The sequence below is a fragment of the Arachis hypogaea genome, chromosome 13, assembly GCF_003086295.3.
Source record: "Arachis hypogaea cultivar Tifrunner chromosome 13, arahy.Tifrunner.gnm2.J5K5, whole genome shotgun sequence".
Taxonomy (NCBI): Eukaryota; Viridiplantae; Streptophyta; class Magnoliopsida; order Fabales; family Fabaceae; genus Arachis; species Arachis hypogaea.
In genome coordinates, this window is record NC_092048.1 from 56,824,977 (window position 1) to 56,883,544 (window position 58,568).

General features: G+C 33.1%; 2 protein-coding genes across 6 annotated transcripts; one reads left to right on the top strand and one right to left on the bottom strand.

The window, feature by feature from the left end:
• The first annotated feature begins 7,444 nt into the window (after nucleotides 1-7,444).
• Nucleotides 7,445-21,302, top strand: LOC112738412 (guanosine deaminase). The gene is made up of 5 exons (XM_025788862.3): nucleotides 7,445-7,700; nucleotides 8,631-8,690; nucleotides 10,174-10,364; nucleotides 12,164-12,268; nucleotides 20,964-21,302. Exons 1-5 carry the CDS (start codon nucleotides 7,673-7,675, stop codon nucleotides 21,150-21,152), a joined length of 573 nt encoding a protein of 190 aa, XP_025644647.1. The 5' UTR covers nucleotides 7,445-7,672; the 3' UTR covers nucleotides 21,153-21,302.
• A 12,843-nt stretch (nucleotides 21,303-34,145) lies between these two features.
• LOC140177963 (uncharacterized) lies at nucleotides 34,146-43,950 on the bottom strand. Of its 5 annotated transcripts, none has more exons than XM_072211988.1 (5): nucleotides 43,773-43,950; nucleotides 43,632-43,681; nucleotides 43,410-43,538; nucleotides 40,117-41,246; nucleotides 34,146-34,515 (listed from the first exon to the last, which is right to left on the bottom strand). In XM_072211988.1, the coding sequence occupies exons 4-5, from the start codon at nucleotides 41,237-41,239 to the stop codon at nucleotides 34,490-34,492; spliced, it is 1,149 nt and encodes a 382-aa protein (XP_072068089.1). In that variant the 5' UTR covers nucleotides 41,240-41,246; nucleotides 43,410-43,538; nucleotides 43,632-43,681; nucleotides 43,773-43,950; the 3' UTR covers nucleotides 34,146-34,489. The 5 variants fall into 5 exon arrangements, 3 of the variants coding, with proteins under 3 accessions (XP_072068089.1, XP_072068088.1, XP_072068090.1); XM_072211987.1 differs by having other exon boundaries at nucleotides 43,627-43,681; XM_072211989.1 differs by lacking the exon at nucleotides 43,410-43,538 and having other exon boundaries at nucleotides 43,627-43,681.
• Nucleotides 43,951-58,568: the final 14,618 nt, after the last annotated feature.

A 58,568-nucleotide genomic window follows, 5' to 3' on the forward strand; every position in this document is an offset into this window, starting at 1 on the left:
TACCAGCCTTGAGCACGAACCATTTTCCTTTTACTCTTAAAGCCGCAAAGAGCTCTAAGCTGACCATCTGTTTCAATCAAACCATATTCAAGTGAAAAAGTAAAGATAAAAGCTAAGGATTTTACCCACTTAAATTTAGTATTGGGTAGTAATGGCCTCGGGATATGTGTTTCCAGTGGTTTTGCAAGCTCTTCTCCCTTGTGTTCTTCTGTGAATTCTTCCACTTCCTTGCAGGCTTCTTTGGTTTCAACCACATCTTGATCCAAGTCTTCGATATCTTCCTCATCACTCAAGTCATAAGTTGGAGGTTGCGAAAAATCTATTTCCGCATCATCTTCGTATTCACTTGGGGAAGATTCTCCCATCTCAAAGAGTTCACTTGCGGATGCAAGTTCATTAGTAGGAGAACTTGGTTCGGGATTATCATTATCAAGGAAACTTGCTTGTTGAGTTATTCCATCCAGTTCTTCATAAGATTCCTGCTTTGGAGGTTGTGCACTATCCTCCTTAGCATCAATTGTAAATTTCTTGACGGAATTCTCCACAATTTTGGATTCCCATGGAGGTTCAACGTCTCCTAAGTCTTCAACCAATTCTTCTTCTTCGATAATTTCAGCTTCCTCCACTTGTTCCAGTACAAAATCATGCTCTGTACTGTCTAGTGGGATTTCTAGTATCTCCTTCATGCTGCGTTCTTCATTAGATTGCCTACATGAAGCCATGGGGGTTCCTTGAGTGTCCGAACGTCGGGAAGGTAGTCTATTTATCGCTTGATTCAATTGGTAAAGTGTGGCATGAAATTTTTCAAATGTTTCCTTGAGTTACTCCCTTGTTTCTTGGGGTGATGGATATATTCATGGTGCATAGGGAGGTGGTGGTTTGTTTCTTGGGATGATGGATATGGACATGGTGCATAGGGAGGTGGTGGTTCTTGGGAGTAATTGGGTTGGAATTGGGGTGGATAAGGGCTAGGGTCATATGGAGGTGAATGGTGGTAGTTGGCTTGTGAGTGTGGTGGTTCAAAGCTGCGTTAAGGAGGTGGTTCATAGGCATATGGTGGGGCTTGTCGGTGATTACAAGGGGTTCCCCATATCTGTCATCTTGGTATGTACCTCGGAATGGTTTCTGACTATAGTAATTTGGTGGGTGATGGTTATCACGAAAGGGTCCACCATAACTATTGTCTCGGCATGCATTGTTGAATGGTCGTCATCTATGGTAGTTTGGAGGGTGTTGTTGCCCAAAGAGTTGATCAGATCCTCGTGGCTCCTTCCATCTCTGATTGTTTTGACCCTGATGCATATTCCTGTTATAACTTCCATTCCTTGCAACAGCATTGGAACCAAACTCAAAGCGATAGGGGTGAGAATTCATAGTGACTAAAAGTTTAAAAACAAAAATAAAAACAAATAAACAGGTAAAATAAAATATTTACAATAACCAATAATAAGACACACGTTTGCAATTCCCCGGCAACGGCGCCATTTTGACGAACGAAACTCTCGTGCGATCTAGAATTTTCATTAATAAATTTCTGTTGTAAGTATAGCTTCTAGACCGACAAGAATTCCTTTCGTACAAAAGTTTTGTTTGTCACTTAAGCAAACCCAATAAAAATAATAAACCGAAGTATTTAAACATCGGGTCGTCTTCTCAAGGAATTGCAGGGAGGTATGATTTATTATTGGTTATGGAAAAAGTATATTTTTGGGTTTTTTAATGTATAAGATAAAAAGCAAGAATAGTAAATGGCAAGAAAGTAAATTGTAAGTAATTAATTTAAATAAATAATAAAACTCTTGGCAAGGTATAAGAAATTGAAGTCCTGTCCTAGTTATCTTTATCAGGTGTGATGAAAATTGGATTTTGCTCCCACTTTTAATTAACCCTTACTAAATAAAGGAAAGTCAAGTGGACAAATTAATTTGATCCTCAGGTCCTAGTCAACTCCTATGGAGAGACTAGAGTTATTGGAGTGCAAATTAACCAGCAAAGAATTCCAATTTCAATCAATAGCCGAGTTGATAACTCAAGTGTTATAAATTACTTAACCAAGGCCAAAAGGGGAAAATAAATATAATTTGAATTGAAATCATTCATAAATAAATTAAAGCAAAATAAAATCTGAAATACCTCAAAATATATTAATTAAGAAAATTATAACATGAATGGTTCATAAGCCAAATTGAAAAGATAAATGACAATTAAAGTAGTGAAATAAAAGTAGAAAATAAATTAAAGGAATATTGAACCTGTGATTGAAAAGAAGTAGCCTAAACATAATAGAAATCCTAAATCCTAATCCTAAGAGAGAGGAGAGAACATCTCTCTCTAAAACTACATCTAATCCTAAAATTGTGAATAATGTATCTATTACTCAGTTGTTCTACGTATATCCTTTGATTCCTCCATTCTCTGGCTTATATTCTGTGTTTCTGGTTTGGATTTGGGCTGAAAAAGGGTCGAGAAATTGCTGGGGGCGTTTTCTACAGATTCCTGTACGTGGCGTCTGTCACGTGTTCGCGTGGGTCACGCGTTTGCGTCATCTGGGAGTTTTTCTTGTCACGTGTACGCGTCGGTCACGCGTACGCGTCAATTGCGTTCTGCTCAAGGCGGGCGTCCGCGTTATCTATGCGTTCGCATCATCTGGGAGTTTTCCTTCCATTTTTGTATGTTTTCTTTTTGTCCTTTAAGTCATTCCTACCCTATGAGATCTGAAAATACTGAACACACAAATCACGGCATCGAATGGTAATAAAAGATAATTAAAATTAATATTTTTAAAGTATATGAAACATGTTTTTTTCACATATATCATAAAATAAGGAAGAGAAAGTAAAACCATGCAATTTACATAAATAAGTGGGTGAAGGATTGAATAAATCACTTAAATTGAGCACAAAATACATCATAAAATATGGGTTTATCAATAAGCACCAACTTTTCAAGTTTGTTAAGCACCTTAGCTTTTCATATAAAATAATATATAAAAACATATATTTTTTTTGAATTTTTAAATAAAAATAGACATAATAATTTTTGTTATAAAAATTTCATAAAGTTAACTAAATTTAAAATTTAATTATTTTTAATATTAAAAATAATAAAGTTAATGTGTAATAATTTTTTTTAAATATAATAATTACTTATTAATAGTATTTAGAGTTTGTGATTAAATTAGAATATTTACATTAATTTTTTTAAGTTTTTTTTTTTTAAAATAACATTAATAGTTACATTTGTCATGATTCATGAGTAAAACTCTTTAAACCCTCTTTTAAACAAGCATAATCTAATATGAAATAAAATTTATTCTTAAACTATCTTCTTTATTTTCCTAAAAAATACTCGTTACGTGGGTAACCTGAAGTTGATGAATTGGGCTTGGATGACAGAAAGAGGTGGTTTTCGACTTGGTTTGCACCTGGGAACCGTCGTCCGAGTTGTGAGTATTTGACAGAATGGGGGGTGGTACCTGCAAAGACACTCCGATGCCTAAGTTAGCAAAGGGGGTAAGCAGGATTTGAGAGTATTGAAACTTAGCTTTACCTGAGTGTGTCAGTGTATTTATAGGCGATGATCCAATAACCACCGTTGGAGTAGTTCCACTTTTGAAGGTGGATAACCGCTCCTTTATCTTAGGGCTGTTGAGATATCTCTTCTAGAAGTGGATGAGAGATTTTAGGGGGCAGTTACTTATTTGAATAAGTGTCATCTGCCAGTTTTCGCCGAACCCGACCTCTTTGAGGAGGTCGGATAAGTGGTAGAGATCAACCTTTAGATTGGATCTTTTTTGGCTTACTTGGGCCAGGACCATAATATTGAGTCATGATATGAACAACACTATTATAGAAAATTATTTATGTTAAAATCTATTTAAAATTATTTTATATTCTAGTACCATATTTATTTTTAAAATCAATGTAATATGATCGACGTTATTACCTGTTGAAACTTATCAATATATTTTGTTTATTCTTTAAATTGAAGTAGCTGTATTTTTATCTGAAAATAATTTCATATAATTTTGTCAGTTTAATCACCTACCAAAATTGTAAAAGAAAAGATGAATGCACAAAATTGTTATTTTAGCTAATTGACATTCTTTTCGAAATTATTCTTAATATAATAATAAAAAAAAATTCAATTGAACAATATATATTATATTACAAATCATTATATGAATACAAAAAAATTAATTTAAATAGTTTGATATTTATCTTCACCAAATCAAGTAACTGATATATTAAACAAATTATAATAATTAATTTGGTTTAAAAAATTATCAGTATCTGCTTGGATGCTTTTAAAAGTTAGAAGACTTTTTAAAATTAATAACTCATACTTATCAAAATTAAAAATCTAACATAATCCCATATATTGATAAAATTTAAATTTATTTTTATATTTATATCTATTATAATTTTTAAATTTTAAAAATTATTTTACTAAATGAAATTTTTGTTCCTTATATTTATTGAAAATTATTTATTTTTAGTTTAACTTACCAAATATAAGTGCTACTTTTAGAAAGATGTTTCTTAAAAGTTAAATTTGATAATTTATTTTCAATAATTAAAAGTTTTAACAAATTGATAATTAAAAAATTTGAATGATATTTGACTGAAATTCCTCTATAGACATGGAAATAATTATTGAATTTAAAAAAATAATATAATTATTAAATTATATATTTTATAATAGATAGATCATTTCAATATAAAATAAAATAGTAAAAATCAACTAATATATATTAGAGTCATTATATTATTAGATGCTCTAAGAGTAAAATAAAATGATCTACTATATCCAATTAATTTATGCCACATATACTAAAGTGACTTTGTTATAGATTAATAATTTATCATTTAATTAATATATCAGTGTAAGAGTTATAATTTGTACTGATAGCACCTAATAATTTTTTTTAATACTATATCACAATATTTTATATGAGTACAACAACAATCATGTTTCTTCACTCAAGTAAAAAGTAAAAAATATTATATAGTTGAAATATTATATAACCCATTTTATCATTATCCTTTATAAATAATAAATTAAAAAAAGCAAGTCTCTTTTTTTTTTTTTTTTGCAAAATAGAATAAAATAAAATACATAAATCAAATTGGTATAATAAATATAGAGATTATAAAATTTTATTAACAATCTCCTTCTATAAAATTGTCATTTATAACACTATATTAACAATCCAAATATATTTAGTACCATAAAACTTATTTTAATACCTATTTTAATTTAATATAATTATTGATGTTGTATTTTTATAATTATTAATAATTCAAATAAAGTAATACTCTAAAACTTATTTCACTATCTATTTTAAAGTAACTACAAACATTCAGTTTTTCTAATTATTTTCTAGTTTTATTTATCATTTATTTTCAATTAATTATGTTAATGTGCAAATAAATTAATTTAACTATGGTAATACTTGCATTAATCAACATAATTTTTTAATTTGGGATTAACTTAGGTTTTTAGTATCATTTTTTGTAAAAAAATAATTATTAAACTAAAAAATAAATGTATTAGCCAAAAAACTCTTTAAAATACCGAGATACAACGGAACAATATTAAAAATCTTCAAACAAAAATAATAAAATATAAAATAATAGAAATAAATACAATAAAAATTATCTAATATTTAAGTGTATCATCTTCAAACTCTTTTAAAATATTAATTTTTTTTACCTAATTCTTCAATTCATTTCTTTATTTTAGTCCAAGTCATTAGCTATTGTAATAAGCATATAAATTTTAAATGTCTGTTCTTAAAGTATTTGAGTCCAACACAAATTTACGGTAATATTCCACTAAAAGAACTAATATGTTAGACTAAATGAAGTAACCATCGAATAATATAATTTTTTTTTAAATTTTACAGTTGTCCAGGATAATGACAGACTTGTTGGTTTAAAGTAATTTATAATATTTTTTTCTATTTCAAGATAGATAATAAAAATTTTACTGAGAGAAGATAGGATATAATCTATACTTATCTTTTATGCATAAACACCATTATATATCATTACTCATGATTCTTACAAAAAAAGAAAGTAAGCTAGAGACAGAAAAAGATACACAACAACATTCATCGATACTATTTTATCACTCAATCTTCCAAATTAAAAATAAAATCAAGCACATAAAAAATATAATTTAAAATTGAGAAGACTCAACATGTGAAAAGTTATAATAAATTAACTTGCATGGAATAAAAATGATAAAATTTATAATAAAAAATTATAAAAACGTAAATAAATAGGAAATAAATTAAAAATAGAAGAGATAGAGTATAATAATAAATAATATTTTATAGTTTATAAAAAAATCAAAGAGTAAAAATAATGTATTATAGGAGAAAAAAAGATTATCAAATAGAAGAATAATTGGTAAAAAAATAAGATTCTTTTCTAACATATATGACCTTTTACAGTGAATAAGTTATGAAATATAGAAATAGATAAAAAAAAAAAAGAAAAAATAAAATTGTGTATTTTTGATAAATTGATGAAATATTCACGACTATATAATTAATGGTGGACATATAACTATTAGATAACAAATTGCGAAAAAATAGTAATAAAAATATTAAATTTAATATTAAAATAAAAATTGTAAACCATGAATAAAAATATAAAATTTAAAATCAAAATATTTAAGATTAAGGAGAGAAATGAAGAGGAATTTTTTAGTAAATGACTCAAACATTTATTAACGTGACAACAAATTGAATCAAATAACATATATTTGAATTAATTAAATTAAATAATTAATATAATAAATTAATTATAATTGTTTGATTCAATAAAATAAAATAAATAAATATCTCTTAATTGACCTAAAATTATTTGGATGAATTTAGATGTTAAAATTATTTGGATGTAGAATATCTCTTAATCAAAATACATAAGGCAAAACAATAATATAAATTAAAACAAAAAGTCAATTTATTTATTCTAATCAAATCAAATAATTAATATAATTAATTAATTATAATTAATGTCGTCAAAAATATTAAATAATTTGATATTTATTTCTATCAAATCAAATAAATGATTAATTATAACACTTTTAAAAATATTAATCAAAATACATAAAATAAAAAATTAATACAAATTAAAATAAAATTAATTTATTTGTTAAAATCAAATCAAATAATTTAATATTTATCTCAATCAAATTAAATAAAATAAATTAAAAAATACTTTTAAAAATATGTCACATTAATTATATTATTAATTAAAAAAACGATTTTAATAATATATAATATATAATGGATTAGATGACTGCTTTTTAATAAGTAGTCAAAATTAACTAATTGCTCTTTTGATGTGGTAATACACAATTTATTATTTATTATTTCTGGAAAATTTTGACCGCGCATATATAAAAATTAAGTTTTAAAAAAATAATTTTTATTTACTTTCACTGTAGTAGGAGGGGACCATATTCTACAATAATCATGGCGGATCTCATTTTCTCTCTCTTCTGTGCCGGATTCTTGGATTGTTCTTCTTGATCATCGCCATCATCAATCTTACTATATATATAGCCTTTCAAGGTCCAATGATTTTTCCATTTCATATCCAACACAACAAGGCTTTCCAATTATCTTATCCAATTGCTCTTTTGATTCGTTACTGGGATGAAGACTGTTATGGAAGAAATTAATGGTATGCACTTATCTATGATAGTTGTCATTTTCCTGTTAATTGTTAAACATTCACTTTTTTTTTTTTTCTTTCTTCCTTGAAATTCCATAACTCATCACTTTTCTCTAATTTTGCTTCCATCTATGATCTTTTTTATTTTTCGTGGATTCTTTGGGTATTTAAATTTTCTTGTTTAAGTATACATATTAGTTTGTTTTCAAATAATAATCAATATTATTAGGATTCCTTGGCATGACGTGTATGAGTATTAAGCATGATAAACTATAATCGTTTTGGTCTTAAAAAAGTGTCCTGTTTTAATTTTATTCACTTACCAACCAAGAAACATGGTTAGAATAAATGAATGAGAGAGATATTGATAGAATAGTAAAAGAGAGAAAACAAGTGAGAAAATTAATTAAAAAACGCAATTTAACCATTTATAGCTTTTTTGAAATAATTTCTTTTATTTTTGTGATTATTAAAAAGTAATGAGCTAAACAATTATATATACGACGTTTTAATTTTTCATTCCAAGCAATTTTTTTGGTATAAGCTAGAGAAGAATTATACCCAATTAACTTTTAAAGCGTAAAATTTGCCTCACTATTTTAATAAAACGTATATTACATTATAATCGTAATAATTGTAATTATATTATGATATGTTTAATCATAATGTTACACTCTAAATTGCCTCAATATTTTGTTTCTTTTTTATATATTACTCTATATCATGGTATAAATTGTTTTTATTATATTATATTTGCAAATTGTAAGCCATACACCCAAAAGGCCAAAAAGCTTCTTCAACTTGCATAAAATGTGACATGTATAACTAAGCCGCCTTAATAATATACCAATCCAATTTTGTTGGCATTTTTTTTCTTTTTTTACTCTTTCTTCTTTTTTCTTTCTTTCTTTTTTTTTTTTTTAAAAAAAATCATTACAGTTATAAAAGCTAAGGATGGAACTGTTGCTGTAGCTTCTGCATTTGCTGGCCACAAAGAAGGTAATGCCTCTAATCTAACCTTTCTTGTTTGGTAGAAAGTATCAATGCAAAATTGTTTCAAGATATATATACTATTGGATCGTTTTAGTGTGTATATATGATACATTAAGCATATATAACTTTGTGGGCGGTATTTTAAAACATGTTGCTAAAATTATAGTAATATTTTTTAATTATTTCATAATTTTTTTAATTTAAAAAGTAAAAAAATAAAAAAAATGTGACATTAATATTAACAACATTTATATAATTAACACATCTATAAAAATATTTTCATCTTATAATCTATTATATATATAATAAAACAAAAATTTATGTGTCTTTATCTATTAGTTTAACATTTACAATAAGTGGTATGTTATAAAAAAGATCAACAAAAAGTAAAACTAAAAAGAAAGAAAAATGTTTATATACAATTAATCTTTAAATTCGAAAAAGACTCTTGAATAAAGAATGTAACATATCATAGATATAATTATTTATGTATTTTATTTTATCAATTTAAACTTTTAATATAAATAATTTCATAATAGAATTAGGGGTGTGCATGGGTCGGGTGAAACCAAGTCTGATGTGACCCAGACCCGACCCGAAATATATACCGGATCTATTTATTAGACCCGAACCCGACCCTAGATCCGATGAAACCTATACACTTTCGGGCCACGATTATACCGAGTAAAAATCGAGTAAAAATCGGGCCGTTAATATTACATTACTTGATACCTTCTTATAAGTTAGCATGTGAAAATATCCAAATTTCCAAGATTCTAACCATTATTTGACATGATAAAATTTACTTAGAAAAATATAATAAGAACCAACTCTTCTCTAAAATTAAAGTATAACCATAATCAATACTAATATTGTCTAATAACACCAAATATTTAAATCAATACAAATAACACAATATTATACATTAGTCTAAAATCTTATGTATTTTAAACATAAAACATTAACTTATAGTCTTATAATAACTAATAACACAAAATATTAAGGTTTACAATACTTAAATTCCACATAAGAATAGCCATCATTCATCACTAATAACACAAAATATTAATTGTATATGATGAGCGGGCCACCGGGTCGAATTTGGGTAACCCGAACCATGGCTCAGACCCGACCCGAAATAATGACCGGGTCTATTTTTGAGACTCTTACCCGATTTTAAACCCGGTAAAATCACACCAAAATAGATTTTAAAGTGTTTAAGACCGGGACGAGTCTTCGAATCGGGTCGGGCCATATACACCCTAAATAAAACTAAGCATAATTATATTTTAGTTGAAATAGTAGTGATACTTTTAATTATATTTTAATGTGTGTTGTTATTAATAATAGAGTTATAGTGTCTACAAGTTTGTGTTGCATACAAAATAATAATATAATAATATTGCACATTTGCATTAGCACCTAATTAATTACTTTGCTTGCGATGTTGACATTGATGAATATTATATATTATTATTGTTACTATTAGCAATAAAGGACAGAGACCACAAATTTTTAAGGAAAGCCATTGAAGAAGCATATAAAGGTGTTGAATGTGAAGATGGAGGCCCTTTTGGTGCTATTATTGTTTGTAATGATGAAATTGTTGCTGCTTCTCACAACATGGTTTTAAGGAACACTGATCCAACTGCTCATGCAGAAGTAACTGTAATAAGAGAGGTTAGATTATTATACACTTTTAGTGGATACATTAATTTGTTTGTTCAAACCAATATTTATTTGAAAATGGACGGACTAACTATGAAAAGGCTCTCAACAATGAGTATATATTTGGTAGTTGGTTGTTGTGAGTACAAAAATTATAACTGACTTAAAGAAAAGTTGAAACATTGAAAAAAGTGTGAAGTGCTCGTTTAGCTCATTATTTTTTTGGCTTAATTGGGCTGAATCTATTTAGCTTAAAGTTTAAATAGGTCTGATTTTAAAAATAAAAAATTTCGCTAATTTTAATCGGATAAATGGACTAACCCATATGTTTGATCCATTTTAACGATCTTATTATTCGAAAAGGTACATGTATTCTATCTTATCACAAATTAATACTTCAACTTCATTCTAGATTCCAAAATATTGCAAGTATGGTTCCAAATAGAATATTTTTAGAATTTTAAATTTGACATCAATAGAAAATAAGTAAATAACTCTATTTTCAAATTTTACTCCACATTAAAGATTATTAATGAAATAAAATCAGTTAGAAGTGCAACCTCACATAAGTCGGGGGCAATGCCCCTCACTTTAACTTTTTTTCATAAATTATATATAAATTTTAGTTTAGCTCTTTCTAATACTTTTATTTTAATCTTTTGCATTGTAAAATCAATTTTTGGTTCTTCTCTAAAATTTAACTTAGATCTATCTTTGAGATAAGTTTTAGTATAGAGAAACGATTTTATTTTAATAAAAAATTAATTAAATTTTACTACATTATATAAAGTTTAAATTGAATTAAAATCAAATATTAAAATGACAAATCTCATATTTAATCTTAAATTATTATTATTATTATTATTATTATTATTATTATTATTATTATTATTATTATTATGACATATAATTTTATAAATATTAATATGATAAAATAAAATGCTACTGAAATCGAACATTAAGTATGCTCTAATCATCTATTCTTGATCCATAACGTCGCCACTAATAATATCTTATAGATTGAGTAGAGTCCTAATAGAAAATGGCTGAAATTATGCCATTTTTTTTTTACCTTTCTTTGAAATTATTACATATGACAATGAAGGATATCATTTTCTTTTATTTTTATTTTATATAATAACATATTATTATGCGAATTTTTTTATTTTTTTAATACCATAAGCATAGTATCCATGATTATGACTTACCAATCTTATATGCATGCGGTATGCCTCAGGGGAGTTGTTCTGTTTTAAAGTCTCAATATTATCTTGTGAAAGGAAAAAAAAATCTTAATAATATCAATATGACTAGAATGAACATGGAATAGGGATTGCAGTAAAGAACTCACTACTACAATGTTACCTCACTTTTATGAGCTACAGATTCATGATTAATTAGACAATAAATTGACACCAAGGAGTCAAAGACCACTTTATTCGAATTTATTAATAACACTTTTAATTTTGCGGAGAAAATTTACAGAAATAAATAAAGAGTTTAATTTTAATACACTAACAGTGTAAAATATTTTATACTATTGTATAATTATAAATAATTTTTTGGATGACTATTCACGTGATTAATATAAAATAGTTATTTTTACTAATATAATATTATATGATTAAATATACGTATAAAACAGTTTTACATTGACAATGCATCAAAATTAAATTCATAAACAAAATGACAATTAATTGCAATAATCAGAGGGTCCATCTTAATGCTTTTTGTGCAGAAAACTTAATTTGTTTTAAGTTATGAATTTTTGGGTGAAATTTATTGACGTAATTAATTATTTGATTTTACAGGCCTGTAGAAAACTTAAGCAGATAGAACTTTCAGAGTGTGAAATTTATGCTTCTTGTGAACCGTGTCCCATGTGCTTTGGTGCAATCCACCTTTCAAGAGTTAAGGTTAGAAGTAAAATATGGGCCTTATAGTGTACAGATGTGGGTGTACAGATTTTTGTCTTTTTGTGGCTCAAAAGTGTACCACTAAAAGTGTTGCTTAAAGAAAAAGTGTTACCCTTAATCGTTAACTTGGCTCTGATACCAATTTTGCAATCATTTTTACTATATGATACCATTATTTTGCAATCATTTTTACTATATGATACCATTTTTTTCATTTTTATAGTTTTCAATCTTGTTTTAGTTTATAATATTCTTTTTTGCATGGATTATTGTATATAAAATCTTTTATCTGTTTGTCTTTTTCTTTAATATAATTTCTTAAAAAAACTTCTTTTATTTCTACACTTTCTGTTGTTTCTAAATACCTTCTTAATTTTTCAACTTCATTTTCCATTTTTTCTTTCAACAGCTTTAATTCTTTTAAGTCATAATATGGTTTTCCAGGCATTTAAAAATTTTTAAGTTTAATTCCAACTTGTTTATATTTATTCGTATTTCTATCCTTTTTATTATAAGGTCATCAATTTCGATCTGAAGGTTATTTAATTCCCTTTTATACTCTCTTATTTTACTTTTTAATTTTTCTGCCCTTTTTCTTTTTATTTTATTTTCTGGTTTTTCAATCTTTTTATGCTTCATTATTTATTTTAAAATTTCTGCAAACTCTATCATTGATTCATCACTATTTTCTAGAGATTCTATTAATTTTTCTAGCTCTTCAACTTCTCTTTTTAACTTGTCATAGATTATTTTTAGAGTTTCAAATGCTCTTTGATTTATTTCAGAAAACTGTAAATAATTCAAACGATTTTCTCTTTCAAAGAGCTCTTGTTTCTTGTCTTGATAAGTTACATATATTTCTTCTTTATTTATTGTCATAATTTAGTGTTTAGGGTTTCATTTAATTTTTCGACCTTTTTTGTTAATTCTTTTATTTCAGAATTTTCTTCTTTAATCTTCAACTTAGATAGACTTAAAGGGCTATTAATTTTAGATTCTCTTATTTGAAAATTCGATGAAACTAATTTTCCTGACGGTTCTTTTAATAATAGAACTGGGTTTTCAATAGCTTTATATTTTGGTATTTCTGTTTTTACAATTTTCTGAAATAATTCATCGACATAAATTCTTTTTCTGTTTTTAAATATTATACTATGATGGCTATTTGTTAAAGCATAATTTATTGCATATGTAATTGAAAATGGTTCATCATCTTGTTCCATTAGATTCTTTCTGTGAAATTTATAAGCCAGACTTATAGATCTTCCAAGATTTTCAGTTGATAAAGGTATAGCATATTCCAGATGGGCATTAAATTTAACATTTACGTTTGCCAAGTTTCCATGAACAATTCCAATTATTTGATCTATTGGGTCATCAGTAATTCTTTTGTCATAGATTGCTAAGCTTATTGGTGAATTAATTCCTTTCATATATGTAGATTTGATTAAGACTTGTATAGTACTAATATGAATCCATCCAATTTTAGATCTTTTTTGTTGATCCTTAATTTTCTCAATCTGTTTACTTAATTCTTCATCATTTATCAAAGCTATTTCAAGTTCTCCATTGGCAGATTTTATCTTTATAGGGGCTTCAAGTTGAATTTTTCCATAGTATATTATATTTTTTCTATTAAAAACTTCTTTTAAAAGGTTTTGTTTATTAAAATTTTCGTTTGATTTGAGATTTAATTCTGTTTTTAAAACAGCCTGTTTTTCATTATCTAATAAAGCAGTTAATCTATAATAATCAGATTCTTCTGTTAATTCTAAACTTTCTAAATAATTCATAATTGAAAGACTAGAATGAATATGTACCTTTCTGGAGAAAAACTTCCTTTATTTAATATATTTTACATAAAGTGTTTTTATCTCCAGAGGGGAGATTGTAAATACTAATTCCAGAGGGGAGTTTAGAACTATTTTTCCCTAATGGGAATTCTTCTTCAGACCATAGAATCGCCTCGGCAGCTTCCTCCTTGCTCTCCTAGCATTTGAGTACTCTTTGCCTCCTGCTTTCTATTTTCTGATGCCTTCTACAATTGCCTAAGCAACCTATTTATAATGGTTGGGTCTGATGGACAATTCCCATCCTTACCCTTCTTATGACGTCATTGCTTACGTCATTGTTTATTATCTTGCACCAGCTACATTGTTGGTGCTCTATGACCTAAGCGCTTACGTCACTATGCAATAATGTTGAGAGATGCTTCAGATGTGCTGTCTTCCTCTTTCATTATGTGTCCTTCAGATGCGTTGTCTTCTTCCTTTATCATGTGGGTTGATTCCGTTTTATTATTGCTTTCTTCAGATAACTCTGAGACGCATAGCTGGCACTTGTGGTCTTCTCTGTCTTTTATCAGATAGCAGATATTCCTCTTTATCCCTTCAGGGAGCTTTTCTAAGAGTCCAGATAAGTTGTAGAATGCTGATTCAAATTCCACTAAGAGTCTCATCTCTCTTTCTTCAATTTCATTCCTTTTACTAGACACAAGCAAAGTATTTCTGCTTTTATAATTAATTCTTGTGTGAGATTCCCTTGTTATCTTTTGAGTTCTTTCGAAGACCCTTGCTAGTGTGCTGGCTAGCCTTCCTTCATGACTGTAGATTGTTAAATCTTGAACTTGATCAATTGGTTGAAAATTTCCTGGGAAGACGGACATGAATATTACTTGGTGTGCTGGAACCAAGCATTCTTCTTCTTCATTAAAAATAGGTTGACTGTTCGTAAATTTTAGGGATATATCCCTTGGATTTACGTTGTCAATCATATTTTTAAATCTCTTCACTGCATCAACGAATCCTGCAGGAAACTCACTAATAATTTTTAGATCATTAAAAATTAAAATTGTATCAATTAATCCATACTGGAAAAACTGATAGGTGTCCGATGGGGATGCATCTGGAAATATAACCAGCTTTGTTAGCTGTTCTTTGGCAATAGGATAATATCCCAAAATTGCTCTTTTTTCTTCAGTCCAGTTCAGGACTATATTAAGGGTTTCTCTGAGATTTGATCTACAGACCCTTTTCTTTTCTTTGATTTCAGCTCTTGTAGGAATGTTTCTTATTATCCCTGTTCTCTGGGTTTGAATTGGAGCTTTATCTGCTCTTTTTAGGGTTTGCTCTGGATGAAGAGCTTCATATTCCCTGAAAGATTCCTTTGCTTCTTCCAGTGTTAAAAACCCTCCTTTATGAATTATCCTTGATTGATGTGTAAATGGTGCTGCTTTTTCCCAGGCATCATATACTCCTTTCATGGGGCCATTATAAATTACATAATATTTTTTATCTTGGGTAGATTTTTTGATAATTTCAGCAATTGTTTTATTTTCTGGAATTTTTTCTTCACCTGATTTGTCCACCACGCTTAGCTGGCTGAGCTCTGATGGTTTTGGTTGTTGTGTTGATTTCATTGCTTCGATGGCCTTCTTGAGGGATTGGATCTGTGTCCTTATTTGCTGACAATGCTTGCATTTTTCGAGTTCTTGTTCGTATTTCTGAATTTCTTGATCTAATGCGTTGTAGACGAACTCCATTCTCTTGTTAATGTATCTGCAATAACATTTTTGTCACCCTTAATATATTCAATTTTTATTGGATATTGTAACAAAAATAATTGCCATCTTACCAATCGTCCATGATTATAATCAACTTTTAAATTATATCGTATGAAACCTGTTAGGTAGCTTGAATCTGTCCTTAATGTAAATTCTCTGGGTAGTAAATCAATTTTCCATTTCTTAAGAGATTTAATTGCTGCTAGAGTTTCCTTTTCATGAGTGGTATATCTCTGTTCTGTTGGAGTAAAAGTCCCTGAAATATACCTGCAAAGTAATTCCTTTGGGAAATTTTTAGAATCTAGTGATTCTTTTCCTTGCTCCAAACTTTTTATAGCTTTCTTAGCTTTTAGACATCCTGACCAGGTTATGTCTGAAGCATCTGTTTCTACTATTAAGTAGTCATTTTTAGTCATTTTCTTCTGGAATATAAAATTCTGGAAGTTTTTCACATAATTCTTTAATCTTTTGAATTTGCATACTATCTTTTTCATCCCATTTCCATTCTTTTTTAGTACTTATTTTTGGAAATAAGCTTTTAGTGTATTCTGTTATATTCTTTAAGAATCCTTGATCAGAAATATAATTTATACACCCTAAAAATCTTTGTAATTGTTTTCTATCTTCTATTTTATTTGGAAATAAATTTACCTTTTCTAGGACATTTGGCTGAAGTTTTAGCTTTCCTTGAGTGGATAGAATTAATCCAAGAAACTCTATTTCTTGTTTTGCTAATCTTGCTTTCTTTTTGCTAAGAACTAATCCTTTTTCTTTACATCTTTCTAAAACTATTAATAATTTTTGAAGATGATCTTCTCTATCCTGTTTTGTAAAAATTAGTATATCATCAATATACACTAAAACAAATTCATTTAACTCTTTTAGATTTTCTTCCATAAATCTTTGATAAATACCTGGAGCTTGTTTTAATCCGAATGGCAATACATTCCATTCATAGAGCAACACACTTGTTGATTCTTTTGTTGGACAAGTAAAAGCAGTTAATTTCTTTGTTTCTTCGTCTAAACGAAGTTGCCAATATCCTGATTTTGCATCAAGAGATGAAAACCAAGTTGCTCCTTTGATTTTTTCTAAAATAGAATCTTTTCTTGGAAGTTTATGAGCATCACCAATAGTTGCTTCATTCATCTTCTTATAGTTAATAACCATTCTTCGTTTTCCCCTTTTAATTTCATGATTGTTTTCGACATAAAAGGCTGGAGCCGCATGAGGACTTTTACTTAATCTTATAATTCCTTTTTCCAAAAGATCTCTACATTCTAATGAAAACTCTTCTCTATCTCTTGCGGAATAAGAGATTTTATTTGGAACATTTATCTCTTTTGTCGGATCTTTTAATTTAATGCTTACTAATTCGTTATTTGTATTTTTAATATCTAAAGGATTTTCAGCACAAATTTCATCCAAAAGTTCTTCTATCTTTATTTCAAGATTATTTTTTGGGATATTTATTTGAAAGTATAAATTTAAATAACATGTCTCTAAAATAGAAAATATTTTAAATTTTAAGATCTTATCTATAGTAGTAGTCGGTATTTTTATACGTTTTGATTTTTGATTTATTGAAGAATCGTGTGGAGCTTTTAAAACTATATATGTTAGTTCTTGAATGAATGGATGATATAGCTTTAAAAAGTTATTTCCTATGATAAAATCCATTCCAGAATCTAACATGTATATAGATGGAACAATGAACCTATAATTTTGAATAAAAATTTCAACCATCTCTGCTTTTTGGTTAATTTTATGTATTGATTTGTCAGCTATTCTAACTCTTAATGGTTTCTTTAATTTTTTCCAATCAAGTTTTATATTTGAACTAGCAAAGCATTGTGTTGCTCCAGAATCTATGAAAGCATTTATATATTTTTCTGTTATTTTTATAGTAATAAATGTAGCATTATTACTCAGTCTCTGAGTCTGTTTCCGAGACATATTCAAAAATATAGTCTAAGTTATCATCAGATTCTTCTAAAGGTTCCATAAAACAAGACTTAGCAATTTCTATTTGTTTAGTAAGATCCTTTTTATCCTTCTTTTTCGGACATTCATTTGCATAGTGTCCTTCTTCTTGGCAATACCAACACTTACAATTTTCTTTTTTATTTGGGCAATAATCACTTTTTTGTCTCTTATTTTTATTGTTATTTCTTTTTCTAAAATACCTCTTTTTTCTCCAGTTTGGATAGTATTTTCTTTTTCTAAATTGATATTTTCTTTTTCTTTGAAAATTTTTATTAAGACCATATTTTTGAGGTATCTCTTCATTATCCTGACAGCAAATTCTAATTATATTTGCAAATCTTTTTTGAGTTACTTCTTGCATACAACGTTCTTTTATTTCCTCTCTTATTGCAGAGGTTGCTCCACCAAAATTATTTTCAATTGTTCCTCTATTTATTTCTCTTATAAATCTTCCCATAATAAATTCGTTAGCAGGATATGGAAGTTTTGTTATATACATACTAAGATAATGATTTTTATCTTCTTCTTTTAATTTATAATAATGTATTCTATATTCACATATATAAGACTCCACGTTACATAGATCATATATGTGAATGTTAGCTAAATGGTTTTTTGCTTCTTGATATTCTTTATTATAGACTTCTTGTTTATGATCTATAATATTTTTTCCAAAAAATTCTTTATATAGAATCATCATTATATATAATATCTTATCATAAGCTGTTATTTTTGTTGCTAATTCTTCTATTATTTGGTTTTCTATTGATGTCATATAATCTCTTATAGCTCCTTTAGTATGAAACCCTATGTAATTCCAAATATCTCTTCCAGATAATTCATTAAGTTTTGGATTAATAAAGGCTTCTAATAAGAAGGAATTCAACCAGTTTTCGAAAATTTCTTTTTCATTCGTTTTACAGTCTAAATCGAGCATTCTTTCTCCTTCCATTTCCTGGATTTTAGGAATGTATTTTGATGGTATTTTTGTATATTTTGAATCTTTATTTATAAACCCTTTTTTAAAAGCATAATTATCAAAACCTGTTTCCCATTTAAATTGAGATTGATTATCCTTAGATGTTCCAGCTTCATTTTTTACTTGTATTGGAATTGCTGGTTCTTCGTCACTTGAATAATCTAGGATGTGTTCTTCATTTTCTATATTTTCAGAATTTACTATTTCTTCTTCTATCTGAAATCCCTGTTCCATAATATTATTTTCTTGAGCCATTTTTAATTGTTTAAAAAGCATTGTAACTTCTTCTAATTTTTCTTCAATATTCATAATTTTAGTGGTGGTTTTACTTTTAAATCTGTTATGTTGATTATATTTTGAAATTTTTCTTCTTTTGGATTTTCTTTTTCCTTATTTCTTTGAAATTTTATGGATACTAGTATTTCTTCAAGCATATCTACTATAGAATTTAATTGTGGGTTAAAAGTATGGTAAAGATGTGGGGAATCATTTCCATGATAACATTTCTTAGAAATTTCGTGTGAAAAATAAGTTTTTTCAGATTTTTGAAGTCCTTCAATAAAGCTTATAGTAAAATAAAGATTTTGAGAAAAATCATTTTGTATTGATTTTAAGAATTCGGTGTCATTACAGTTAACATTAGTTAAAATCATTAATTTTTGATCTATTAATTTTGATAACTTAATTATTTCTTCTCTTAAATCTTCTAATTTACTTTTTTCCATTAGGTGACGCTTTTCTTTGTGAAGAGCTACGGTTTTAAGTGAAAAGTGTGGCTTTAGAAAGTGTGGTTTAAGTAAGCAAATCTTTAAATCTGTACAGATTTAGATCTGTACCATATAATTTTCTGTAAAATATATATACTCTGTTTTTTATTTTTATTTTTTTTAAATATTAAAAATAAAAAACATTAAAAATATTTTCAAATCAAACAGCCTTGAATTTTCGTTTTCCTCTCTTTGTTAATTATTCTGGTACATAATATTTGTCACCCTTATTGTTTGCACTGATTAAACAACCTAAATGTTTTATTGTTAATTGCGCATAACATTGCATGAATGATAAAAATAGAAATGATGATGGATATTGTAAATCGAAAAAAAAGTTACTTCACTTCAGTGAGTTTTGGACACCAGTTCTATTGAACCAGGCAGTGGCGGAGCTTTGTGTGGACAAGGGGCATCGTCACCCCAAAATTTTTGTAAAAATATTAGTAATTTTATTTAAAAAAAAAATAAAATTAGTTTGTTTGATTAAATTAATATACTTTTAACTTATGTATCTGAGTTTTATTTTTATCTTTATTATTCTTTCAACAACAAGTAACATATCTTTAACTCAATGTTACAAATTAAATATCATTATAAAATTAATACTAAATTATATTTAGCTTCTCATATAGTTTCATATATTATTTTATTTTTAGAATAATAAAAATTATAATATAACTAGTAGTAATATCAGTTATTAATAAAAAGTTATTATTTTATTTTTAAATCAACTTTACAAATTTAATGCCATTATAGTATAATACTATTTATATTAATAAATTTTGATATTTTTATTTTATTAGAAATTTAAGACTTTGTTTTGTTGTATTATATTATTTAATTTGTAATAAAAATAATAATAATTAATCTTGAGATTTTTGAGAGATAAATATTATCAAAAATAAAATTAATTTTTAAAATATTAAAAAATAATTTATAAGTTATAATTGATTTTATATAATTTAAATAAAAATAATTTTTTATGTGCAAAAACTAATTATTTTATGTAAAAATTGATTTTTTTAAATTAATTTTTTATTTAAAATCAAATTGACTTATTAACCTAAACAAAATTTTTTATTAATCAAAATCAGAATTATTTTTTATTAATCTTAATCATATATAATCTTACATATTAATAATAAATTTAAAAATAAAATAATTATATTTATAAATTTTATTTTAATATAAATACTATTATATAATTTTTTATTAAAATTTTTGGACCGTCAAAAAATTTTTTCAAGTTCCGCCACTGGAACCAGGATAATTAATATAAAATGATGTGACCTAAAAGTTATATCATCATATATATTAATAATGTGTGATACCCCATCAAAGTTGTTGCCATTTTTCACTAAATCAGTTATTATTATTTTTTATTTTTTCTTAATACAGAGGTTGGTATATGGGGCAAAAGCTGAGGCAGCAATTGCGATTGGGTTCGATGATTTCATTGCTGATGCACTGCGTGGTACTGGATTTTATCAGAAAGCGCAGTTAGAGATTAAAAAAGCTGATGGCAATGAGGCTATTGTTGCTGAGGAGGTTTTCGAGAAAACAAAGGAAAAATTTCGAATGTATTAAATAATAAATAACTCATAATATCAAATTATTTATGTGGAGAATAATATTTACTAAGTTTGAGGTGTAATAATAATAATGTACATGCAAATGTATCAAGTGTTGACACACTAATGAATTAAGATGATTAATAAAGTGCCTGTTTTTTCGACATGTGCCAGTAATGACTGAAATTGATAAAGAAGGTTGTTGAGTTTTTGGGCTCTCTTTTTATGTGAAAAAGGTTCAAATGCTAGTATCCAAGTCCTTGAATGTTGAGGTGAGTTAGGGTTGAGAAAGAGAGAGGCCATTTTGCAAGAGAACACCAAACACTAGAGAGAAAAGAAGAGAGAAAGTTATTTTCACACACACACAAAGCTGTCTCTGTAAATTGGTCGCTGCAGATTCGTTAATCGTTGGATCGAGCTCAAATTTGCACAGTGTGTTCTACACATCTTGTTTTTTTGTTTCACCATTTGGATCTTCGATTAGATGTCTGTAGCTGGAGATATTGACCATGCACAGCAGCTCTATTTTTGTAGTATTTTCATCTTCTTGTTCTTGTTTTGAAAGCTTTGAAACTTGGGTTGTTTGGCTTGTTGTATGCACATTTTGTGCAGTAATTTGTGACTCTCTTGTACCCTATTTTTCATCATAGTGAAGCTATTTCCTGGTCTTGGTGACTCGTAGTTTTTACTTCTCTCATTGAGGAGGTTTTCCACGTTAAAAATTTTGTTGTGTTAGCTTGTCTCGAATTTTTAGTTTATGTGATTTTTCCGCTGCTATTGGGTATTATTGTACTTGTGTTAATACTTGTTGTGAGTGGATATTGTTGCTCATCTAATTCTTGCAAGTGGGGAATTGTGTATTTTATTCCTATCAATTTGTATCAAAGCTCAGTTTTGGGTATTTGGTTATAATTTGCTTGAAAGATGGAGACAAATAATTCTACTAGAATGATAAGTTTGAATGACACTAATTATCATCTATGGAAGGGAAAAATGAAAGATTTGTTGTTTGTAAAAAATCTACATTTATCCGTATTTTCTATACAAAAACTAGAATCTAAAACAGATGAAGAATGGGAGTTTGAACATCAACAAGTTTGTGGTTTTATTAGGCAATGGGTGGATAATAATGTTTATAATCACATTACTAATGAGACTCATGCTAGGACTTTATGGAATCAAATTGAATCCTTGTATGCTTCCAAGTCTGGCAATAATAAATTGTATTTGTTGAATATGTTGATGAATTTGAGATACAAGGAGGGATCACAAGTATTAGATCACTTGAATAAATTTTAAGGGGTTCTTGATCAGTTGTCAAGCATGGGAATCAAGTTTGAAGATGAGGTTCAAGGATTGTAGTTGCTAAATACTCTACCAGATTATTGGGAGACACTTCGTATCTCTCTTACTAATTCTACTCCGAATGGTAAAGTGAGTATGTAACTTGTTAAAGGTGGCATTTTAAATGAAGAGATGAGAAGGAAGACACAGAATTCTTCGTCACACTCTGAATTGTTAGTCACTGAAACCAGGGGGAGAAATCAGAATAGAGTTCAAAAGGGTAGAGGTCAAAGCAAGAGAAAATCCAAGGGAAGATACAAGAATGTTGAGTGTCACTACTGTCACAAAATGAGTCACGTTAAAAAATATTGCTATCTTTGGAAAAAGAAAAACAAAGGTAAGCAAGAAAAGAAGGATGATAGTGGTAATGATCGTGTATCTTCTATTTCAGATGATCTTCTTACTGTTAATATTGCTGATTATAAGTACAAGGTCAATCTTGTTTCTGATGATGAGGTCAGCTGGGTAATTGATAGTGGTGCCTCAATACATGTTACACCAAAGAAGACGTTCTTCACTTCTTATACTTCAGGTAATTTTGGAGTATTTAAGATGGGTAATGATGGCTTGGCCAAGATTATTGGAGTAGGAGATGTTTGTCTTGAGACTAATATAGGAATGAAGCAGCTACTCAAAGATGTTAGACACGCTCTAGATGTTCGCTTGAATTTGGTTTCAGTTAAAAGGCTTGATAATGAAGGCTTTGTAAACACTTTCGGCTTTGAACAATGGAAGCTTACTAAAGGCAACTTAGTGGTGGCTCGAGAAAAAGGTACTTCAAATTTTTATGTGATGCATGCCATGATTGCAAAAGGTAGTGTGAATGCAATTGAAAGTAAAGAAGTTTGTAGCTTGTGGCATAGACGACTTGGTCATATTAGTGAAAAAGGACTTACTTATTTAGCTCGAAAGGATGCTCTTTCTGGTTTGAAGAATGCAGAGTTGGAGAAATATTCTCATTGCATGGCTGGCAAACAAAGAAGATTATCCTTCAAGAAGTATCAACCTTCAAGAAAATCATACTTCTTGGAATTGGTGCACTCTGATATTTGTGGTCCTTTGAATGTATGGTCTTTTAGCGGAGCTATTTACTTTATTACTTTTATTGATGATCATTCAAGAAAGCTTTGGACTTATGCTTTGAAAACAAAGAACCAAGCTTTGGAAAAGTTTAAACAATTCCAAGCTTTGGTTGAGAGGCAAACAGGTAAAAAGCTTAAATGTATTCGCACTGATAATGGTGGTGAGTATTGTGGACCATTCGATGAGTATTGCAAGCAGTAAGGTATTAGGCATGAAAAGACACCCCCTAAAACACCTCAGTTGAATGGTTTGGCAGAAAGAATGAATAGAACATTGATTGAAAAAGTTAGGTGTATGCTTACTGAAGCTAAGCTACCTAAAGTCTTTTGGGGTGAAGCACTACTTACAGCAGCTCATGTGATTAATCTGAGTCCTACAATTACTTTGGACAATGATGTTCCAGATCATATTTGGTCGGGCAAAGATGTCTCGTATGGTCACTTGAGAGTCTTTGGATGCGAAGTATTTGTTCATGTTCCAAAGGATGAGAGGTCCAAGTTGGATATGAAGACAAGGCAGTGCATTTTTATTGAATATGGTCAAGATGAGTTTGGTTATAGGCTTTATGATCCAGTTGAAAGAAGCTTGTAAGAAGCCGTGATGTAGAGTTTATTGAAGACCAGACCATTGAAGACATTGATAAGGCAGAGAAGAGTCAATCACAACAGAGCAGTGACTTGACTGATGTAGATCCAGTTCAGCCGCCTCCTTCGTCAGAACTAGCAGAGAATCAAGATCAGGAGCATATGCAGCAAAATGAGCCTTTGGTTCCTAATGACTAGGAGATGGGAGATCCGAGTGATGCTCCAGTTGATGCTGATGCTGATAATCAACCTGAGCTACTTGAAGATCCACCAAGTTTCCATCCTAGGAGGTCTACTAGAGAGCGACGACCTTCAACGAGGTATCCGTCTAATGAGTATGTAACATTTACTGATGGATATATGACCTCGACTGATGGAGCAAAACTTGAATGTTATGAGGAAGTTATGGAAGGTGACGACAATAAGAAATGGTTTGATGCAATACAAGATAAAATAAAATCCTTGTATGATAATCAAACATTTGAGCTTGTGAAGTTGCCAAAAGGAAAGAAAGCTTTGCAAAACAGGTGGTTTTATAGGTTGAAGCATGGAGAAAATTCTCAGTGTCCAAGGTACAAGGCTAGATTGGTAGTCAAGGGCTACAGGCAGAAAAAGGGAGTTGACTACAATGAAATCTTTTCACCGGTTATGAGAAGATCTTCTATTAGGACTATTTTGAGTTTGGCTGCAAGTCTTGATTTAGAGATAGAGCAGATGGATGTGAAAACTGCTTTCCTTCATGGCGATCTTAAGGATGAAATTTACATGGAACAACCTAAAGGTTTCATGGTAAAAGGCAAAGAGGATCATGTTTGCAAATTGAAGAAGAGCTTATATGGCTTGAAGCAAGCTCCAAGACAATGGTACAAGAAGTTCGAGTTTGTTATGGCAGAACAAGGCTACAAGAAGACTACTTCTGATCATTGTATATTTGTTAAGCAGTTTGCTAGTAATGATTTTATTATCCTTTTGATATATGTTGATGACATGCTTATTGTTGGTCAGAATGCTTCTAGGATTGATATGTTGAAGAAGCAACTTGCAATGTCATTTGCAATGAAGGACCTTGGGCCAGCAAAAGAGATTCTTGGTATAAGAATCAAGCGTGATAGAAAGGAGAAGAAACTTTGGTTGTCACAGGAGAAATACATAGAGACAATGTTGCACAGGTTTCAAATAGAGAAAGCAAAGGTCGTTAGTACTCCTCTTGCTACACACTTCAAATTGAGTTGCAAGCAAAGTCCATCAAGTGATGAAGAGAAGAAAGACATGGAAAAAAAGTTCCATATGCATCAGTCGTGAGTAGTTTAATATATGCTATGGTGTGCACAAGACCGGATATAGCTCATGTTGTTGGTTGTGTTAGCCGTTTTGTTTCAAACCTAGGAAGAGAGCATTAGAATGCTGTAAAATGGATAATCAGATATCTTTGTGGTACTTCTAACATGAAGTTGTATTATGGAAGTGATAAGCCTATTCTAGTTGGTTACACTGACTCAGACATTGCAGGAGATATTGACTCTAGAAGGTCCATTTTAGGCTTCTTGATTAACTTTGCGGGTGGAGCTGTGTCTTGGCAATCTAGATTGCAAAAATGTGTTGCTTTGTCTACTACCGAGGCCGAGTTTATTGCCATTACCGAAGCTTGCAAGGAGATGCTTTGGATGAAGAAATTCTTGAAGGAACTCGGGTTTACTCAAGAGAGGTATGTGTTGTTTTGTGATAGTCAAAGTGCTATACATCCTGGTAAAAACTCTACTTTTTATTCTCGATCCAAATATATTGATGTGAGGTATCATTGGATACGTGATGTTTTGGATGCTGAGTTATTGGAACTTGAAAAGATTCATACTGATGAGAATGGTTTTGATATGATGACCAAGGCATTACCAAGATGGAAGTTTGAAGTTTGTTGCTGCTTAATCGCCGGATTGGCGGTTACCTCCACATAGTCGTGAGGGGGAGATTTGTTGGGTTTTTGGGCTCCCTTCCTATGTGGAGAAAAATTCCAAATGCTAGTATCCAAGCCCATGAATAGTTGAAGTGGCTGAGGTGAGTTAGGGTTGAGAGAGAGAGAGGTCATTTTGCAAGAGAACACCAAACACTAGAGAGAAAAGATGAAAGAAAGTTATTTTCGCACATACACAAAGCTGTCTCTGTAAATTGGTCGCTGCACATTCGTTAACCGTTGGATCGAGCTCAAATTTGGACAGCGTGTTCTACACATTTGGTTCTTTGATTTCACCATCGGATCTTTAATTTGATGTCTGTAGCTAGAGATATTGGCTACACACAGTAGCTCTATTTTTGTGCCATTTTCATCTTCTTGTTCTTGTTTTGAAAGTTTTGAAGCTTGGGTTGTTTGGCTTGTTGTATGTGTAACACCCTACCACACAAAGCTTTACGCTTAAGTCGTAAAACAGAGGTGATGTGGTATTACGATCTCTAAAATAAAATAAGTACATATAATAGCAGAAGAGTTATAATATGCTAGGAGCCTTGAAGGATAGGGAAAATAAAAATCGCGAGATAAAAGCGCAACGCTCAAGGAACGAGTTAACTTGCATGCTAAGAAAACTGTAACTGTCAAACATAAGATAACAGAAGTAGGAATAGAGTGCCAAAGATACAAAATAACAAGCTCCTAACTCAGCCTGCGAAGTCAAGACTGGCCGGAGAATATTTACACATATATACATACATATCCAAAACCCAAAAGTACATACACACAATCCTGCCTCTCCATAAACCTCTAAGAGGATCAAAAAGGACAAGTTATGCGGAGAGAAAGCTAAGTACATATATATACATCACTGTACAACAAAACTATACAACAACACTATCCAGTAACCCCTCCGCTTTAAGAGTCCAGACGCCTAACGAGATGGCTCCCGACCTGCATCTGAAAAACAACAACATAGTATGGAATGAGAACCGGAGGTTCTCAGTATGGTAAAGGTGCCACACACATAATATATAAGGTCCTGGGAATGCCAGAGGCAATCCTAGAACGCCGACACTCAGATTGTAGAGCTTAAAGTATTAAACAGAAACCATAAAAGGTGGTTTACTAAGGATATTTAAACCTAACTTAACTTAACCTTAAATCTAAATCCCATTCTGCCATTCCTCCATACCTCCGACTCCATCATGCATTTTCACAGACAACTAAACAGACAAAGGCGAGCACAAGAAGGTTACAAGTACTGCAGATAACAAATATACATTTAACATGGCAAGTACATTTAGGCACACCCAGTTAATACACAAGCAAGTAATTCAAGTAATATGCATATGATGCATGCCTGTCCTATGGCTGATGAGGCTCATCTGTCGGTTATCCAGCCAACCCGACAAGTCTGAATTGTCCTTAGACTGTCCCCCGACGTGCATCCCCAAGAGTCTATGCATAGATTTTTCTCAAATAATCAATATTGCTCAATGGGGGTAACATTCCCGGGAATTTATATAGTGCCCGGTCACACTTACGTCGTAGGGTCAACAGAGTATCGAGTTTTCAACCTGGTACACGTGGTGGCAAGCCACGGCACTTAATCCAGGGAATCTCGTATCTCAGATTATTCAAATTCATAAGCCATATAAATAATTCAATTATAATTCCTCAACATCCACATCATTCTCAATTGCATCTCATTCATCATCATACATTAAACATATTCAATCCTTATCCTTCATTATCACACCTCCCATTCCGTCCATCAATAGTTTCAATTCAAAACATAATTCATTCTTTTCTAAGAATCAAACTTCAAACTTAAAACATACTCACTTTCTTAATAACTCAAAATCAAACCATATAACATTTAAATCTAAATCTCTTTTAAATAATCATCTAAACAAAATCTCTAATTTTTTATAAAATTTCGGCAGCATCTCCTCTAAAACTCGGACTTTGCCACCCTTTTCGGGTCCAAACCTGCTTTCTTTTCAATTCAACATACCCTTCCTCATCATCATAACAGTCACCACAATAAATCTACTTCAGATTTACAATTATATTCATACAATATTCAAATCCAACAACCAAAATTCAACTAAGGATCATAATTCACTAACCCTAGGCTTCTAACACATAATATCTCAAATCAATAATTCACCAAATCATTAGCACTAGACCAACCATGTTCATCAACAATAACATTCACCATCCAAGATTAATAACTAATTATCCAATAAACTTCAACCAAATATATTCATCAACAAATTACTAAACATTAAACATACACCTGCATTCCAACTTATCCTATGGCCGTCTAGCCTAAGTTTTCACAGAACATTATATATTAAATGCAAGAAACCTAAACCATACCTTAGCCGATTTCCACGTAACGACCAAAGCTATTTATTCAAAACCAAGACAGCCCCTCAAAACTCAACTAATCCGCTTCCTCCAAGTTCCAGTATTCACAATTTCAAGCTCCAATTATTTATTTTCAACCTAATACACATTCATAATACATATATACCCAATTTAATACTCAAAGCTCAAATTTAATGAAATTAAAATAGAATTATCATATCCTCACCTTACCCAAGCTTCACATAAGCAAGAGTGAACGTTTCTCTCAAGCTAATTGGATCCTAAAACATCAGAAATCAAAGAAATTCAATATTCCCACTTAAAATTCGAAAATTGGGGGAAGATGAAGCTGAAAGTGAAATAGCAAGTTACCTATGAAATTGTTCCGGTAGAAATGTAGAGCTCGACGCGGTGAACGCGTGGCCGCAAACGGTGCGGCGATTGGAGCTCGGACGGAGAAGTTACGGGGATCGGAAGTTAACGTAACAATTTTGACGTTCTTCCTTTCTTCTCCCTGATGCTCTTCGACGCTGCCAAAAATGGGGAGAAGAAGAACGTGGGTTCACTTAAAGGGCTGGTCCGGTTGGGCCCGGTTTGGGCCCGGTTCAACCGGTTCGGCCCGTTCGGTCTAATTTTGGACCGATTTCTTCGAAATTGGTGTCAAAATTCTCGTTTCAATGAGCTCTATCCTAATTTAATATAATATTCACATTTCTAATCTTCCTTATTAAAAATTAATTTATTGACTAATTATCTACTAATTTAACTGGGGTTTACATCCTACCCACCTAATAAAGAATTTTGCCCTCAAAATTCAAATCTAGTTACCTGAAAAGAGATGTGGATAGTCCTTTCGCATATCTAATTCGAGCTCCCAGGTATGTTCCTCGATACCAGCTCGACTCCAAGCCACTTTTACCAATGATACTTCCTTTCCGCGTAATCGTTTAATATTAGTATCATCAATTCTCACTGGAATCACTGAAAGTGTTAGATCTTCTCTCACTTGGATTGGTTCTGGTTCTAGAATATGACTTGCGTCAGGAGTATACTTCCGAAGCTGTGATACATGAAATACATCGTGCAAATTCGAAAGGTACGGCGGTAAGGCAATTCTATAAGCCACTGGTCCAATTCTCTTCAGAATCTCAAACGGTCCAATATAACGAGGATTCAGTTTCTTGGTCTTAATAGCTCTTCCCACTCCAGTGGTTGGTGTAACTTTCAGAAAGACATATTCTCCTTCTTCGAATTCCAAAGGCTTTCGCCTCTGATCAGCATAGCTCTTCTGGCGGCTCTGGGCTATAAGCATTCGACTACGAATCTTCTTTATCTGTTCAGTCGTTTCGGCTATCATCTCAGGCCCTAATAAACTCTTTTCTCCAGTTTCATACCAACACAACGGAGACTGACATTTTCTGCCATACAGAGCCTCATATGGAGCCATTCCGATGCTCGCATGATAGCTATTATTATAAGCAAACTCTACTAATGGCATATACCGGTCCCAGCTTACCGGCTGGTCCAAAACACAAGCCCTTAGCATATCCTCTAAGGTCTGAATAGTTCTTTCTGACTGACCATCTGTCTGAGGGTGATACGCAGTACTCAAGCTTAATTGAGTCCCAAATGCACGCTGAAAAGCTCCCCAGAACCTTGATGTAAAACGGGGATCTCTATCAGATATAATAGTAGAGGGCACACTATGTAATCTGACAATCTCTTTGATATACATTCGAGCCAATTCCTCCATTGTGCAACTTATTCGGATAGGAAGAAAGTGAGCTGATTTCGTCAATCGATCTACAACCACCCAAATAGCGTCATAACCTGATCGGGTTCTAGGCAACCCTATCACAAAATCCATTGCGATACTCTCCAATTTCCATTGTGGAATCTCTAAAGGCTGAAGGGTCCCTGATGGTCTCTGATGCTCAATCTTAACCTTCTGACACGTTAAACATTTAGATACATGCAATGCCACATCATTCTTCATACCTGGCCACCAGAACATCGCTTTCAGATCCTGATACATTTTAGTGCTCCCTGGGTGAATTGAAAACCCGCTCTTGTGAGCTTCCTTCAAGATACTTTGTCGTAGGTCTCCAACATCAGGCACAATAATCCGGTTCTTGAACCTCCATAAACCATCATGACCTTCTGACATTCTCCACTGTTTTCCCTGTTCAACTGCTGGTAATACCTTACGTAACGCTTCACTATCTTGATGAGCCTTCAGAAGTTCTAATTTAAAATCACTTGAAATCTGTAACTGACTCAAACATAAAATTCCAGATTCTTCTCTAACTCCCAAATTCAAACCTTGAAATGCCTTCAGTAACTCTTCTTCCCGTAGCATCATCCAAGCTGCATATAAAGACTTCCGACTCAAAGCGTCCGCCACAACGTTCGCTTTTCCTGGATGATAATTCAATTCAAAATCATAATCTTTCAGAAGCTCCATCCACCTCCTCTGACGCATATTCAACTCTTTCTGCTCAAAAAGATACTTCAAACTCTTATGGTCTGAGAAAACATGAAACTTAACGCCATAGAGGTAGTGCCTCCAAATCTTTAAAGCAAACACAACAGCAGCAAGTTCTAAATCATGTGTCGGGTAGTTCATCTCATGCGGCCTTAACTGCCGTGAGGCGTATGCTACAACATTCTGGTGCTGCATCAAAACACACCCTAACCCTTTCAAAGATGCATCACAATACACTTCAAACGGTTCACTTGGTTCAGGTAATACCAATACAGGTGCAGTAGTCAACCTGTGCTTCAATGCCTGGAAACTCTCTTCACATTCCGGAGTCCAGATAAAAGGTGTATCCTTCCTAGTCAACTTAGTTAAAGGTAAGGCGAGCTGTGAAAATCCCTTAATGAATCTGCGATAATACCCTGCCAAACCTAAGAAACTCCTGATCTCTGTCACTGAAGTTGGTCGCTCCCAATTCATCACTGCTTCCACCTTAGCAGGATCCACAACTATCCCCTGCTTACTCACCACGTGGCCGAGAAACTTCACTTCACTCTTCCAGAACTCACATTTAGATAACTTAGCATATAACTTCCTATCTCTCAGAATTTGAAGCACAATCCGCAAGTGATCAGCATGTTCCTCTTCAGTCTTAGAATAAACAAGAATGTCATCAATGAAGACAATAACAAACTTGTCCAGATACGGTCGAAAAATTCTGTTCATATAATCCATAAATACTGCCGGGGCATTAGTTAACCCAAAAGACATCACTGTATACTCATAATGACCATAACGGGTCCTGAAAGCAGTTTTCGGAATATCCTCGTCTCTAACCCTTATCTGATGATATCCGGATCGCAGGTCAATCTTAGAAAACACACTGGCACCCTGTAGCTGATCCATTAGATCATCGATTATAGGCAACGGATATTTATTCTTCACAGTGATCTTATTCAATTGCCGATAATCGACACACAGCCGCATACTCCCATCCTTCTTCTTTACAAGTAACACTGGCGCTCCCCACGGAGAAACACTTGGTCGGATAAAATGCTTACCCAACAGATCTTCCAGCTGAGCTTTCAGTTCAGCCATTTCTAAAGGCGACATCCTATAAGGAGTAATTGAAATTGGACCGGATCCAGGTACCAACTCAATTGCAAATTCAACCTCTCGGTTAGGTGGGAATTCATTAATATCATCCGGAAACACATCTGGAAATTCACATACAACCGGAATTTGCTCTAAACTCTGATCATCACCTGAGACTCCCGCAGTTAATAACATAATACCCTGACATTCAGTTCCAGAACAGTTTACTATCATAGAATTCAAATAGTAACTATTCACCACAACTGGTGCTTCTGACCCTTCCGGCATAAACTGTACTGACTTTTCAGAACAATCAAGTAAAACATGATTCTTGGATAACCAATCCAATCCCAAAATGAGATCAAGACCAGTCATAGGCAAACAAATCAAATCATGCACAAATTCACGTTGTTGCACTCGAAAAGGAACTTGTGGACATTCTATCCTAGTCACCATAGCTTCATGAGTAGCATTATATACTTTTAAATCATAACCTAAAACCACCATTCTCAATCCTAATTCATTGGCCTTTTCAAATGCAATAAATGAATGAGACGCTCCTGAATCAAATAAAGCATTTAAGATTTTACCAGCCATTTCACAATTACCTCTAATCAGTGTCTCAGATCCCTCAGCACCAATGGTAGAAGTGGTGTATACTCTCCCCGGCTGCTGCACCCTACCAGTCTCATACTTCTTCTCAGGGCAATTACTGGCTATATGCCCGGGCTGTCCACAGGAATAGCACACTCCAAGTCCTAATCTACACGGAACTCCAGGATGATATTTTCCACACTTCTGACAATTCAGATCCTGCTGTGGCTGCTTCCCAAACCTTTTTCCTTGATTAGCAGTAATATTCGGCCTTCTATAATTACCCTGACCCTGAGTCTGCTGCGGGACAAAGCCTCCACGCTTGAAATTCCTACCTCTCGGAGCAAAGTTCCTCCCTGAAGGCCTCTGAAAAGGCATCCTCAAACTCCCTTTCTCTGCTGCCGCCTTCCTCACACAATCCTCAGCCACCCTACTCTTATTCACTAATTCAGAAAACACCCTGATCTCCATTGGGGCAACGAAGCTCAGAATATCGCTCCGAAGACCTCCCTCATATTTAATACACTTCCATTCAGCAAAATCTTCAGGCGCACCTTGACAGATACGAGAAAAGCGACATAACTCCTCAAATTTACTGGTATACTCAGCAACAGTCATTTGTCCCTGCTTTAACTGCATTAATTCAAGTTCCTTGGCATTTCTAGCTGAATTAGGAAAGTATTTCTTATAGAACTCTGTCCGGAAAACCTCCCAAGGAATCGCAGCACCATCAGGCTGCAGGATACGTCGTGTTCCCTGCCACCAATACTGAGCTTCACCTTGCAACTGATAAGTTCCAAATTCAACCCATTGCTCTTCAGGAACCTGTTGTGCCTGTAATGCCCTTTCCATAGCCTGAATCCAATTATCTGCATCAGTGGGATTTGAGGTTCCCCTAAAAGTCGGAGGGCGAACTTTCAGAAATGTAGCAAGTGTCATAGGACCGTCCTCATCATTATTGTTCCCATGATTACCCTGATTTATCTGATTACCCAGTGCCTCAGCTGTTGCCTGCATAGCTGCAGCCATATTTCCCAAGGCAGCCATAAAGTCTACTGGATCAGTCCCTGTGGGTACAGGAGTAACGGTGCCTGTCCTACCTCTACCTCGCCCGCGACCGCGTCCGCGAGTCGACATCTGGTCCCTATACACACCAAACAAGTGATATTAAGTTGATCAGTCTCAATATCGCAGGTCTAATGCTTTAAGTTCCAAATGCATGCTCACAAACGTTTATGCCATATATATCAATCAGATATCCTAATAGCACATAAACACATATACAGAGAATGCACAGAAGTACAATCAGTCCGTCTTTCAGGCTCTATAGGAACGAACTGCTCTGATACCATAATGTAACACCCTACCACACAAAGCTTTACGCTTAAGTCGTAAAACAGAGGTGATGTGGTATTACGACCTCTAAAATAAAATAAGTACATATAATAGCAGAAGAGTTATAATATGCTAGGAGCCTTGAAGGATAGGGAAAATAAAAATCGCGAGATAAAAGCGCAACGCTCAAGGAACGAGTTAACTTGCATGCTAAGAAAACTGTAACTGTCAAACATAAGATAACAGAAGTAGGAATAGAGTGCCAAAGATACAAAATAACAAGCTCCTAACTCAGCCTGCGAAGTCAAGACTGGCCGGAGAATATTTACACATATATACATACATATCCAAAACCCAAAAGTACATACACACAATCCTGCCTCTCCATAAACCTCTAAGAGGATCAAAAAGGACAAGTTATGCGGAGAGAAAGCTAAGTACATATATATACATCACTGTACAACAAAACTATACAACAACACTATCCAGTAACCCCTCCGCTTTAAGAGTCCAGACGCCTAACGAGATGGCTCCCGACCTGCATCTGAAAAACAACAACATAGTATGGAATGAGAACCGGAGGTTCTCAGTATGGTAAAGGTGCCACACACATAATATATAAGGTCCTGGGAATGCCAGAGGCAATCCTAGAACGCCGACACTCAGATTGTAGAGCTTAAAGTATTAAACAGAAACCATAAAAGGTGGTTTACTAAGGATATTTAAACCTAACTTAACTTAACCTTAAATCTAAATCCCATTCTGCCATTCCTCCATACCTCCGACTCCATCATGCATTTTCACAGACAACTAAACAGACAAAGGCGAGCACAAGAAGGTTACAAGTACTGCAGATAACAAATATACATTTAACATGGCAAGTACATTTAGGCACACCCAGTTAATACACAAGCAAGTAATTCAAGTAATATGCATATGATGCATGCCTGTCCTATGGCTGATGAGGCTCATCTGTCGGTTATCCAGCCAACCCGACAAGTCTGAATTGTCCTTAGACTGTCCCCCGACGTGCATCCCCAAGAGTCTATGCATAGATTTTTCTCAAATAATCAATATTGCTCAATGGGGGTAACATTCCCGGGAATTTATATAGTGCCCGGTCACACTTACGTCGTAGGGTCAACAGAGTATCGAGTTTTCAACCTGGTACACGTGGTGGCAAGCCACGGCACTTAATCCAGGGAATCTCGTATCTCAGATTATTCAAATTCATAAGCCATATAAATAATTCAATTATAATTCCTCAACATCCACATCATTCTCAATTGCATCTCATTCATCATCATACATTAAACATATTCAATCCTTATCCTTCATTATCACACCTCCCATTCCGTCCATCAATAGTTTCAATTCAAAACATAATTCATTCTTTTCTAAGAATCAAACTTCAAACTTAAAACATACTCACTTTCTTAATAACTCAAAATCAAACCATATAACATTTAAATCTAAATCTCTTTTAAATAATCATCTAAACAAAATCTCTAATTTTTTATAAAATTTCGGCAGCATCTCCTCTAAAACTCGGACTTTGCCACCCTTTTCGGGTCCAAACCTGCTTTCTTTTCAATTCAACATACCCTTCCTCATCATCATAACAGTCACCACAATAAATCTACTTCAGATTTACAATTATATTCATACAATATTCAAATCCAACAACCAAAATTCAACTAAGGATCATAATTCACTAACCCTAGGCTTCTAACACATAATATCTCAAATCAATAATTCACCAAATCATTAGCACTAGACCAACCATGTTCATCAACAATAACATTCACCATCCAAGATTAATAACTAATTATCCAATAAACTTCAACCAAATATATTCATCAACAAATTACTAAACATTAAACATACACCTGCATTCCAACTTATCCTATGGCCGTCTAGCCTAAGTTTTCACAGAACATTATATATTAAATGCAAGAAACCTAAACCATACCTTAGCCGATTTCCACGTAACGACCAAAGCTATTTATTCAAAACCAAGACAGCCCCTCAAAACTCAACTAATCCGCTTCCTCCAAGTTCCAGTATTCACAATTTCAAGCTCCAATTATTTATTTTCAACCTAATACACATTCATAATACATATATACCCAATTTAATACTCAAAGCTCAAATTTAATGAAATTAAAATAGAATTATCATATCCTCACCTTACCCAAGCTTCACATAAGCAAGAGTGAACGTTTCTCTCAAGCTAATTGGATCCTAAAACATCAGAAATCAAAGAAATTCAATATTCCCACTTAAAATTCGAAAATTGGGGGAAGATGAAGCTGAAAGTGAAATAGCAAGTTACCTATGAAATTGTTCCGGTAGAAATGTAGAGCTCGACGCGGTGAACGCGTGGCCGCAAACGGTGCGGCGATTGGAGCTCGGACGGAGAAGTTACGGGGATCGGAAGTTAACGTAACAATTTTGACGTTCTTCCTTTCTTCTCCCTGATGCTCTTCGACGCTGCCAAAAATGGGGAGAAGAAGAACGTGGGTTCACTTAAAGGGCTGGTCCGGTTGGGCCCGGTTTGGGCCCGGTTCAACCGGTTCGGCCCGTTCGGTCTAATTTTGGACCGATTTCTTCGAAATTGGTGTCAAAATTCTCGTTTCAATGAGCTCTATCCTAATTTAATATAATATTCACATTTCTAATCTTCCTTATTAAAAATTAATTTATTGACTAATTATCTACTAATTTAACTGGGGTTTACATCCTACCCACCTAATAAAGAATTTTGCCCTCAAAATTCAAATCTAGTTACCTGAAAAGAGATGTGGATAGTCCTTTCGCATATCTAATTCGAGCTCCCAGGTATGTTCCTCGATACCAGCTCGACTCCAAGCCACTTTTACCAATGATACTTCCTTTCCGCGTAATCGTTTAATATTAGTATCATCAATTCTCACTGGAATCACTGAAAGTGTTAGATCTTCTCTCACTTGGATTGGTTCTGGTTCTAGAATATGACTTGCGTCAGGAGTATACTTCCGAAGCTGTGATACATGAAATACATCGTGCAAATTCGAAAGGTACGGCGGTAAGGCAATTCTATAAGCCACTGGTCCAATTCTCTTCAGAATCTCAAACGGTCCAATATAACGAGGATTCAGTTTCTTGGTCTTAATAGCTCTTCCCACTCCAGTGGTTGGTGTAACTTTCAGAAAGACATATTCTCCTTCTTCGAATTCCAAAGGCTTTCGCCTCTGATCAGCATAGCTCTTCTGGCGGCTCTGGGCTATAAGCATTCGACTACGAATCTTCTTTATCTGTTCAGTCGTTTCGGCTATCATCTCAGGCCCTAATAAACTCTTTTCTCCAGTTTCATACCAACACAACGGAGACTGACATTTTCTGCCATACAGAGCCTCATATGGAGCCATTCCGATGCTCGCATGATAGCTATTATTATAAGCAAACTCTACTAATGGCATATACCGGTCCCAGCTTACCGGCTGGTCCAAAACACAAGCCCTTAGCATATCCTCTAAGGTCTGAATAGTTCTTTCTGACTGACCATCTGTCTGAGGGTGATACGCAGTACTCAAGCTTAATTGAGTCCCAAATGCACGCTGAAAAGCTCCCCAGAACCTTGATGTAAAACGGGGATCTCTATCAGATATAATAGTAGAGGGCACACTATGTAATCTGACAATCTCTTTGATATACATTCGAGCCAATTCCTCCATTGTGCAACTTATTCGGATAGGAAGAAAGTGAGCTGATTTCGTCAATCGATCTACAACCACCCAAATAGCGTCATAACCTGATCGGGTTCTAGGCAACCCTATCACAAAATCCATTGCGATACTCTCCAATTTCCATTGTGGAATCTCTAAAGGCTGAAGGGTCCCTGATGGTCTCTGATGCTCAATCTTAACCTTCTGACACGTTAAACATTTAGATACATGCAATGCCACATCATTCTTCATACCTGGCCACCAGAACATCGCTTTCAGATCCTGATACATTTTAGTGCTCCCTGGGTGAATTGAAAACCCGCTCTTGTGAGCTTCCTTCAAGATACTTTGTCGTAGGTCTCCAACATCAGGCACAATAATCCGGTTCTTGAACCTCCATAAACCATCATGACCTTCTGACATTCTCCACTGTTTTCCCTGTTCAACTGCTGGTAATACCTTACGTAACGCTTCACTATCTTGATGAGCCTTCAGAAGTTCTAATTTAAAATCACTTGAAATCTGTAACTGACTCAAACATAAAATTCCAGATTCTTCTCTAACTCCCAAATTCAAACCTTGAAATGCCTTCAGTAACTCTTCTTCCCGTAGCATCATCCAAGCTGCATATAAAGACTTCCGACTCAAAGCGTCCGCCACAACGTTCGCTTTTCCTGGATGATAATTCAATTCAAAATCATAATCTTTCAGAAGCTCCATCCACCTCCTCTGACGCATATTCAACTCTTTCTGCTCAAAAAGATACTTCAAACTCTTATGGTCTGAGAAAACATGAAACTTAACGCCATAGAGGTAGTGCCTCCAAATCTTTAAAGCAAACACAACAGCAGCAAGTTCTAAATCATGTGTCGGGTAGTTCATCTCATGCGGCCTTAACTGCCGTGAGGCGTATGCTACAACATTCTGGTGCTGCATCAAAACACACCCTAACCCTTTCAAAGATGCATCACAATACACTTCAAACGGTTCACTTGGTTCAGGTAATACCAATACAGGTGCAGTAGTCAACCTGTGCTTCAATGCCTGGAAACTCTCTTCACATTCCGGAGTCCAGATAAAAGGTGTATCCTTCCTAGTCAACTTAGTTAAAGGTAAGGCGAGCTGTGAAAATCCCTTAATGAATCTGCGATAATACCCTGCCAAACCTAAGAAACTCCTGATCTCTGTCACTGAAGTTGGTCGCTCCCAATTCATCACTGCTTCCACCTTAGCAGGATCCACAACTATCCCCTGCTTACTCACCACGTGGCCGAGAAACTTCACTTCACTCTTCCAGAACTCACATTTAGATAACTTAGCATATAACTTCCTATCTCTCAGAATTTGAAGCACAATCCGCAAGTGATCAGCATGTTCCTCTTCAGTCTTAGAATAAACAAGAATGTCATCAATGAAGACAATAACAAACTTGTCCAGATACGGTCGAAAAATTCTGTTCATATAATCCATAAATACTGCCGGGGCATTAGTTAACCCAAAAGACATCACTGTATACTCATAATGACCATAACGGGTCCTGAAAGCAGTTTTCGGAATATCCTCGTCTCTAACCCTTATCTGATGATATCCGGATCGCAGGTCAATCTTAGAAAACACACTGGCACCCTGTAGCTGATCCATTAGATCATCGATTATAGGCAACGGATATTTATTCTTCACAGTGATCTTATTCAATTGCCGATAATCGACACACAGCCGCATACTCCCATCCTTCTTCTTTACAAGTAACACTGGCGCTCCCCACGGAGAAACACTTGGTCGGATAAAATGCTTACCCAACAGATCTTCCAGCTGAGCTTTCAGTTCAGCCATTTCTAAAGGCGACATCCTATAAGGAGTAATTGAAATTGGACCGGATCCAGGTACCAACTCAATTGCAAATTCAACCTCTCGGTTAGGTGGGAATTCATTAATATCATCCGGAAACACATCTGGAAATTCACATACAACCGGAATTTGCTCTAAACTCTGATCATCACCTGAGACTCCCGCAGTTAATAACATAATACCCTGACATTCAGTTCCAGAACAGTTTACTATCATAGAATTCAAATAGTAACTATTCACCACAACTGGTGCTTCTGACCCTTCCGGCATAAACTGTACTGACTTTTCAGAACAATCAAGTAAAACATGATTCTTGGATAACCAATCCAATCCCAAAATGAGATCAAGACCAGTCATAGGCAAACAAATCAAATCATGCACAAATTCACGTTGTTGCACTCGAAAAGGAACTTGTGGACATTCTATCCTAGTCACCATAGCTTCATGAGTAGCATTATATACTTTTAAATCATAACCTAAAACCACCATTCTCAATCCTAATTCATTGGCCTTTTCAAATGCAATAAATGAATGAGACGCTCCTGAATCAAATAAAGCATTTAAGATTTTACCAGCCATTTCACAATTACCTCTAATCAGTGTCTCAGATCCCTCAGCACCAATGGTAGAAGTGGTGTATACTCTCCCCGGCTGCTGCACCCTACCAGTCTCATACTTCTTCTCAGGGCAATTACTGGCTATATGCCCGGGCTGTCCACAGGAATAGCACACTCCAAGTCCTAATCTACACGGAACTCCAGGATGATATTTTCCACACTTCTGACAATTCAGATCCTGCTGTGGCTGCTTCCCAAACCTTTTTCCTTGATTAGCAGTAATATTCGGCCTTCTATAATTACCCTGACCCTGAGTCTGCTGCGGGACAAAGCCTCCACGCTTGAAATTCCTACCTCTCGGAGCAAAGTTCCTCCCTGAAGGCCTCTGAAAAGGCATCCTCAAACTCCCTTTCTCTGCTGCCGCCTTCCTCACACAATCCTCAGCCACCCTACTCTTATTCACTAATTCAGAAAACACCCTGATCTCCATTGGGGCAACGAAGCTCAGAATATCGCTCCGAAGACCTCCCTCATATTTAATACACTTCCATTCAGCAAAATCTTCAGGCGCACCTTGACAGATACGAGAAAAGCGACATAACTCCTCAAATTTACTGGTATACTCAGCAACAGTCATTTGTCCCTGCTTTAACTGCATTAATTCAAGTTCCTTGGCATTTCTAGCTGAATTAGGAAAGTATTTCTTATAGAACTCTGTCCGGAAAACCTCCCAAGGAATCGCAGCACCATCAGGCTGCAGGATACGTCGTGTTCCCTGCCACCAATACTGAGCTTCACCTTGCAACTGATAAGTTCCAAATTCAACCCATTGCTCTTCAGGAACCTGTTGTGCCTGTAATGCCCTTTCCATAGCCTGAATCCAATTATCTGCATCAGTGGGATTTGAGGTTCCCCTAAAAGTCGGAGGGCGAACTTTCAGAAATGTAGCAAGTGTCATAGGACCGTCCTCATCATTATTGTTCCCATGATTACCCTGATTTATCTGATTACCCAGTGCCTCAGCTGTTGCCTGCATAGCTGCAGCCATATTTCCCAAGGCAGCCATAAAGTCTACTGGATCAGTCCCTGTGGGTACAGGAGTAACGGTGCCTGTCCTACCTCTACCTCGCCCGCGACCGCGTCCGCGAGTCGACATCTGGTCCCTATACACACCAAACAAGTGATATTAAGTTGATCAGTCTCAATATCGCAGGTCTAATGCTTTAAGTTCCAAATGCATGCTCACAAACGTTTATGCCATATATATCAATCAGATATCCTAATAGCACATAAACACATATACAGAGAATGCACAGAAGTACAATCAGTCCGTCTTTCAGGCTCTATAGGAACGAACTGCTCTGATACCATAATGTAACACCCTACCACACAAAGCTTTACGCTTAAGTCGTAAAACAGAGGTGATGTGGTATTACGACCTCTAAAATAAAATAAGTACATATAATAGCAGAAGAGTTATAATATGCTAGGAGCCTTGAAGGATAGGGAAAATAAAAATCGCGAGATAAAAGCGCAACGCTCAAGGAACGAGTTAACTTGCATGCTAAGAAAACTGTAACTGTCAAACATAAGATAACAGAAGTAGGAATAGAGTGCCAAAGATACAAAATAACAAGCTCCTAACTCAGCCTGCGAAGTCAAGACTGGCCGGAGAATATTTACACATATATACATACATATCCAAAACCCAAAAGTACATACACACAATCCTGCCTCTCCATAAACCTCTAAGAGGATCAAAAAGGACAAGTTATGCGGAGAGAAAGCTAAGTACATATATATACATCACTGTACAACAAAACTATACAACAACACTATCCAGTAACCCCTCCGCTTTAAGAGTCCAGACGCCTAACGAGATGGCTCCCGACCTGCATCTGAAAAACAACAACATAGTATGGAATGAGAACCGGAGGTTCTCAGTATGGTAAAGGTGCCACACACATAATATATAAGGTCCTGGGAATGCCAGAGGCAATCCTAGAACGCCGACACTCAGATTGTAGAGCTTAAAGTATTAAACAGAAACCATAAAAGGTGGTTTACTAAGGATATTTAAACCTAACTTAACTTAACCTTAAATCTAAATCCCATTCTGCCATTCCTCCATACCTCCGACTCCATCATGCATTTTCACAGACAACTAAACAGACAAAGGCGAGCACAAGAAGGTTACAAGTACTGCAGATAACAAATATACATTTAACATGGCAAGTACATTTAGGCACACCCAGTTAATACACAAGCAAGTAATTCAAGTAATATGCATATGATGCATGCCTGTCCTATGGCTGATGAGGCTCATCTGTCGGTTATCCAGCCAACCCGACAAGTCTGAATTGTCCTTAGACTGTCCCCCGACGTGCATCCCCAAGAGTCTATGCATAGATTTTTCTCAAATAATCAATATTGCTCAATGGGGGTAACATTCCCGGGAATTTATATAGTGCCCGGTCACACTTACGTCGTAGGGTCAACAGAGTATCGAGTTTTCAACCTGGTACACGTGGTGGCAAGCCACGGCACTTAATCCAGGGAATCTCGTATCTCAGATTATTCAAATTCATAAGCCATATAAATAATTCAATTATAATTCCTCAACATCCACATCATTCTCAATTGCATCTCATTCATCATCATACATTAAACATATTCAATCCTTATCCTTCATTATCACACCTCCCATTCCGTCCATCAATAGTTTCAATTCAAAACATAATTCATTCTTTTCTAAGAATCAAACTTCAAACTTAAAACATACTCACTTTCTTAATAACTCAAAATCAAACCATATAACATTTAAATCTAAATCTCTTTTAAATAATCATCTAAACAAAATCTCTAATTTTTTATAAAATTTCGGCAGCATCTCCTCTAAAACTCGGACTTTGCCACCCTTTTCGGGTCCAAACCTGCTTTCTTTTCAATTCAACATACCCTTCCTCATCATCATAACAGTCACCACAATAAATCTACTTCAGATTTACAATTATATTCATACAATATTCAAATCCAACAACCAAAATTCAACTAAGGATCATAGTTCACTAACCCTAGGCTTCTAACACATAATATCTCAAATCAATAATTCACCAAATCATTAGCACTAGACCAACCATGTTCATCAACAATAACATTCACCATCCAAGATTAATAACTAATTATCCAATAAACTTCAACCAAATATATTCATCAACAAATTACTAAACATTAAACATACACCTGCATTCCAACTTATCCTATGGCCGTCTAGCCTAAGTTTTCACAGAACATTATATATTAAATGCAAGAAACCTAAACCATACCTTAGCCGATTTCCACGTAACGACCAAAGCTATTTATTCAAAACCAAGACAGCCCCTCAAAACTCAACTAATCCGCTTCCTCCAAGTTCCAGTATTCACAATTTCAAGCTCCAATTATTTATTTTCAACCTAATACACATTCATAATACATATATACCCAATTTAATACTCAAAGCTCAAATTTAATGAAATTAAAATAGAATTATCATATCCTCACCTTACCCAAGCTTCACATAAGCAAGAGTGAACGTTTCTCTCAAGCTAATTGGATCCTAAAACATCAGAAATCAAAGAAATTCAATATTCCCACTTAAAATTCGAAAATTGGGGGAAGATGAAGCTGAGAGTGAAATAGCAAGTTACCTATGAAATTGTTCCGGTAAAAATGTAGAGCTCGACGCGGTGAACGCGTGGCCGCAAACGGTGCGGCGATTGGAGCTCGGACGGAGAAGTTACGGGGATCGGAAGTTAACGTAACAATTTTGACGTTCTTCCTTTCTTCTCCCTGATGCTCTTCGACGCTGCCAAAAATGGGGAGAAGAAGAACGTGGGTTCACTTAAAGGGCTGGTCCGGTTGGGCCCGGTTTGGGCCCGGTTCAACCGGTTCGGCCCGTTCGGTCTAATTTTGGACCGATTTCTTCGAAATTGGTGTCAAAATTCTCGTTTCGATGAGCTCTATCCTAATTTAATATAATATTCACATTTCTAATCTTCCTTATTAAAAATTAATTTATTGACTAATTATCTACTAATTTAACTGGGGTTTACAGTATGTACGTTTTGTGCAGTAATTTGTGACTCTCTTGTACCCTATTTTTCATCATAGTGAAGCTATTTTCTGGTCTTGGTGACTCGTGGTTTTTACTTCTCTCATTGAAAAGGTTTTCCACGTTAAAAATCTTGGTGTGTTAACTTGTCTCTAATTTCTGATTTATGTGATTTTTCACTGCTATTAGGTATTATTGTGCTGGTGTTAATACTTGTTGTGAGTGGATATTGTTGCTCATCTAATTCTTACAAATAGGAAATTATGTATTTTATTTCTATCAAAGGTATCTTCGTACATGATTATACGAATTTTGTAAGATAAATTAAGAACTGTCGTATTGGTCTAATTATAAGAGTAATATTTAAAAACTTAAAAAAATTATAAATATAGCTAAATTATTTATATAAGATATGTATTAAAAATTAATCAACGTAATAGTTAATGATAGTAAAAAACTAAAGATTTTACTATTTTTAAGTTATATTAAAAACTTTTATTAATGAAGTTAAATTAAATATACATCATTTTATTAATATTTATTTTAAGTTTAATTATTTTGATAGTCTCTATAATTTTACTAAATTTTTAATTAAGTTCTTATACTTTAATTTTTTTTAATTAGGTCCTTATACTATTTTTAATTTTATAATTAGTTTATTTTCATATCGAAAACGTTAAAATTAACAAAATATTTCTCCCAAAACATATACGGTCAAAAATCTAGCTAGATTTTTAATTATGAATATTTTCAATTTGCAAAGAAATATTCAGTCAACTCTAATATTTTTTACATTAGAAATGACCTAATTATAAAATTAAAATCAGTATAAGAACTTAATTAAAAAATAAAAAATATAAAAACTTAATTAAAATTTTAGTAAAATTATAGAAACCAACAGAGTAATTAAATTTTTATTTTTTTATTGTTTTAAATCTAATCATAATTTGCTCCACTTTGTCTTAGTAGACTTATGAGTTAGAATTTTAAAATTAAGAAAGATAAAAATTTTAAAACTTTGTAGTCAATTTTTTTTCTAACTTTAATGAATGAAATTTTTGAGTTTTTTTTTTTAAATTTTAGTGTAAATAGAAGAGATAAAATGATTTTCTTAATTATTATCAAAAAATCAAATTGAGATAGAATAATTTTCTTTCTTTGATTTTTATCTTATCCTCAGTTCCGTCAAATATTGTTTGATATTAAATTTCAAGTATTAGCTTAATCTCTTTTTGTTTATATTTTTTTCTTTTTATACCCTCAAAAAATTACTACATCTTCTCCATTCTTGCGTCATATCTTTCCGTCTTTTTGTTCTTCACTTATATCTTTCCATTTTTATTTTTCAATTTGAAAAAAAAAAAAAAAAAAAAAAAAGCGTCTAAGCATCAAAGCGTCTTGTGCAAGTTTTGGTGTTCTTTTGAATTCAAAACAAAAATGAAAAAAAACAACAACAGTAGCGCCTACGTTCTTGTTGTGTTCTTTCTAATTTTTTTTTTGGTTATATACACACTTACACACCCATTTACTCACACACACTAAAAGTGTATTTAGTTAAAGGATTAATTTTTATGTCTAAGAATATTATTATTAGAAATATAATTTTTTAAAATAGTATTACCAAAAGTATATAGTTTTTTTATATTTAGTTTGTAAAAGTAAAATCCATAAAATATTAATAATATATCTAAAAATATTTTAGTTTTTATTTGATTCATATTTAGTATATTTAAAGATAATGAATATTTTGTCAAAAATGTCTTTATAATTTTTAATTAGAATATTAATGATTAAATTTAGTAAATATATATAATAAAATATAAATATAATAAAATAAAATATTTTTAATTAAATTTTTTAGATTCTAATTTTTTAAATAAATATAAATATAATAAAATATTTATTTTATTTTATTTTTAAATTTTTTAAAATATTTTTAATATTGAATGTGTTTAATTAAAATTATTATTGATTTTACTTTTTTTAAATTTATTAAAATATTCCTAATATTAAATATGTTTAATATGTTAAAATTACTTTTACTCATTCAAATTAAAAGGTTAATAACTAAACTTGATAAATACATGAAAAAACTTAAATATAAATATATTTCAAGATAAATTCAATATAATTATTTTTAGATAAAAATATTTATTTTTATTTTCAAAAATATCTCCAATATCAAATTTTTTAATTTTCTTAAAAAATTAAATATAAAATTAATCGATTATTATTATTTTTTTATATTCAAATTTTTTGTGAATTTACAAAAATATCTCTACTAATAAATTTACTATAATATTCCTAATAACAAATGTTTAATTAAAATTAATATTATCATAATTAAATTTTCTAAAATATCTCTAATAACAAATATCACAATTAAATTAACACAAAATACTTATCTAAATTTCCAAAAATCCCATAATCTATAATTTGTCTCATAATTCATAATTGAATTTGTACAAAACAAATCTGAACATCTAAACACATGTATTAAACACTTAAAAATCGACAATCTAATATAATCTATAAAAATTCAAAAATAGCAAGATTTAAATCAATTTCTTTAAAAATGGCAAAAGTTCCCCCGGTTGAAGTTGCAACAGCATGTCAATTAGACTATTGTCCCTTATAATGCTAAGGCCAACCTTCATTCTATCTTCAACGTTCAAATCAGGAACATCCCTCAACAGTGCCATTAACTTCATTCTGCGCTCAACTCCTTCTTTCTCATGCTTAAAACAAGAAAACATATCAACTAAAATGGCTGTGTGTTTTTGATAAGCACCTTTCATATCTCTAATTGATTCTGCTACTATGTCAATCACTTCCTCATTTTTGCTCCCTCTTTTTCTTTTATTCCTTTCTATAGATGAAAAACTAGGAGCAGCAAAAGCACCAGGAGCAGCAGGAACACCAGGAGTTGGAGACTCCTAAAATTGAAAGCAACACCGATGAGTGTGTCGCAAAAAAAAAAAAGAAAAAAAGAAAGAAAAAAAGAAGAAAGCTCGAGATGATGAAACTATAAACTTGAAGAAGATTATTCAATATTGGTAGAAATGAAGAACAAGTAGTCTAACTGATTATACATGCTCTACACTTGTATATACAAGCATTACCTCTGTCTTGGCGAGCAAGATTAACAACACTAACTAACTAAACAGAACCTAATAGAATATTAACTACCCTGATTCTAATTCTATTTGAATAATTATATTCATATCCTTTTCTTCTTTGTTATTATACTTCACAGAAATGAAGATCAATATTGCTATCTAAATGCTCAATATGATCGGAATAGTTAAGGCTAGTCACAGTCACAGTCATAGGTTAAAGTAAATGTAAGCGAGTAATATATGAATAAGTGAATCAAGAATTAAGAAAATAGTAACTATTGAACTAATGAAGAATAAAAAAAATAGTAACTATTGAACTAATGAAGAATCACTCCAAAATCCAAGAAAGTACACAGCAGTAGGGTCAACAATAAGTGAATTTATGTATATGAATTAGAGTCAATTGCTTATGTACTTGAGAATCAGCTTCATATTTCATTTTGGTCTCTTCCAAATTTATTTGGGTGTTTTCATTCACTTGCCGATCACTCAAGGTTGCTTCGCGCTCAACCTCCATTGTAGCAACTGCTTAAGTTACATTTTCTGCATTGCCTCCTTGAGCCCTATCTCTACCAAATGCTATTCCCAACACTTCAAAATATGGAAATGGTTTATTGTAGAGGCCATTAGCATTAGAATGGGACTGAAATTAAAAGAAAAATAAATAAGCAATAAATATTAAAAAGCTAAGATAAATAAATTTGTATTAAAAAAGTTGTTTATAATTTACACTCTTTCATTTATTGAAAATTTGTCGCTCCACCACAATCATTTTATCTTTGTCGTTCCAACCAAATCCACTCCCAGTCGTGCCCATCATCTCAACTATTGCAAAATATTGTCTTTTTAGCAATTTCACCCTTGATTCAATGTGTGGATTATCCTAAACATAGCATAACAATTTAGAATTATTACTACTAAGACTAAATTCAATAAACTGAATTTTGATTAGGGATGTCAATGGGACAGGGCGGGGGCGGGGGATGCCTCCCTGCTCTCCATCTCCACCCCCAGATTTACTCTCCGTCTCTGTCCCCGTTCCCTGCCGTGGGAGAATATTGCTTCACATCCCCATTTTCCACAGGGCCCCATTCCCTGCGAGGACCCTATTCCCTAACTATCTGATAGTTCTAACTAATTATTAATTTCCATATGAATAGAGGTGTAAGCATTCATTCTATACAAAAACAACAATATTTTATACAAAAAGTCTAAACGACAAGATGGTGACTTCTTTCGAAATGACGCAGTGGGGAAACGCAACGGCGAGCCAGAGGATAGAGAAGTGGACAAGGTGGGAGACACGGCAACAGAGAGAAGAATGGACACGACGATAGAGTTACGGAAAGGAACGCTGCAAATAGAGAGCACGACGCGGTAAGGATCATGGCACGGTGAGGTGTGACGATGCGGTGAGAATGGAGAGTGGCGAGAGGGTGGCTGCAAAAAGGTTGGATATAGTATGGACAGCGTTAGGAATTTCTGAATTGAAGAAAGGTTATGCAAATGAGGATTAAGAGTTTTAGGGCTAAAAAATATATATGAGAAATAAACTATTAAGGACAATTCAATAAATTTATGAATTTCGAGGCTCGGGTCCCCGCACCTTCCTCGGGGAATTTTGTCCCCCGTCCCCATCTCCACGAAAAAAATTTTTCACAGTCGGATCCCCATTCGGGACCGTCTCCGCAGGGATCCTCGCATCTCGGGGAGTTTTGCCATCCCTAATTTTGATACAATGGCACCATAATTCATCTAAAAAGACATTCTTCTATTGTAAATGAACAAACTATAAATGATTTACCTAATAAATAGATTCAGATTATCTAATTAACAAACTATACAATTATAACACAACTATACAATTATAAATAAAGAAAACAAGTATTATGTAAAAAAACTGTACCTTAAGATCACATCCAGGGATCTTTTCATGAAACATTTTTTTCTAATGTTTTACATAACTAGATTTAAATGTGCCATTATCACACATTTAAGTAGTTGCAAGCTCCACTAAACATTCAACTAGTTTTGCATCTTCGTGTGGTGTCCATTGACACTTAGTTTGTTTTGAATTAGATCGAGAATTCTCTTCCATTCTCTATAGATTAATAAGTAGAAAATAACACAAATGAGACAATTTCCATAAGCAAATTAGTAAGCAAGTAACAAGATATATTCAACAAATTTCATTTACAGATTAATAATTGAAAACTCAAAGGAAGTAGGTGCATAGATCAAAGGAGTCTGAAGCAGAATCAGTGAAGGACTTTATTAAATAATTTATATAGTTTGTATGAGAACAGGTATGCAAAATGTAGCCATTCACAATTATATAGATATGCAATTCACGTTTGAAGTATAATTAATCAACAGATTATGATTTTTGTATGATAAATAAATTTTAGGAAGGTTCTTCCTGTCATTAAACCACAAATAATAATAAAATTCTAGTGAGTAATCTCCAATGCCCTGATATATTTCCTGCATAAAATTTATTGAAAGAAATTATAATTGAAGATGGAGATAAAGCATATATCAAGTTTCAATCCTCAATTAAATGCTTTTTTAAAGTAGTGACAACTACTTTTTACTACTTAAAAATAACTTTTTGCTACTTAAAAATGGAATCAAATAAAATATTAAAGGATAAAACTAAAATAAAATTGAAACGAAACAAAATATAGAATATGGAGATAAAATCAAACGATCCTCAAGCATTGTGTCACCCCTCACCCCTCAAGGTAAAACTGAAAGTTTAGTATCCATAATTTAAGAACTCATCGCAAAGACATCTAAAGAATTATGACAGCAAATGATATTTAATTAAAATTTAACTTCTACTCTATTTTAAAACATTTTAGTTTATCAAATATTGAAAAGACAGTTATTGACTGTAGTCCGTAGAATCCTCATGAGACCCATATTCAGTTGGAAAAATAAAATTCATAAGCGTACACATAAGTGTTTTGAAAACCAAATTCTCAGTCTCAGTACAGTTTTGCATATACTAAAATGAGCATAGGAACACTTGCAATACCAAAATAGCGAAAAAGCTCAAAGGCAATTATTTTGTCACAAGTCCAACCATAAAAACACTCTCAATTCTACCTTGAAAAGCAAAAGAACAAGATTGAAAAAGATTGAAAAACACTCCCAATTATTTTATATGAAATGTGTAACAAAAGAATTAAGAATACTATAATCAATGAGGTCAGAATTAAAACTGAAATCACATTCCAATTCCAAATAAGTTAAAAAAATGTAAGATAACAATTCCAATTCCAAACAAATTAAAAACTGAAATCACATTTTAATTCCAAATACATACATAAGATTAACAGCTATATTTTATAACCTCAGCATTCAACCTTTGATTAACAGCAATTTAGACTTGCATCTAACATAACTACATATTCTATTAAGTATCACAAACTAATCAACAATAAGATTAACAGCAAATGAATCAACTGTTTGGTAATTTTTCAAACCTAGCACAAACCCTCATGCCAATAAATTATAGCACAAATAGAGTTCAGAAAAAATAAATAACAAATAAAAAATAAAAATGCAAACATAAATAATGTCAAACCACAAGTTCTAACAGAAAGCCATACAGCGCTAACAATTTAAATTTGTTATTGTATTGCATTTCAACAACAGATTAAGTTAATAATATTTCAAACCTAGAACAAACCTGTGCTTGAAAAAGATGAATAAGAACAGAAATATGCAAGGAGGGAGAGAGGCGAGGGAGACAATACGAACACAAAGCACAACACGAATAGACGCGGAGGCGAGAGCTGCGCGAGCAATCGAACTCAGACGGAGGAGAGAGGCCACACGTGACCACACAACGCGAAGGATCCGAATAGAGTCACGATGATGGTGGCGAAAATGCAGTGGCGGTGAACCGAGGTGAGCTGTGATGATGAACACGAACGCGAACGATTTCCTTATAGAATAAGGAGTGCGGTGGTCATGCAAATCGAAATCGGTGGCGAGAAAGTGCCGACACCAATAGAGCCTCCATGAATTTGAAGAAAAAACTCGCCAGGGATTGATTTTCATGGAGGAGGGGCTCTCTGCTAGGGCTTCGTTTTTTTTTATTAAATGTATTGGGAAAACTCTTAAAAGAAGGGTTTCAGTTAAATTAACAAGGGTATTTTGGTCTTTTTACTTTGTTATACACATTTCATTCCCATTGGAATTAAAGATAACAAAGGGAGAGATGGGAATGAAATTGGTGGGATTTTGATTCCAGGTAATAAAATATATCTAGGAATAATTTTTTAAACCTTGAACCAAACATGGGAATAAGATATTCCCATCTCAAAATTCTAGGGAATACACTTGTATTCCCTCCAACCACACATACCCTAAAGGTTCTTTTCTACCACAATCCACTATAGTTGGGAATCGAACTTTAGGTGTGGCTATTATGAGGCAAACATGTTTGCCACTCGGGCAATGCCTCAGCCACCATTTTTGTTGTGTTCTTTGTCATCTTGTGAATTCTTTTCTGAATGTATGGAAGGTGAATTGATGATTAAATGATTATGAATTACTTGGAATAATAATGAAAATAAACTTGAATTTGACTATAATATGCCTCTGGGTAAGAGGTGAGATTGCCGGGTAAGATGCAGTAGTGTTAAGATGCAAGGGTTAAGAGTTCGAAACTCCGGGTAAGATGCAAGGGTGGATTTCTGTCGCCGCTTGCTCCGGGTTGAGAACTATAACACCACCTGTGATAAGAAAATAAGACACAAGGATAGATAAAGGGGTTTTTTCCTACTAGACCTCTAAGATACCTGTTCTTAGCAACCTAGGTCACTGGAAAGGATTTCCTACTAGACCTTCAAAGAACTTTGTCCTTGACAACCTAGATCAGAGGGATGAAAATTGAATCACTCAATCTTCTCCATGCAACAAGCGAAGCAAATCACTCACCTCACTTAATCACACTAAAAAAACGTGCATAATTCACTAAGGAAATTTTATTCATCAAAAGTTATCAAAATTGTCTCACCAGAAGGTATTTAAATAGACCCCAAACAAACTAGCTAAAAGATAAGATAAGATAACTAATTTAAATCAGATTTGATCTTATTGGATTAGATCAGATTTGATTTAAATTTTAAAATTCTAAAGATATGATAACTAATTCAAATCAGATTTGATCTTATTGGATTAGATTTGATTTAAATTTTAAAATCCTAAAAATACTACTAAGCAAATTATAACTAAATCAAATCTTCTAACAAACTCTAACAGAAAAATAAATTAAAATAAAAGCCTAATAAATTTGAAATAAATAATAAATTATGCCTCCCACTGAATTTGAAAAGCATTATTGGGCTTTTTGCTGTCCTGACTTAGCCTATTGGGCCTTATGAGTTGTCGCCCTTTCAGCACCACTGTTTTTGAGACGAACTCTTGGTCTTCTAGATGTCCAAGACCGGCATGGTATGATTCTTCTAGTATTCAGATATTTGAATGTGACGAGATTACCATTCTGTCCCTTAACTCTAAGATGACGAAAATGCCCTCCTGACCACGTATCATTCTCTCCCTCTTCAAAAAGATTCGTCCTCGAATCTTGAATGAGATGCTCTTCGTCCCTCCAAGAAATCCAAACCCAATCTCTGGGTTTAAATACCATGGTTTGATGACTCTCCTCTACCCACTGAATTGTGGCTATGTCCTTTGTTAGTTCAATCTTTCCAACCATACGTTCACCATCTTGTCCAAGGTGTGCAATTTGTCTTCCTTTCTTTTCATCCATTTTAATGCCTCTATAATTGATCAGTGAATCTACAAAGCTTGGGAAAGTTGATATAAAAATACTAGGAATTTCATGGTTAGATGTATGAGAAACTAAGGACTCATCTGTGGATTTCAATGAGACTAATGCACTCTTGTCTAAGCTAGAACTTTCTAGATCTCTCTCACAAGTGTGTTTATTGTACTCAGTGTTTTTTTTTGCTCATTGACTCCTCTCGCTCACTATTCTCATCTTTTCTATCAAAACTCTCACTTTCAATCAAACATGGATTCTTTTCACTCAAACACTCATTCTCTTTCTCAATTTTTTTTCTCATATTTTTCAAATTGCTCACATCCCCAGGACCCAGTTGAGAAATTCTGCACTGTTGAATCTTCCAAGGACACATCACTCTCTAAAGCATACTCAACAAATTCTTCCATCTCTGGCTTTGAAGAAGAATGAAAGATAGGCGTATAAGAATTCCTCTTGTTATGGCGATCTATCATTTGTTGCACTTGCTCCCAGTCAATGGCCAATTTGACCAAATTGTCCATGGTCGTGTAACGATAACGTTGGACTTCATCTGCAAGTTCTTCACGCAATCCAAACAAAAATCGGTCCTTAAGAACCTCAGGACTCCTTTTAATATTAGCCATGTCCATCAAATATAGAAACTCCTTATGGTACTCCATCACTGATTGTGAGCCTTGTTATAACGTAAAAAATTTGCCAAAAAATGTATTGTGGTATGATGATGGCACAAACTGCCTCCTCATGATTTTCTTCATCTTCTTCCAGCTGCTAATTGGGTGCTTTCCGTACCGTCTTCAAGATCTTCCTAATTCAGTCCACTATATACAGGCAGCATTGGAAAAATTGGCTTGTACCAGTTGAACCTTCTTTTTTTCCAAAAGGATGCAATTTGCAAAAATCGATTCTACCTTCCTTTCCCATCTGAAATACGCTTCAGGATCATTCCTCCCTTTGAATGCAGGGATTTGAAACTGAGAACTCTTTTTCGCATATGAGCTTCCTTCATCATCACTATCGTAATACTCAATCATTTTTTTATTTTTTTTCCAGAAACTGACTTAAAGATGGAATAATTGCAAAAACAAAATTAAAAAAAAAGAATTTTTTTCGTTTTTTTTTAACGTGAATTTACAGAAATTAAAGAGAAAAAAAAAGAGACTAAACAATACCCATGAAACGTGTAGATAAATAAGAATTTACCTACGACCTGTAAACTGATACTAGATGATAAGAAAATAAGACACAAGAATAGATAAAGGGGTTTTTTTCCTACTAGACCTCTAAGATACATGTTCTTAGCAACCTAGGTCACCGGAAAGGATTCCCTACTAGACCTTCAAAGAACTTTGTCCTTGACAACCTAGATCAGCGGAATGAAAATTGAATCACTCAATCTTCTCCATGCAACAAGTGAAGCAAATCACTCACCTCACTTAATCACACTAAAAAAATATGCATAAAGCACTAAGGAAATTTTATTCATCAAAAGTTATCAAAATTGTCTCACCAGAAGGTGTTTAAATAGACCCCAAACAAACTAGCTAAAAGATAAGATAAAATAACTAATTTAAATCAGATTTGATCTTATTGGATTAGATCAGATTTGATTTAAATTTTAAAATCCTAAAGATATGATAACTAATTTAAATCAGATTTGATCTTATTGGATTAGATCAAATTTGATTTAAATTTTAAAATCCTAAAAATACTACTAAGCAAATTATAACTAAATCAAATCTTCTAACAAACTCTAACAGAAAAATAAATTAAAATAAAAGACTAATAAATTCGAAATAAATAATAAATTATGCCTCCCACTGAATTTGAAAAGCATTATTGGGCTTCTTGCTGTCCTGACTTAGCCTATTGGGCCTTATGAGTTGTCGCCCTTTCAGCACCACTGTTTTTGAGACGAACTCTTGGTCTTCTAGATGTCCAAGACCGGCATGGTATGATTCTTCTGGTATTCAGATCTTTGAATGTGCGAGATTACCATTCTGTCCCTTAACTCTAAGATGACGAAAATGCCCTCCTGACCACGTATCAACCTGGGTAAGAGGCAGGGTGAAGTTGTCCCCTGCTCCGGGTACGTGGGTAAGATGCAAGGGTCGCGGTGTTATCCCACTTGCTCCGTATTTTGTGTTTTGTTTAGGGTTAGCTACTGAACATGTCGGGTTTGGCTTTATAACCGACAGATGAGACTCATCAGGCTTAAGACAGGCATACATCATATGCATATGTTTACTTTGGTTGTTTGTAGGGGTGCACATGACCCGACCCGGCTCGAAGGCCCGGCCTGGTCCCGAACACTTTAGGGGCTAATTTGGTGTGATTTCATCGGGTTTAGGGCCGGATAAGGGTCTCAAAAATAGACCCAGTCATTATTTCGGGTCGGGTCTGGGTCATAGCTCGGGTCATCCGAAGTCGGCCCGGTGGCCCGGTCATCATACACAATTAATATTTTGTGTTATTAGTGATGGATCATGACTATTCTTATGTGGAATTTAAGTATTGTAAACCTTAATATTTTGTGTTATTAGTCATTATAAGACTATAAGTTAATGTTTTATGTTTAGAATGCATAAGACTTTAGACTAATGCATAATATTGTGTTATTTGTATTGATTTAAATATTTGGTATTATTAGACAATATTAGTATTGATTGTGGTTATGCTTTAGTATTGATTGTGGTTATGCTTTAATTTTGAAGAAGGGTTGGTTCTTGTTATATTTTTCTAAGTGAATTTTACCATGTTAAATAATGGTTAGAGTCTTGAAAATTTGGATATTTTTACATGCTAGCTTACAAGAAGGTATCAACGTAATGTAATGTTAACGGCCCAGTTTTCACCCGGTATAATTGTGGCCCGAAAGTGTATTGGTTTCATCGGGTCTAGGACCGGGTTCGGGTCTAATAAATAGACCTGGTGTATATTTCGGGCCGGGTCTGGGTCACATCAAACCCGACTTCACCCGACCCATGTGCACCCCTACTTGTTTGTGCATTAATTGGGAGTGCCTATGTGAATTAGTATGTCTAATTGTTATACTTGCTACCTACATTACTTGTACTCTAATTGAGTTTGCCATTGTCTGTTTGTTTGTCTATGTGATTCCACTGGAGTTGGAGGACTAGAGGAAGGTGAAGGATTAAGGGTTTTAGTTAGAGTTTAGTTAAGTTTAGGAGACTTAGAGAACCACCCCTGTTTATGGTTTCCGTTCTAAATCTTTATGTTTTATAATCTGAGTGTTGGAGTTCTAGGATTGCCTCTGGCTTTCCCGGGACCTTATATCTTATTTATGTGGGCATCGTTACCATGTTGAGAACCTCTAGTTCTCACCCATACATATTTTGTGGTTTTCAGATGCATGACATGAGACACCTCGCTGAGGTATACTGGGATCTTCAGACAGCGAAGATCGTTTGTGCTTTTGGGACTTTATTTGGTTTTGATGTATATATGTAGATATTTATTATCTCCACTATATGTATATTATGCTTTATCCCTCTTAGAGGTTGGCTTTGAGAAACAGGTTCTTAAAACAGTATTTTGGGTATTTTGGTTCCTGGTGTATATATGTATATATGTATATATGTATATATGCTCTGGCTGGTTTCAACTTCGCGAGCCGGGTCAGAAGCTTTGGTATCTATATCTTTGAAATTCTTTTCCTATGTATATATGTATATGTCACTTTGCACTATTCTCATCTAGTTTACGTTTATCGATTACGCGAGTGATGCGCTTTTTTGTTTAATGCTATTTGTTGATCTTTCCTTCAAAAGACTCCTAGATAAAACCCTTTTTCACCTATATTATATATGATTTTATTTTTAGAGGTCGTAATACCTCGTCGCCTCAGTTTTATGATTATAGCATAAGACTCTGTATAGTAGGGTGTTACAGGATATGGTTATGGTGCATCTCTATAGTGAGGAAGGAATATGAAACTACGAAACCAGCAAAATGAGATCATTTTAATTCTGCTAGTAGCGCTGGAAGGTAATTATGTGGTACTAGGAGATTTTAATGCTATAGTAGACTATCATGAAAAGGAGGGTGGCAAGATAAAACTGATTTTGTCTATTGATAACTTCAATATTTTTATCAATTTGGGTGGAATGGCAGATTTGAATTTTGAAGGAAGAAAATTCACTTGAAGTAACACTCGGTCTTGAGAGGGCTTGATTTAGGAGAATTCAGATAGATATCTAGCCAGAACAAGTTGGTTAAAAACATACCCGACAACAGGGATTATTCATCTGAATGATCTAGGTTTTGATCATAAACCACTACTCTTGATTATATATTCAGAGCAGAAAAAAGTGAAGAGGCGCTTCAGGTTTCAGGAGAAATAGTGTGAGGATAAAGAAATGAACCTGATATTTAAAAATAGGTGGAATGGTTTGTTGGCTCTCCAATGATCTAGCTCTTTACAAAGCTAAACTGGTGCATGCATCATTGAGTGAAATGGCAAAGGAGTAAAAGTAGTAAGTTTTTGTTGCAAATCCAAGACCTTAAACAAAAAATTGAGGAGGAAAAAAAATAAAGGTAGTAACAAACACAATTCAAGTTATGAGGATGGAGGAGGGGTTAGCGGAGGCTTATTTGAAAGAAGAGAGGTATTGGCCAGAAAAAACAAGAGTGTAGTGGCTCAAATTGGGTGACCAAAATACCAATCTCTTTTTTTGCAAAGACTTAAATTAGAAATAGGCATAACCGGATCCAGAAATTTGAAGATAAAGATGGAATGGTGTACCCGATCTAGAGAGAATAGACCAGATTGTCTAGAATTTTTTCGAGTCTCTCTTTGATTTGGTTGATGCAGCTAATCCTACAGTTTTTATATCTACCATAAGAAAAAAGGTCACTAGTCAAGACAATTGGAGGCTTACGAGACCAGTAAGTACATCAGAAATCAAGAGAGTTGTATTTTCAATAAATTCTTTTTCAGCTTTGGGAAAAGATGATTTTGCTACTAAATTTTTCCAATTTCTCTGAAGCACTATTAAATTAAGCATGATATAATTAACGCAACAATAATCTTCTCTCAACCATACACATTTGTTTGATCCCCCTAAATTCTTAATGCTTTGACAATGGCTCAAGTAAGACCGATTAGTCTCATTTTGATTTTTTTGTAAGATAATTTCGAAGATTATGGTGTATAAAATGTAGTCTATTATAAATAAAGTGATAAGTGATAACTAAAGTGCATTAATAAAAAGAAGGCTTATTAATGACAATGTTTTAGTTGTTCATAAATACATACATTTTTTAAAAAATAAAAAATTTGAAAATTGTGATATAGCTCTAAAATTAGATATAAGTAAAATTTATGACTGAGTGGAGTGGAGCTTTCTTTGGAAGGAGATAAAACAATTGAATTTTTGTGATCAGTGGATAAGGTGACTAAAAAAATGTATAACTACAATGTCTTATTTCGTTATTGTGAATGGTTAACCTA

What these genes read in the sequence shown, in the direction of transcription:
- LOC140177963 (XM_072211988.1), bottom strand. Translation starts at nt 41,239, where the DNA reads ATGTCGACTCGCGGACGCGGTCGCGGGCGAGGTAGAGGTAGGACAGGC. An exon ending in ATCTGAGACACTGATTAGAG is followed by an intron (nt 34,516 to 40,116) that starts GTAATTGTGAAA and finishes GTTGTTTTTCAG; the next exon opens with ATGCAGGTCGGGAGCCATCT.
- LOC112738412 (XM_025788862.3), top strand. Translation starts at nt 7,673, where the DNA reads ATGAAGACTGTTATGGAAGAAATTAATG. An exon ending in ATTTGCTGGCCACAAAGAAG is followed by an intron (nt 8,691 to 10,173) that starts GTAATGCCTCTA and finishes TGTTACTATTAG; the next exon opens with CAATAAAGGACAGAGACCAC. An exon ending in AAGTAACTGTAATAAGAGAG is followed by an intron (nt 10,365 to 12,163) that starts GTTAGATTATTA and finishes TTGATTTTACAG; the next exon opens with GCCTGTAGAAAACTTAAGCA.